The sequence below is a fragment of the Erigeron canadensis genome, chromosome 8, assembly GCF_010389155.1.
Source record: "Erigeron canadensis isolate Cc75 chromosome 8, C_canadensis_v1, whole genome shotgun sequence".
NCBI classification, from domain to species: Eukaryota; Viridiplantae; Streptophyta; class Magnoliopsida; order Asterales; family Asteraceae; genus Erigeron; species Erigeron canadensis.
The window spans coordinates 4,294,531-4,366,619 of record NC_057768.1 but is presented as its reverse complement, the minus strand read 5'-3'; the positions used below and the strand labels follow the sequence as shown (position 1 = coordinate 4,366,619).

The 72,089-nt window shown below is 33.7% G+C and overlaps 4 protein-coding genes, 1 long non-coding RNA gene and 1 pseudogene across 5 annotated transcripts in view; 4 read left to right on the top strand and 2 right to left on the bottom strand.

Moving 5' to 3' along the window:
- The window catches only part of LOC122579186 (calcium-transporting ATPase 2, plasma membrane-type-like), a 4,547-nt gene extending 1,141 nt beyond the window's left edge, over nt 1-3,406 (top strand). The window contains exons 3-7 of the mRNA XM_043751300.1: nt 1-1,588; nt 1,672-1,830; nt 1,919-2,090; nt 2,167-2,465; nt 2,887-3,406. The exon at nt 1-1,588 is cut by the window's left edge and continues 346 nt beyond it. Of these exons, the coding sequence (XP_043607235.1) occupies nt 1-1,588; nt 1,672-1,830; nt 1,919-2,090; nt 2,167-2,465; nt 2,887-3,126 (2,458 nt within the window). The 3' untranslated portion in view covers nt 3,127-3,406. The remainder of the gene's footprint in view (nt 1,589-1,671; nt 1,831-1,918; nt 2,091-2,166; nt 2,466-2,886) is intronic.
- Nucleotides 3,407-22,483: 19,077 nt separating this feature from the next.
- LOC122610125 lies at nt 22,484-35,469 on the top strand (annotated as a pseudogene).
- On the bottom strand, nt 28,346-28,635 carry LOC122611311. Its single transcript, XR_006325503.1, has 2 exons — nt 28,586-28,635; nt 28,346-28,501 (listed from the first exon to the last, which is right to left on the bottom strand). It is a non-coding gene; the product is annotated as an uncharacterized LOC122611311 (long non-coding RNA).
- A 1,110-nt stretch (nt 35,470-36,579) lies between the features above and the next one.
- LOC122610124 lies at nt 36,580-37,191 on the top strand. Its single transcript, XM_043783119.1, has one exon. The coding sequence runs from the start codon at nt 36,580-36,582 to the stop codon at nt 37,189-37,191; it is 612 nt and encodes a 203-aa protein (XP_043639054.1).
- Nucleotides 37,192-45,999: 8,808 nt separating this feature from the next.
- On the bottom strand, nt 46,000-54,149 carry LOC122610123 (formin-like protein 6). Its single transcript, XM_043783118.1, has 5 exons — nt 54,029-54,149; nt 48,240-49,449; nt 47,586-47,785; nt 47,251-47,492; nt 46,000-47,160 (listed from the first exon to the last, which is right to left on the bottom strand). Exons 1-5 carry the CDS (start codon nt 54,147-54,149, stop codon nt 46,375-46,377), a joined length of 2,559 nt encoding a protein of 852 aa, XP_043639053.1. The 3' UTR covers nt 46,000-46,374.
- A 4,017-nt stretch (nt 54,150-58,166) lies between these two features.
- Nucleotides 58,167-61,039, top strand: LOC122610122. Its single transcript, XM_043783117.1, has 3 exons — nt 58,167-58,317; nt 59,785-60,482; nt 60,584-61,039. Exons 1-3 carry the CDS (start codon nt 58,167-58,169, stop codon nt 61,037-61,039), a joined length of 1,305 nt encoding a protein of 434 aa, XP_043639052.1.
- Nucleotides 61,040-72,089: the final 11,050 nt, after the last annotated feature.

The window sequence follows — 72,089 nt, the reverse complement described above, 5'->3', positions numbered from 1 at the left end:
AGGATGGCCTGCAGGAGCTCATGATGGTCTCGGGATTGTTGCAAGTATTTTGCTAGTAGTGTTTGTAACAGCAACAAGTGACTATCGTCAATCTTTACAGTTTCGTGATCTAGACAAAGAAAAGAAAAAGATATCTATTCAAGTTACAAGGAGCGGGTACAGGCAAAAGTTGTCAATATATGATCTACTTCCTGGAGATATTGTACATCTTTCAATAGGAGATCAAGTCCCTGCAGATGGTCTTTTTCTTTCAGGTTTTGCAGTCTCTATTGATGAATCAAGTTTAACAGGAGAGAGTGAACCAGTTATGGTAAGTACCGAAAATCCCTGGTTGATGTCTGGAACCAAGGTCCAAGATGGTTCATGTAAAATGTTGGTTACAACAGTTGGGATGAGAACACAATGGGGAAAACTTATGGCCACTCTTAGTGAAGGCGGAGATGATGAAACACCCCTGCAGGTTAAGCTTAATGGAGTTGCAACCATTATTGGAAAGATAGGCCTTTTCTTTGCCATAGTCACTTTTGCGGTTCTGGTGCAAAAATTGGTTACTCGTAAGATCTTACTAGGAACTCTAAAAAGTTGGTCAGGTGATGATGCTCTAGAATTGTTAGAATACTTCGCTATTGCTGTTACAATTGTTGTTGTTGCGGTACCAGAGGGTCTGCCTCTTGCTGTCACATTAAGTCTTGCGTTCGCTATGAAGAAAATGATGAACGACAAGGCACTTGTCCGCCATCTAGCTGCCTGTGAGACTATGGGGTCTGCAACAAGTATATGCAGTGATAAAACCGGCACATTAACGACAAATAAGATGACAGTTGTCAAGTCATGCATTTGTTTAGACGTCAAGGATGTAACCAAACAAGGGAAACCTGATATCCCGGATAAAGCATTGAAGATTCTTCTACAATCAATATTCAACAATACCGGGGGAGAAGTTGTGAATAACAAACAAGGGAAGCATGAGATACTTGGAACACCAACAGAAGCTGCGATTTTGGAGTTTGGGTTGTCACTTGGTGGTGATTTCCAAGCCGAGCGTCAGTCATCCACTGTTCTCAGAGTTGAGCCCTTTAACTCTTCAAAGAAACGAATGGGGGTGGTGTTGAAGCTTCCGGAAGGAGGTGTAAGAGCTCACTGTAAAGGTGCTTCGGAAATAATATTGGCTGCTTGTGATAAGGTGGTCAATGCAGATGGAGAAATCGTTGATCTTAAAGAAGGGTCTCTTAACCATTTAAAAAGTACAATTGACCAATTTGCGGGTGAAGCTCTTAGAACACTATGTCTTGCTTATGTAGATTTGGACAAGAGTGTGTCTGCTGAAACTCCCATTCCATCATCCGGATATACTTGTATAGGAATTGTGGGTATCAAAGATCCTGTCCGCCCAGGTGTCAAGGAGTCGGTCGCACTTTGTCGATCAGCTGGTATAACTGTTCGTATGGTTACAGGGGACAACATAAATACTGCAAAGGCCATAGCCAGAGAATGTGGAATACTCAGAGATGATGGAATAGCGATTGAAGGTCCAGATATCCGTGAAAAGAGTTTGGATGAACTAGATGATCTGGTTCCCAAGATTCAGGTTTGTATAACATATGACCGCTTGTAAGATTACTTTTGATAAAAAATAAAGATTTACCTTATTTATCTACATACTGCACACAGGTGATGGCTCGATCTTCACCTCTAGATAAACATACGCTGGTGAAACACTTGCGGATGACATTTGGAGAGGTTGTAGCAGTCACGGGTGATGGAACAAACGATGCACCAGCACTTCATGAAGCAGATATCGGGCTTGCAATGGGCATTGCTGGAACTGAAGTGCGTTCGCAAGCTTTTATTGCAGTTTTACTTAATATATGCATAATCAATACAATTAAGTTCTAATGTATTTTCCACGGAGCTTCAGGTAGCCAAAGAGAGTGCAGATGTTATAATTCTGGATGATAATTTCTCTACAATTGTAACTGTTGCCAAATGGGGACGATCTGTCTACGTTAACATACAAAAATTTGTACAATTCCAGCTGACTGTCAACATTGTTGCTTTAATGGTCAACTTCACCTCAGCTTGTTTGACAGGTACAATACAAATGCTTCTTCATGCTTCATTACTTGGATCATCTAATGGACTTTTTTTTTTCTGTTTCTACTTTAGGGAGCACTCCCCTGACGGCTGTTCAACTGTTGTGGGTGAACATGATCATGGATACACTGGGCGCATTGGCACTAGCTACCGAGCCTCCAAATGATGCACTAATGGAAAGGACTCCGGTTGGAAGGCAAGGGAATTTCATTAGCAATGTTATGTGGAGGAATATCTTCGGGCAGTCTTTGTACCAATTTGTAGTAATATGGCTGCTTCAGTCAAAAGGGAAAGCATTTTATGGCCTGTATGGACAAAATTCAGATTTGATCCTCAACACACTAATATTCAACTCGTTTGTCTTCTGTCAGGTAAATTCTTATGAAACGACGTCTTTTCTTTCTTTTTCCTCTTCATAATAGAGAATATAGATTGTTTTGGTTATTATTTCTTACTAGCAACCACTTGAGTTAGCTCAAGTGGCCACCTGCCTCTGCTAAAGGGAGGGCCCATATGTGTGGTTGTGGGTGGGGGGGTGGGTAAAAACAATAACAATCCACCCGGGTTTGAGGTATGCAAGCCCTCAACCTACATGGGACTATGTGTAGGTACCAATGCGGTACATGTGTAGGTACCAATGCGGTACCAACACATAAACACAAGCAATGCGGTACATGTGTAGGTACCAATGCGGTACATTGGACTAAGGAGGTCCCATCAATCTACCCTTATTATTTCTTACTATTATTCATAGATCACATTGCTTGTGTTTATGTGATGAAACGTTTGCAGCTTTTCAATGAGGTTAACTCTCGAGAAATGGAGAAAATAGATGTGCTGAATGGCATATGGAACAACAACGTATTTGTGAGCGTTCTCAGTGCAACGGTCATCTTCCAGGTCTTAATAATCGAGTTTCTGGGTAATTTTGCAAATACAACACCCCTGACGATGATGCAATGGTACTATAGCATTTTGACTGGATTTTTGAGCATGCCCATTGCTGTAATCTTGAAGATGATCCCTGTTTGAGTTCTCTTGCATCAGGAAAAGCAGTAAAATGTGTTTTGATCTCTTAGCTTGCTCAAAGGTTGTTAGATTTAGAAGTGTGTTCTTTCTATCAAGGTAATATATTAATCTGAACAGGTACGACGTGATCATAGCTTTTGTGTTAAGTCCGTCCAGTAGATAAATAGAGTGAATGAAAAGAATTGTGTGCTCTGTGAGATCTCAGATTTCATTTTCGTTTTTAGGCATTTTCAACCCACATTTGACTCGAGGCAAATATCTTGACGATGAACCAATTTGTGTACAAGAGTTTGAGTTAATTGTGTTCTTCATTAAATTACTTTTTAGCATTGCTTACTTAAGAGTTTAAAAGTTTCTTACAACTAAAATTGGCTAGTAAATTGAAGCCTTTCTATCTACAATCTATTGAGTCCCAAACAAAGAGTAGAACTATTGCACAATGTCATCTTATTTGCATAGCACTACAAACCAATTTATATAGTCATTTCGCGAGATACGCCATTGTAGATCTCAGAAGTCAGAAGTTGAGCCATCACGGCAGAACATCCCTAGACACCGGAGAATTAGAAGGTGAACAAATTCAAACAACTCAATAATCTGTATTAGTCCTTAATCGAAGAGCTCGATTTTTGCCAGGATAATGCCTGCCATGTAGTATAACTAGAAAGAGCGTGATTTAAAATGAATATTTTACAAGGCAGTAATCTTCAAACTTCAATCGGGGTGGTGTAGCTTCCGGGTAACTTGCAAATGCCTGGTTACTGTTTAGGTGAATGAACTGTCGATACGCAAAATTTTGTCTTATATTCAGTTTGAATAGTAGTATCCAATTATATTCAGTTTGAACAGTAGTGTCCAACTAAGATTGTTCAAATTATGGAAACTTGATTAGGATAACAAGCAGTTTGAATTGTAAGGTTGTCTATATGATTATCTGGTAATTAGTAATTACTTTCAATCCTAGCTTGGCTTAGAAAACAAGAGTATAATAGAGAGGAAAAGCAGAAATAGAATATTTGAAAATGAGAAAGAATACATCTTTTACTTAAAGCAGATTAGGAGTTCCTTCTACCACTCATATATCCCTATGATGTTATACAATTAATTTGCTTTTGTTACCTCTTTTACTAAAGCAGAATCTGCAACTTTAGTGTACTCCCTTCCTTTTATGTGAAACTTGTGTTTTCCATATCTGTGTAGTCGACGGACACAATTCCAACGCTAACTTTATCTAGGTTTGTCGTAATAAAATTCCAATAATGATCTTATCTAAATGAAATGTATAGTAAAAGACTGGACGCGACTAGAATAGACTTTCACGATATCATCATATTTCCGGTAGCAGAGCCTAATCCCGGTTCAGGCTGACCCATTTAAAGTCTCATATAAGGCCTTTATTGTTTTACTTAATTTCTGAAGTTGTTGAGTTGTGAGGAGAATCGAGATTGGTGTCAATGTATGCTACAATCTTTTTGCAGTAAAAATCTAACAATAGGGATGTTATTACAAGTTAATTTATGTAAAGTGGATTTATGTATGGCAGGGGTATTGGTCTCATACTTTAAGTACCTGATCAAATAGCATTTTAGTTTCGAGGAATGGCTCACATTTTGGTTTCTATTTTTGTATTTAAATTGTGGCCCCAGTTGGAGTTGCCATGTTTTAGAAACATCAATCTGATGAGATTTTATCTTTGTGGTCATATATGGGTTGACTATATGTAGTTATGTCTCCTAAACACACTTCGATTGCTTTAGGTTTGATAAGATTTTCATTTTTTAAATTTTTTTCCCCATATATGGCATTGTTAAGTTATAAAAGATCATATTTGCCCAATTAAATTTAAAAGATCATATATGTCATTTCTAATATCCTAAATATCAAATACGTCCTTGTTAAGTAAAAAAATATCATATGTACCCAAATACATTATTAGACATTATACATAGGGTCATTATTTTTAAAATATATCTAACATGTCATTAAAATATATCAAATACTTTAAATTTATCATTAAACTTTAAATTGCATTTATCAACTTTTTCTTTACTTCATGAGTTTTAAATGTCGTGGAGGCTAATTACTACGCAAAAATAAAATCATCACATAGCTGAGTCACTTACAAACCAAGTCGCAACACTTAATTATATACCATGAATTGAATTGAATAACGGATTTAAAAATATCAATGAAATTAATCATGTCGGTAACATTAAATTAAATTTACACAGTTAGAGGAAAAAACATGAATTAAACTATAAAAGCAAGAGAAAAAACGTGTGTAACTATGATTTTTAAATATTTTATTAATAAATTTAAAGAACTTTAGTTTTAATTTAGGCTAAATTAGTTTAATTGGGTATATTTATATTTCAATGACATATTTAATGCATTTCAAAATTAACAACAAAATATATAATATTTAAAATTTTATTTGGAGATATTTAATCATTTTTACTTAACAATGACATATTTAATATATTGCTAGATTAGGGGAGACACGCCCATTCCATTCCCATGCTTCTATACCTTGAATATACAATATTCGAATATTTGTCTTTGGGTGCTCTTAGGTGTTTTGAATATTCTTTGTCGTTAAAGTTTGTGCAAAACTAAAATTCTTTTGAAGCACGCTCTTACCTAAGGGTGCTTGTTACTCTTTTTTATTACTGCAATTTAGTATTACTGGAATTTATTTGATTAATTCTAATGAGTGAGTCAATTGTCTTAAAGAATCTGTTAGCAGTATACTCTGTGTACAATGCATGGTCAATAGTCATAATCCTGGACATGAATGTGAATGATGGACATCAATATATTTGTCTTGACCTTTTGTCTTTGTTACTCTTTTTTATTATCGTTTTTGTGGAACTAAATTGGGCTTTGCCTCTTTGTATGATTAGTAGTTACGCAACACTAAAATGATACAGTTGGGTCATCATGCCACCATGGTCAGGGTTTGAATTGTTGTTGCTCACAATTGCACTTTCAATAATAATCTTTTGACCCTTATGATTTCATCATCAAACTTTAATTTCTTCATTTTTGCCCTACCAAGTTTTAATATATTTTTGCCTCTTATAATTTTTTTCACCACTAAATTTTAGACCCTTTCACTTTCAATCATAAACTACATTTGTATTTATGGATTTTCACCACCAAACTTTTGACCCCTTTTACTTTCACCACCTGACTTTGTTGCTTCTAATTTTTGTCCCCAACCATGTATTTGGTTTTCGTTCTCACCTCCGAACTCTAAAACCTATGTGGCTGTTATATTGTCTTTAGAAAAAGAAGAGGTATTCGCGACAAAGCACAAATAAATATACCTAGTTTTTTTTATTTATTTAGATTGAAAAAAATTGATAAAATTTAAGGTATAGTATTAAAGGTTTAATGATTATATACCACAAATATGTATGTTTTTAATTTAATTATAATCAAACGTTAAAGCTATATTGTATTTATTTGTTTCGCAAGAACAATGATCTACTAGCACAACACTCATACGTTGTCCGGGTCACACTTATTAAACTATTTTTTATAACTTAATTGCATTAGTCAATCTATACTTTGCTTAACAAATAAAAAAAAACATATTATCACAATTAGCTAAATAACATTACCCAATTAAGAATTTATAATTATTTTAGCCCAAACATTAAAAAATTACCTTACTCACATTTACAAAATCTCACATGCACATGATCCATGACCCTTGAAAATTCTAATATCGGATATCAAGTATGGCTTCAACAATTCTAATATATTTATGTGACAAAAACTTTTTTGTAATCAATCATTTCATTATTATGCCACAGCTCACGATCTTCCTTAAAAACAAGTAATGCAATTAACTTTGTGTTTTATTCCCATATAAATAATATAGCCGTTTCAATTTAACATCCAGTAATACCTACATTCATAGTATCAAAATCTAACACAATATATACATATGTAAATTAAATACGAAATTACCAACTATAAAAAAAATCCCACTAAACACAAATATTACATCTACACTATATCATACTTAATGTTCTCAATCTTTACAATATAGGAGTATCACTTATACACGAACAAAGTCAATCACACAAACATGAACAAAAAGATAACAAAAGACTTAGTTTTTTTAGAGATAAGAAAGCTGGGGAAAGTCAAGCTTGATGTATATTATTCTCCTAAAGAAACAGTTGATAGACACACAACATCAAAGGAAGACACATTATTTAGTTGATAGACAGCAACAACGCTTAGTCGCTTATGTGACCGTTTTGAGTGAGGTTTCATGCGCAACTTCTGTACACATGGCTCACCCTATCCGCGGATGAACCCGCTTTCATTATCATTACTGTCAAAAACATTTAAAAAGGCAACTGATTACTACAACACCGGCCCACCCTACCCGCGGTTGAGTGGTTAGATTTTGGTTTTGAGGTTTCCAAATCAGCCCAAGAGGGTTGAATACTTGAATGATTTACCCAAATCCACCTGTTTGTAGGACTTTGGGTCAAGATTGTGAGGTCCAATGGTAGAATAGAAGTGATCAAATGGACTCCAAGGAACAATATTAGATGCCTAAAAAATAGGGGTGTTAGTTATTATTTATCTTGTTTTTTTACCAACGTTCATATGGGTAACTACCAGGGCCGGTCTTGAGAATTTGAATGCTCAGGGCAATGGTCGAAATTATGCCCATATCAAAAATTTTAAATAATACAACATACTCTAATATATTTTTATGATGTAAAACCTAGTCAAAGCTATACGGCTCATTCTCTTTTAGATGCAAACTTATAACTTGATTAGAAAAAATTATGAAGCAAAATTACTAACATATGAATCACCTCACAAGATGTCTACACCCATTTTGGGTTTGAAAAACTTCAATACTTAACAAATAAAAGCGCGCTTTTCAAAAAAATCAATGATGAGTTTGATATTTTCATATATTTTAGTTGTATGTTGTTTAACCAATCAAAAATAATTTATTGTTACAAATATTATTTCTTAAAATTCTTCTAATTCCATAACATGACAACTTAACATGTAATAATTCACTATATATTCAGTTATTTTGGGAGGAAAAAAAATTTAAGAACCATATATAAGATGCCGTTCAGAATAAAATAAAAAATATATACAAGATAAAGAAAAGATAAAGAAATACGAGTAGTAATTGCACATTTTTGAATATTAAAAAGGTTTATGATACCTTTACATGTATAAACTCTTTATTTTCCATTTATTGTTTTAAGGATATTTCATATTTGTCTCCAGCTGTAAAGCCTATATGGCCATATGGGCATATGGCTATCAGGGCATCAGGCTATAATGCTATATGTATGAAAAATATATTATGGGCTTAATGATAATACTCCAGTAAAAAAATGAACATATATTTTGGGCTCTAGATTTCTTTTAGGGTTCAACCTTTCTTCATCCCCATCTCTCCTTCCACCTGCAGCAAAATAACCGATATCTCCTCCCACCTGCAACAAAATCCCACCCCAAAAGCAACCTCTTACACTTAACTTTATACTTCATATGGTTTGTTTCTCTCCTTTTCTTCTGAAATTGCTTTAAAACTGTTCAAGCTTTTCGTAAATGAACCTAGCATGTAATGGCATGAACCACAGATTTATTGCCCATACTCTATTGTTGCTCAGGGCTGTCGCCCATTTCGCCCGGTGCCAGGACCGGCCGTGGTAACTACCCATCACCTATGCATGCGTTTTAAATTGGTGGTTTTAAACAATATTAATGTCTTAAAAATAGGAGTTTTGGTTGTTGTTTACGGAGTATCTTGTTTAAACTTGAAGATGTGATTTTGATATAGATATAAGAAAAGGGACGACTCTTTTTGTATTTATTATAGCTTTTACCGGATAAAAGGGAAGTTAGGGCATCTTTGTTTTTTAACTATTAAGTGACTGAATTGATTAAATGACTGAATGAATAAATTATGTCTGTGTGCATTAAGTCAATACAGTTTGTTTTTTCTTTATTAAGTTATAAAAACAAACACTTTTGATAACTTAATGAATTAAATATTTTTAATTAAGTCATAACTTTTTCTATTAAGACATTAACAAACACCACCTTAGTTTTACATTTTAGTGTTAATCTCACGTTTCTATTATCAAGTTAACTATCATTCCGATTTAAATGGAGCAATTTATAAATGGTTGAGATTACATAACATTTCAATTGAACGATCAAAATTGAATAAAAATACCAATGCACCGGAAACAATATATATAAAGTTACTATGGATCTAATATATCGCTATGATATACTTTATATAATTTAAGAGTGTTTAGGATAACTTAGCTAAACAGTATATAGTAAAAGTGTAGAACTAGATTAAACTCCTATGATGCACGGTTCATAAAATATTTGTTATAATAAAATTGAGTTACAATCTATTTTAAATATGAAAACCATATATATAAAAAAAATATTACAAATATTTTCAAAGTCACAACTTAACTATAAAAAAACATAAAAAACAAAAACAAAAAAAACAGGGAAACAAAACTATTAAAGTAGTCTTTAATTCAGAAAAAAAAAAAAAAAAAAAAACCTCAAATTAAATTAAAATTACAAATATGCTAATACTTCTTTGAAAATCATGATAGTTATAAAAATTAATGAATCTTGATATTTTTGAGCAATACTAAAGCCTTTAAACATTTTTTTCTATTAACTAATGAAAAGACAAAATATAATTGATTGTAACTAAAATTGGATTTTTAAGATATAAACTAAGGTTTTACAATGCTTTTTCTTGATTTTTTACAATACCTTATGTTCCTATCACATATTTCAATATCATCTACCCGTAGCCTCACCACCACCACCACTATCACCATTACCACTACCATTACCATTACCATCACCATTACCGGTTGCCACTCGATCACCTTATACATTTTATTGTTGCCATCATCTCACGGCTCTATTGTGCAGATACCTTAATGTCTTCCACAAAACAAATTATAAGTGAAAATGAAAATTTTGGATTAGACAAGTGTAATGCGTAATTAATGGTGTATGTCGTATACAACTAGTACATCTGATATTGGATATGGGAGGGCACCTGGTGACCCGACCAGTTTTTTAGTAAAATGACCACACTTTTTGCAGCGAGGGTCGCTGCAAAAAGTGGATAAAAACAAGTTCCACTGTGGAGTATCAAGTCAACAGTATACACACGGTTCTATATATGGAAACAATTAGCATCCTTTAGTTTTACAATCGTTTTCATTGTTCTTTTTATACACAGAAACAATTACTATCCTTTAGTTTTACAATCGTTTTCATTGTTCTTTTTATACACAGAAACAATTACTATCCTTTAGTTTTACAATCGTTTTCATTGTTCTTTTTATACACATAAACAATTACTATCCTTTAGTTTTACAATCGTTTTCATTGTTCTATCGTTTTCATTGTTCTTTCTATATCATTGTTCTTTCTATACACACGGTTCTTTCTATTTCACAAGGCGTTTCACAATCTTCAGTATTATTATTATTATCAGTTTTCAATATATATATATATATTATTGTTTTCATTTATATATATAGATATAGATATATAGATATACATTAGATTTTCAATATACTATAAATTGTAAATCTTTAGTATTATTAATATAGTTTATCATTATTTCAGATGGATTTTGAAAGTATATGGGGCGAAATGGGTGCGGAAGGTTTTGAGCTTCACTTAGAAGAACCTGATGAAGAATTTGACATACCAGAGGCGGCCCCTCATTTTGACTACGACGCTAGGGTTTTTCACACCGATCAGGTATCCTTGTTAACTTTAAAAAAAACTAATTTAGGCAAATATCATTATTAGTTTATATTTTAGTATTATTTAATTTGTGTTTTTTTGTTAAATTTATTGCATATTTAAAATGTTAGATATTTATTAGTATACAAATTAATGATAATTTAAAAAAAAAAACTAATTTAGGAAATATCATTAGAATATTTATATTTTAGTACTATTTAATTTGTGTTTCGTTGTTATATTTATTGCAAGTTTAAAATGTTAGATATTTATTAGTATACAAATTAATGATAATTTGTTAAAAAAACTAATTTAGGCAAATATCATTAAAATATTTATATTTTAGTAATATTTCATTTGTGTTTCGTTGTTAAATTTATTGCAATTTTAAAATGTTAGATATTGCGTATTTAAAATGTTAGATATTTATTAGTATACAAATTAATGATAATTTGTTTAAAAAAAACTAATTTAGGCAAATATCATTAAAATATTTAATTTTTAGTAATTTTTCATTTGTGTTTCGTTGTTAAATTTATTGCAATTTTAAAATGTTAGATATTGCGTATTTAAAATGTTAGATATTTATTAGTATACAAATTAATGATAATTTGTTTAAAAAAAACTAATTTAGGCAAATATCATTAAAATATTTAATTTTTAGTAATTTTTCATTTGTGTTTCGTTGTTAAATTTATTGCAATTGTAAAATGTTAGATATTGCGTATTTAAAATGTTAGATATTTATTAGTACATAAATTAATGATAAACCGTTAAAAAAAACTAATTTAGGCAAATATCATTAAAATATTTAATTTTTAGTACTATTTCATTTGTGTTTCGTTGTTAAATTTATTTCATCTTAAGGTGTTCGATTCACACGAAGAATTGTTCAACTGGGCCAAAAGTACAGGATTGCAGCTTGGTTATGTGTTAATCAAACGACGAACAAATTCCAACTTAGCTGGTGTAAGAAATAAAGTGATGATAGTCTGTAATCTTTCTGGGAAAATGGATGATAGGATAAGCGGCCTCGTTAAAAAGACACTTAAGTGTCAGTGCCCCTTTAGATTAATCGGTCGTTTAACTGATGATGGTTGGAGGATAACCGTTGTAGACGACACACATAATCACTATCCAGCTGAGAATCTGGAGGGTTACGCGTACGCAAGAAGGTTGACTGAAGAAGAGAGATTATTTCTGGAAGAAGAATATCATCGTGGTAGTACGCCCCGTAGGATGTTAAAGCTGTTGAAAGACAAATTTCCAGGAAACTTGACCCGCAGTGATGACATTTACAATTTCCAAAAAGCTATGCGGAAGAAGGCTGCCGAAAAACATGGGAACACTCCAATGCAGGTATATCATATGAAATTTACATATCTTTTTATTTATTTACTATGATACAGTATCTGAAACGACATATGTACGCCATATTGTTCAAACGAAACAGGTTATGTTCAGTTTGCTTAAGGAGCATAATTACTTGTATTATCATACAACAAACAGTGTATCTGGTCGGTTGGAGAATCTGTTTTTTGTACATCCGACAGCATTTAAATTGTGGCGTGCATTTCCTTATGTTATCCAAATAGACGCCACGTACAAAACGAATATGTACAACATGCCATTGGTCGAGATCGTTGGTGTCACTCCAACAAACAGGACCTTTAGCATATCATATGCGTTTATCATAAGCGAACAAGAGCATAATTATAGATGGGTGTTGGAGTGTTTGAAGTTGACGTTAGGTGAAGGCTTTGCTGTGCGTGTCGTACTCACGGACCGGGATCTGGCGCTAATGAAAGCATGCAAAACTGTTATGCCTGAAGCCTACCATTTACTGTGTAGAGTGCACATATGGAGGAACATAGACAAATTTAGCATGCCATCGTTAAAAGGGGAAGGAAAATGGGGGCATTTTTACGGATGGTGGAAAAAACTATACGAGTCCCGCACACTAAAAGAGTACACCAACAATTTATCATATTTAAAAGAAAAGATGGGTCCCCGTTTAGACAGTAAGCGAACTGCTTTTGAAGTTTTTTTTTTCCTAATTTTTGGTAAATCACATATACCCACACAAGCTAATCACATGTTAAATTGACAGAGGTTTACAAGTACCTGCAGAAGGAGTGGCTTTCCCCGTACAAGGAAAAGTTTGTGTCCTTTTGGGTGGATCAGCACCTCAACTACCGTAATTACACTACCAATAGAGTTGAGGCTGAGCACTCACTCCTCAAGTCCGAGTTACAGGGGAGATGTACATTTCAACGAATAATTCAGTGTGTTAATGATGTCCTCATCGGACAAGATACAGAAATCAAGGGCCAACTGGAAGAAAGCAGGATTTATAGAGCTGGTAAACACAACTACCCATGTTTGAAAGACCTGCTTTGTGTGGTATCTGTGACAGCTCTTGATATAATGGTCGATGAAATAAAACGATTAAAAAATGAGATCGGAAAAGACTTCAGAAAATGCGGGTGTAAGGTGTGGACTAGTTGTGGCCTTCCATGTGCTTGTCGTCTAGCTGCGTATATGCATTGCAGTAAGTTTATTGAAATATATGCAATTGCTTTTTTTTTTCTAAGTGCACAAATATTGTAATTATTTTTCGTCCAAAATGTAGACAAACGTGTTGAGGTGCATACCATAAATGACTTTTGGAGAAAGCTAGACCTGACACCGTCGACATGCCTTCCGGACAACGATCATCGAAAAGACTCTGACGATGACGAAGCTATCGACCAATTAGTAGAGGATGTTAAAGTCCAGTTTAAGGATCAACCGAAGTCAAATCGCAAAAACTGGATTTCTAAATTAAAAGACATCGTCTATCCAGGGAGAACGAAAATCAAGGACCCGTCTGTTATTAAAAATAAACGTGGAAGACCAATCGGGTCAAAGAAAAATATACCTCAAGTATGTCGGATCATAATTAGAAGTACATTTAATTAATTGAAATTTTTTTTTTTTGGTAATTGCCCCCTATTTGTTAGTATACTTGCTAAGTGTAATCCGTTATTAATATTTTTTTTTTGGCAGGCGCCCGAACAAAACAGACCAGCGACAAACACAGCACCCTCGGGTCTTCAAAAATCCAGGTCGGTTCAATTCTCCGATCAATTTTCGCAGCCTTCATGTACATTTGGAGAAGGCCAATATGCGAGACACAGCGAATACGTGAGCACCCAATCACGTTTTTTTGAAGAAAGGGAAAGTCAACCACAATGACCTGAAAGTCGTAGACAGAGTGATTATGTGGGCACCGGTTCATTTTTCGCGGAAACACCATCACGTTTCTTCAATGAAAATGAAAGCCAAGCACAATCACCTGAAAGTCGGAGACAGAGTGATTATGTGGGCACTAGTTCTGTTTTCGCGGAAACACCATCACGTTTATTCAATGAAACTGAAAGCCAGCCCGAATGGGGTCAGATTGGGAGACAAAGTAATTATGTGGGCCTATCAATGAACGTGCCAGACAATGTAGACGAACCATACAACGAAGTAGTATGGGGTCAAAGTGGTAGGCAAAGTGGGTATGTGGGTTATGAGTTCAACATCCCGGGAAATACAGATTCCTTTGGCGAACCTTATAACAAACTATACTGGGGACAAAGTGGCAGACATAGTTCGTATGTGGGTAGCGATTCACGTTTCGCAGACACACAAAGTTATTTCGGAGAGCAGAATAACCAAACGCAAGAAGAAACATATAGCTTTGTTGATCAATTGTTCTCGACACCCACTACACAGAATACACAAAATCCCCAGAACAACCCTGAACCGTTTACACACAACTTTTTCCCGAGTGAGTCTACATCGTTTGACATGAGTCATTACCTAGGCCAGCTCCCTAAGTTCTTTCAAAGATATGTTGTAAATATAAAAAATGTACAGTCTGATGGTAACTGTGGGTTTCGGGCACTGGCTGTTGCTTTGGGTGAAAACGAGCAAAAATTCGAGTGGATTCGCAAACTAATGCTAGATGAGTATGAGTCCAGGCGCGGATACTATGAGGGTGCATTCGCTGGTGACGCTAAGCACATACACACTTTGCTATCAATGTCTTATCCAAATGGTCGCCCACACGATTACTGGATGATGAATCCATATTGCACTATGCTGCTGTCTAATGCGTTGGGGGTAATAATTATCTATTTAAGTACATGTTTTCCTTTTTGGAAGGGGCCAGGCGAGCTATACGTAGATGACCCGATATGCATTGCCCTGGTATCGGGGTCGACACATTTTGTTACGGTTGTTTTAGATACGGACTGCCCAATGCCTTACACCTCAGCTTGGGGACATGATAAACCTGCATCGCAGGCCTGGGCAAGACATCCGAAGTACAGAGACCGTTTGGCTGAGTACCACAGACACGTTCAAGCTAATAAGGCACCTACGGGATATGAGATCCTTGAATAGTTTATTTATATCATATAATTGTTTGTTTGTAACTCTTTAACGTATGTAACAATAGTTATTACAAGTAGTAGATATCGTTGATGTATTTTTTTACATATATTTGTTATAATGACTACTAATAATAGTTGACGTATTCTATAGCTATCTTTGATGTTTTTGTTTTTAAAAGTACTAGATATCGTTGACATATTCTATTACTAATAATAGTTGACGTATTTATTTATATAGATTAGGCATATTTTTTTTATGTTTTTTTCGTTAGTTATGACCATCATCACCAGCACATCTGAAAAGATAAACACATATACACCACAAACATATTTGATACAATAAAAAATATATTGTTTATAACAAAAAAAACTAATCATGAGCACCATCGCTCTCATCATCATCATCATCGTCATCTAAATTGACATGATACGATCCGCCTGAGTACTGAGGGGCTGTGGGCAACTGCTGGGACGGCTGAGGAGGAAAAGGAGCCTGTGCATAACTAGAATAGTTAAACAATTCCTCAAATAAGGAGGACGTCTGGCTCGGCCGAGGTGGGTCATTGTTCAAGTCGAATGATGCATGTGGCTGTCCCTGGGTAAGATGCGTATAGTCATACGCCTCGGTACCCATCTGCCTGATGACCCGCCCTATGCCTCGACGATGCCCCGCCCGGGGTCCCCGTACATCCATGACAATGTCAGGATCTGGTGTGGGAACGGGGTCCTGTTCAGCCTCCTCCTTCTTCTTCTTGAGCTGAGACTGTAAAAAACATTACATTATACACAAGGTTGATTAATTAACATTTAATACTAAAAAATATAAAATCTTACAGAGAGACACATACATGTATTTCTTCAGCCATCGGGTGTTCCCATTTTTTATCCTTCTTCTTCTTGTGCTTAATCTCGAACAAATCCACCAAGTCCACGTCCTTGTTTTTTTCAACCTATAAACACATCAATTTATCATAAGACATGTACATTCTTTAATTTATACTTTTAAACACAAGTATTTATATTTAATACAAATATATTATAAGAAATATAAATTATTAAACTTATACTTTTAAACACAAGTATATATATTTAATACATATATAATTCATAACTAACCTTCTCCTGGTGGACGTACTGAGAGTAAGACTCACGACCATGGGTCCCCGCAAGAACTTGCTTGCCCCTGTTCGTGCTGTTTCTCGCCGACTGCTTCACTCGGTCCTCCCTCTGGTAATACCCCAACAAAGCTCTCCAGTCCTCCTGTGACATACCCTCTGGAGGAACAGCCTGTTCCAACTGGGGAACTGCATCCAGGCCCCCCTTTTTGGAAAAGTGGGCTCTCTTGAACTAGCTCTTTCGGAGCCGATACTGATCGGAGCAGTCCCTATCAACACACAGCCTGAACCCCCGCCTGATAGGATCCTCGGGGTTAGGAATCTGAATGAAGTGGTCCAGTTTGAACCGAGTCTGCAATTTATAAAAGTAAAAGTTAGCGAAATTAAAAATTGATACAAACATCAAAGAAGAAGTTAAAAATGAATAATATTTTACGTTCAGAGTCGGGATGATAAAATCCTTTCTCTCAGCAGGCACATGGTCCCAAGAGTCGTATGTCTGAGGGATGTGGCGGACCAAGGTGCCGATGAGGCTCTTATACATAGAAGAATTTGGGCCGATCGCCTGCCACGTCTTTAAGTTGCTCGTGTCGAAGTCGATCGACAGGCGGCCCTTTTTCGCGAACTCAGCCTCCAAATTTAAATTTTGACATGGCCCCCTCCCTTTCCCTTTCGAGGGGCTAGAAAAAATTAAAAAAACAAGTTAGTAAAAAAAATATTAAATTAAAATATGAATTATAAAGAACCAAATTCTAAAAAGACAAGTTAGTAAAAAAATATTAAATTAAAATATGAATTATAAAAAAACCAAAATCCTTACCGCCGCTGCCTTTGCAGCCCCATGTAATCTTCCACCATGGTCGATGTGGGTCTTCATTGCCGCCATCACCGCCATGGTAAGTCGCCATCTATACTGCAAAATACAAATCATATTATACGTTTTTTGCAAAATACAAATCATATAACAAAATTATCACAAATTTAATTACTTTATATATATCTTTTTTACTTGATAATAATTTTAGAACTCCGTTTATACAATATAAATTTACTTTTATACTTTTAAACTTAACTTTATAGTAATTTTTAATACGTCTAAGGTAGTTTATTTAATCAAAATTTTTAATTCAAATTTTTAAATAATTTTGTATATTTAGTTCAATACATATATTTTTAACATAATCTTGGCTATTTAATTTAATAAACTTTTTAACAAATTTTAATCTACGTCATATTTTTTTTTGTCAATATTCTAACCAAAAAGTAAAACACCTAACACTAATGACTAAAATATTCTAACAAATCAATATATTAACTTTTTAACTAAATTTTTTATACTTTTGAACTTAATTTTTTAAACGATTAATTTTTATGTATATTTTTGTTGAACTAAATTTTATTACGTCTTAAGTAGTATATTTAATCAAAATTTTTACATAATCTTGCCTATTTATTTTAATCAATTTTTTAACATATTCTAATCTTCTTAATTTTGCATTTAAAGATATATATTCTAACAAATCACTAACAAAACAAATTCGTGGCTCATAACAAATCACTAAATTATCAACAAATCAAAACTAACTATAGTAACAAACCTATTCAAATCCTATAAACAACTAATAATCCTAACAAAACTAATAAATATATACAAAAACTATACTAACATACCAATATTCTAACAAAACTAACAAAACTAATAAATATACAAAAACTATACTAAACATACCAATATTCTAACAAAACTAACAAAACTAATAAATATACAAAAACTATACTAAACATACCAATATTCTAACAAAACTAACCAATTAACAAAACTAACAAAACTAATAATAACATACCAATATAATAACAAACCTATTAAAATTCTATAAAGAACTAATAATTCTAACAAATTAACAAAACTGATATATGTACAAAAACTATACTAAAATACCATGGAGGTCGAATTTTTTCACTTTTTGCAGCGAGGGTCGCCGCAAAAATTCTATAAAGAACTAATAATTCTAACAAATTAACAAAACTGATATATGTACAAAAACTATACTAACATACCATGGAGGTCGAATTTTTTCACTTTTTGCAGCGAGGGTCGCTGCAAAAATTATATAAACAACTAATAATTCTAACAAATAAACAAAACTGATATATGTACAAAAACTATACTAACATACCATGAAAGTCGATTTTTTTTTCACCTTTTGCAGCGAGGGTCGCTGCAAAAATTAGTAACGGTCTAGATAAAAAATAATGGTTTGGATATTGGAAAAAACATAAAATACATACCAAAATTGAAATGGCTTGAAAATTTGGGGGAAGACGATCGACCGGAATTTGGGGGAGGATAATCTCGACACTGGCGGTACTGCGGTGGACGGCGGCGGCGGCGGCTGGCGGTACTGCGCGGTGGTGGCTGGCGGTGGACGGTGGTGCCTGGCGGCGGTGGCGCTGGACGATGGTGGCTGGCGGCGGTAATGCAATAGATGGTGGAGGAAGAAAAGGCTGGCGGTACTGCACGGTGGTGGCTGCCGGTGGACGGTGGTGGCTGGCGGCGGTACTGCAATAGAAGGGTGGAGGAAGAAAAAATGTAAAAAAATTTTATATATTGAAGGGAGGAGGAAGTGTAAAGTGTAAATGATAGAATAGATGGAACGGGGGATCGGTTTTTAAAACGCGCCGGGGTACACTTATTGCAGCGACCCTCGCTGCAATAAGTGGAGTAACGGTCGGGTCAAACATTTATAGCGGTGAGTGGAAAGCTGATGTGGCTAGGATTTTGCAGCGAGGGTCGCTGCAAAATGTCCCTGGTCAAATTACTAAAATACCTGGTCGAGATACGGGGCGTGTATGGGAGCCTATATCTCTCACTCTAAACTAATTTATTTTATTTTACCGAGATAAATTAATTGTTGTACTTTATTTTCTACTCTGTAGCTAGTACATAGGTAGTTGGACATATTTATTAGAAAAAAGAGGTTGTATATTTATTAGTAGTGAGGTGGTTGAAAATAATTGAGTGTATTCAAAATACCAATGTGGTATTCTTTCTAACGAGTACTATATAGTATACAACTTCTTTATGACACACATACATGCATTCATGCAACCATATCATACACCATATACATAACGAGTACTATATAGTAAAATGACTAGCAGGATAGGGGCCCTTAGCGTGAAAGTGAATACAGAAAAGACACACAACACAGGTTTTATTACACTACATACATGGATGCAACTATATCATACACCACATACATGATACATTACGAACACTAAATAGTAAAATGACTAGTAAGATAGGGGGCCTTAGCGTGAAAGTGAACACAAAAAAGACAGACAACCCCTCTTTGAATTAAATATTACTACCATACTACTCTCCTTTATCCAGGTAAACCGACAAAAACAAACACCCATACACACAACAATTTCTTCCACTTTGATTCTTTCCCTTTCTTTCTCAATTGACTAAAGTAGAAATATATATACACATAAATAATATAATCACACGAACGCATCCATCCACACAATAAGATATCAATACCAATATATATCTTTAACAGAACTAACAATCATCTTCATCTTCATCAGAACAATCCAAACTAGTTCTCATAAATATTTCTTATCCAATATTTTCTTTTTCTTCCAAGGGGGATCGTGTAGGTTTCTCATTTGATTGGGCATATGAAACTAAACACATTGTAGAGCTATTGGAAAATCCAAGGTATGACACATAGCTAATCCTTAATGATTTGTATGTAATTAAAAAGAAGGGAAAATTACTTATCCACCATTGTAGACCTATTGAATTTATTGTCGAAAAACATGAATTCGGTTATAAATTTCTATCTGAATGTTCTTAAACAAAAATACATAACTAATAATATGGATATTATATAAGCAAAGCTCATAATCTTTAAGAGTTTGACTAGATGTTACCGTTTTCTTACGATTAGATCTCATATCATGTTTCATTTGAGCTAACCTCAATTTATTCATAAGATATTTTGCTAATCCACCACACGTCACGAAGTTCTAGATCAGGTAATCTTATATTTGATATATAAACATGTTACTTAAAAATTAGCTATAGTGAAATATTAAGATACATTTAGCTGAATAATATATATGCCTTTGACACTGACGATGAGTGCTATATATTATTCAAAAGGGATATATATTATTGGACATGATAAATATTTATCCTAACATACGATTATGAAAGAAACATACCCAGGGGTGAAAGAGGTTTGATTATGATTAATTTAATTAACATATATAATATAATGTAATATAATTCCTTGTTAACCAAGCGAGGTCTAATCGAGAATTGAATGCTATGCCGCCACCATTACTAATCCAGGATTTCCGACATCCGATCCTACGGAGATTACAAACCTACATTGAGTTTCTAACACAAGTCATTCACTTTATGGAACCCCAAACCGAGTTCAATGACGGTCTCCGTGATAGTATGTCTCTTCATGGTTGGGATACTTTCTGAGTAATTGGTAGAATCAAATGTCGAGGGGAGTTTAGAAACAGGGAGGCATGCAACTTTAGAATTCTTGCCGACCTTGAAGTCTTCTCAGGTTTATACGCAACATCTTAAACGATCATCAAGATGCAAAGGCGAAAGAATTAGAAGGTGGTGTTAAATTGACATCCAAAGCTCTTGAATGGCTTGGTGAAAGTCCTTTCATAAATTGTATTCGGGATGGAGTTTCCAGAGTTTCTAATCAGTGACAGATCCAATATTCAAAATCACGTGTGTACAAAGTACTTATGGGTATGACTGTGTTAAACGAATCTGTCAAACGGTCTATCTTGGTCCTAAGTTTCTAATTACCTTATGCCCTTTATTATTTCGATCACTCCTGACCCGACCTGGCATAATTAGACCGTTTAACAAACTCGTTATACCCATAAGTAATTTGGACATACGTGATTTGGAAACGTAGATCCGTCACTTATTAGAAACTTCGAAAACTTTATCCGTAAGTTATACAATGCATCAAAAGGATTTTCACCAAGCCATCAAGATCTTGGGATGTCAATTTACCACCACCTTCTACTTCTTTCGTCTTTACATCATGATGGTGGCTTAAGAGGTTGCGTATAAACATGAGAAGAGTCGAAGATCGGCTAAGATTGTGAAGTTGCCCGCCTCACCGTTTCTCAAAAACTCCCCTCAGGAATCAATTCTGCCAAAACACTACTTCAAAAGTATCCCAACCATGAAGAAACATATTATCACATTGAACTCGGTTTGGGGTTCCATGAAGTCGCTACTTGTGTTAGAATTGCAATGTAGGTTTGTAATCTCCATAGAAACGGATGGCGGAAAACGATGATTAGTGATGGTGGTCTCATTAGCATTCAATCCTCGATTAGATCTCGTTTGGTTAACAAGGATTTATATTATAATATATTATATATGCTAACTAAATTAGTCATAACCGAACATGTTTCATCCATGCGTGTGGTCTTTTTATAATTGTATGTTAGGATAAATATTTATCAGGTGGAAGAGCATATATTTCTTTGGGATGATATTTACCACTCATCATAAGTGCCAAAGGCATATATATTGTTCAAGTAGATGTATCTTCATATTTCACTATAGCTAATTTTTAGTAACATGTTTGTATATCAGATATAAAACTTTCCGATTTGAATTAGAACTTCATGACACGTGGTAAATTTAGCAAATTATCTTATGAATAAATGGAGGTTAGCACAAATGAAACCTAATATGGGATCTACTCATAAGGAAATGGTAACATCAGGTCGAACTCTTGAAGATTATGAGCTTTGCTTATATAATATAGATACTATTAGTTATCTATTTTTGTTTAAGAACATTCGAATAATAACTCATGACTAAATACATGTTTTTCGACAGTAAATTGAATAGGACCACAATGGTGGATAAGTAATTTTCCTTTCTTTTGATATATAAACATATTGATAATAAGGATTTACCCCGAGTTATCTTCATACTGCACATAAGTGATGACTCGATTTTCACCTCTAGACAATGTTTTCAAGCCGACCGGATTCGGTCGAACCGCGGTTGAACGTTTATCATCAAAAAAAGCCGGTTTGATAGACCTTGGTTGGATAGCGGATGATGAACAGGCATAAGCCGGATGAATTGGGAGGCTGGAGAAACTGGACCGGTATTCGAACCGGTGTGAACCATGTCAAAGATAGTTGAAGTATTTTTTTTGTTTATCGAACAAAACTCTGTCATCAGACATTGGTGAAGCTCATGCACCGTCGTCACCGTTCTGTCGTCTTCAAACCTCATGTCACCGGTTGGAATGGATCTTGTTGAAAAGTCGTCGTGAATCCGATTAGAAAAGACTGTGGTGATCGAAGTAGATTGGTTAATGATGTCATATTTGCAATCGGATTTGCAATATAAGTGACTGAGAGATAAAAGATATGAAATGTGAGATATTGCATATAAAAACTTAAAGGTTGAAGAAAATCTTGGAAACAGTGAGATGGAAAGGAAGCTGGATATAACTTTAATCCATAAATTTCCAATTAATATTTCCAAGTTTTATTTATTCGTTTTTAATTCAACAAAACCTCTAAAGGTAAACTCCCATTAGTGCAGTACTTACTTTCATTTTTAAAAAATGGAACTATATTTTTTATAAAATGTAACATAAAATGAATAAATTAAAAAAAAAAATATATATATATATATATATATCAAAGAAAGTAGTACACTATAATAAAAATGTGAGATATTGTGGTGATTATATAAGTAATTGAGTCGAGTATAAAAAGATAGATATTTTTGTAAGGAAATAAGTGTAGGTAATAGTATTTGGTATAACAAGTAAGCTATATACTATATATATATATATATATATATATGTATAAATCCGGTCCGATTTCGGTCTAACTAATCCGACCGCTCTGACTCCGGTTCAGTGTCCTGTCCGGTTTCCAAAACATTGTCTCTAGATAAACATACACTGGTGAAACATTTGCGGACCACATTTGGAGAAGTTGTAGGAGTCATGGGGATGGAACAAATGATGCACCAGCACTTCATGAAGCAGACATCGAGCTTGCAATGGGCATTCCTGGAACTGAAGTGCGTTCGCAAGCTTTTATTGGAGTTTACCTTATAAATGCATAGTCAATACAGTTAAGTTTTGATGTATTTTCCACCTAACTTTAGGTAGCCAAAGAGAGTGAAGATGTTATAATTTTGGATGATAATTTCTCCACAATCGTAACTGTTGCCAAATGGCCTGTCTACGTTAACATTAAAAAATTTGTACAATTTTAGCTGACTGTCAACATTGTTGCTTTAATGGTCAACTTCACCTCAACCAGGGATGGTTGCTGTTTCGTGACCGAGATTGCAAAGGAGAGAATGTGTATGTACTATGAACGACTTCTGTATGTTGCTGTGTATATTTTCCAAGACGTGATCGGTCCTTATATACATACAAAATTGTAACTCATATAATTAATTAGCAATAATGGTGATTGAATTTCAGGAGTTACAAGACTGGGTCGGTTTTTCGACGAGTCAAAAGCTTATTCTAGATCCTTCTTAAACGGGTCAAAAACCGGTCGGTTTTTCGACCAGTCGCAGCAAAAAGGAGCCCTGCACGGGGCCCAATTTTTCGAGTTGCATTCGTGTCCGCAGGTTGCACGTACACGCATTGGTTTAGAGAATTTTGACCCAAAAACTCATTTTCTGCACCCCTGCGCGCGGGTAGGAGCCAGAGTAAAACATAACACAAGATCTTGATATAGCTTAGAAACTTCCACTTATAAACTAGTGAAAGTTTAGATCCCACACCAATGTGGGACAAATGTTTTTCAACTCCAACTTATGCACCAAACACACAACTTTGAGACTCGATATCTCATTCACCTTTAAACTAATTTGGACACATCTTAGTTTGTTGCGTAGCCTTGGCCAGAGACTACAAAACACACTAAACGGTTTTCGATGCATGTCACATACCATATATTTATTGATGTCCAAAGTGCTGGAAAAACGCATTTTCCCAACAATTATAAATATAACTAATATAAAGTTCCTGACATGGAATTCCCCTCAAGTTGTGATGCCATTTTATATGTTTTTTAGCCATAGAAGCTTTGATATCCTGGAAGGATGTTGAAACTCACCGTGGTATTAACTATAACCAACGCAGGCCAGGTGATTTTATCCTTACTTTTCTTCATATATGTAGGTAAGGGTAACAGTTGTAATCTGTTGTTTGGCCTAGCCTAATCCCGGTTCAGGCTGACCCATTGAAACTCTCATCTAAGGCCTTTATTGTTTTACTTAATTTCTGAAGTTGTTGAGTTGTGAGGAGAATCGAGATTGGTGTCAATGTATGCTACAATCTTTTTGCAGTAAAAATCTAACAATAGGGATGTTATTACAAGTTAATTTATGTAAAGTGGATTTATGTATGGCAGGGGTATTGGTCTCATACTTTAAGTACCTGATCAAATAGCATTTTAGTTTCGAGGAATGGCTCACATTTTGGTTTCTATTTTTGTATTTAAATTGTGGCCCCAGTTGGAGTTGCCATGTTTTAGAAACATCAATTTGATGGGATTTCACTTTTGTGGTCATATGTGGTTTGACTATGTAGTTAAGTGTCCTACACACATTTCGATTGCTTTAGGTTTGATAAGGTCTTCATTTGCATGTTATTAAATGCATCTTGCATTTTTGGACCAAATAGTTGGTACACATACGTGTAAGCAGACGAAGCCTTACAAAGAAAAATGCAAGAAACAGTATTGAATGCTCCCTGCAAATTTAGTATTACTGGAATTTATTGCATTAATTATAATGAGTCAATCAATGGCCTTAAAGAATAAGTGTTTTTTTTTAAAGGTGAATTTCGCTATAAATTTCGTGTCGTGATTCAACAACGGGGTCTAACATACGCTGTCTTAACCGCAACAGTGTTAAAAAGCTCCCTCGAATTATGCTCTTTGTACAATGCATGGTCAACGGTCAAAATCCTGGACATGAATGTGAATGATGGACATCAATATAGTTCTCTTGACCTTTCGTCTTTGTTTCTCCTTTTTATCATCGTTTTTGTGGAATTAAATTGGGCTTTGTCTCTTTGTATGTTTAGGTATGCAACACTAGAGCGATACTGGGTCATCACTGCCACCATTGGCCGGGGTTTGAATTGTTGTTGCTCAGGGAGGAGGGAGTGGTCACGGGGAAAGGGTTTCCTCAAGCGGGGCCGCGCGGGCACACCGCCGCCACCTTTTTACCGATGGAGAAAGAGGGTTGAAATCGGTGTTCTTCCCCGATCCGGTGAAACGAAGAGAGAGGAGAGAAGGAGGAGAGAGAGAGAGAGCTGAAAGAGGGGCTCTGATTGGCTTTAAAAAAGTGAAGGACCACAATAATATTTTTTTTTCTTAATTACTCATCCATGGAGGGTATATATATGTAATATATGTATGTATAAGTATGAAGAAGAAAAGAAGCATCATCCTCGATCTGTTCTATTTTTTAATTATTTTTATTTATTGTTAATTACAATTTAGTCCCTGTAAACTATATCTTTTTACATATCAACCCCTGTAAACTATTTGTTTATTTATGTTATTTACATATCAGTCTTTGCACTTTCTTTTTTTATATTATTGTGTATATATATATATGTTTTTAGATGAAAATAGATGAAAAATAAATAAAATGGTATTAAAAATAAATGAAAAAGAAATGATGAGGTGGAGATTGGCGGAAGATGAGAGAAAGTAGCGCCAGTGATTTGAGAAAGATGGGGGAAGAATAGAGAAAAATGATGTGTCAAACTTTTATTGATTAGTGTTGGGGAAGAGAAATGACCACTTCCTCTCCTCACAATTGCACTTTTAATAATAAACTTTTGACCCTTTTGATTTCATCATCAAACTTTAGTTTTTTCACTTTTTTGCTCTACCAAGTTTTAATATATTTTTGCCTCTTGTGTTTTCTCACCATTAAATTTTAGACTCTTTCACTTTCAAGTTTCAATACTAAACTTTTTTTTTGTTGAACAGCAATACCTAAACTACATTTGTATTTTTGGATTTTCACCACCAAAATTTTAACCTTTTTACTTTTACCATCAAACTTTATCGCTTTCTAATTTTTGTCAAGTAACATCGTAAAATATTAAGTAATATCTTGAGTTTAAGTCTTTAAAATATTAAGTAATATCTTGAGTTTAAGTCTTAAGATACAATTTTATTGAATTATAATAAGCAACTTTGACTAAATATGACATTTCTAATAAAATGTTGCTATGGGATAAATTGTAATCTCATTAAAGGCGAGCCTAATGAACAGTGTCACGTGTCACGTGACACTATTCTATTGGTCCACCTGTACCCCACGTTTTTTTTCAGATTTTGTCATATCGGATTCCGTTAAGATTATTTTTCGTTCGGTTTTTCTTGGTTTCCTACATAATGTTTTTTGTTTTTGTGTTTTCTTTCTATTGGTTCACCTATACCCCACGTTTTTTCGGATTTTTCCATATCGGATCCCGTTAAGGTTATTTTTCTTTCGGTTTTTGTTGGTTTATTACATACTCCCTCTGTCTCATTTTAGTTGTCGTGTTGACCAACTTTGACCGTAAATAATTTTGTTTGTGTCATGTAACACTTAATATAAAATATATGAATGGATTGAGTTTTTAATGTACTTTTCGTCCATATAAGTTTCATCAACTAACATATAGTACTGTTTTTTCCCAGATTTTGCCATATCGGATTCCGTTAAGGTTATTTTTCGTTCGGATTTTCTTGGTTTCCTACATAGTTTTTTTTGCTTTTGTGTTTTCTTTCTATTGGTCCACCTATACCCCGCGTTTTTTCAGATTTTGCCATATTAGATCCCGTTAAGGTTATTTTTCTTTCGATTTTTGTTGGTTTATTACATACAGTAGTTTTTTTGCTTTTGTGTTTTCTTTCTATTGGTTCATCGTATACCCCACATCACTATTTAGATTTTGCTATTTTGGATCCCGTTTGGGGTTTTTTCTTGGTGTTTATCATAGTTTTTTGGCTTTTGTGTTCTCAATTAATATATTGGAAACTTTTACTCAATATTTTATTTTTCCTTTGTTATTTTTATTTTCGTTAAGGTTATTTAACTTTCGGTTTTTCTTGGTTTTTTATAACTTTTTTTTCTTCTTATATGATCTCTTTTATTGGTTTATCATATACCCTGCATCACTATTTAGATTCTGACATTACGGATCCCGTTTGGAGTTTTTTCTTTCGATTTTTTTTTTGGCATGTTTATCAATAGTAACCATGCTTATTAAAACTTGACACGTGGCATCAGTTATAAAGTGACACATCGCACGTTTCTTATAGATTGGATTTTGCCACATTGCATCCTGTTCGGATTTTGTCACGTCTTTTTTTTATATATACTTTTAGTTTTGTTTTTCCTTTTCGAATTTTTTATTACGGGTTACTTCTTTTGTTTTTTTCACACTTTTTATTTGTCATTCAACCTTATTGTGATACACCCCGTACCACTACTTGCATTTTGCTATATCGCATCCGCTTGAATTTTGAATTAATATATTGATATTTTTGTTATATCACATCCCGTTCGGGTTTCTACTATGGGTTACGTTTTAGTTTCTTGCATACTTTTAAACAAACATATTAATGACAAAATTATTTCTAATTAAACGGTCAAAAATTCACGGCATATATACTAAAATAACGAACTGTTTCAACAAGGGAATTGAGACCCCGCAACAAAATTTTCTAGTTCACATGGAAGGACAATGTATAATTAGAGTTTATTTCGTGTGCTTAGTCGACCCTACCAACCAATAAGACGCTTACAAATGTCGTAAAGCAATAGAATGGAATAATCGACGATTTAACATGACCGAGTGCTATGGGACACATGGCTACTAAAAATGTTAAGCTCATGGCCTAGTCATATCTGAACTCTTAAGATCGTTCCTTCATGCCTTCTTTGAATTCGAAAAGTCTAAATAACTAAAATGAAACCTCATCATCATCGTATTAATAAAAATAAGTAAAAGGATGGGCTCAAGATGGTTTCAGAAACATGGTAAATACCTTGGATCCATAGCTCTAAAAAAATGTATGAGGCAAGTGGTTTCAGAAACATTATACTTAGAGGTGGTTGTGGTAGGTAGTTGACGGTAGTTGACGACAAAATCAATGGCGGTTCTACACTGAAGTTGGTGGGACAAAGGACCTCCCTTAATGGCGATGGTGCGACGGAGAAACGCATCGACGGTGTTGAGTCGGATATTGATAGTCGTGGTTGTGGTGGTGGGTGACCGACAGCTGAAACTTTTCCAAAAAAACATCTGGTTTTGCATTTGTGTAAGTTTCAAGAATACCAACAAAACATCCAATAAGTTTGACAATATCTAAGGGTTTTTCTTGCGATGAGATCTGAAGTAGTTTTTTGTATCTCTCCGATCGATGGCGACGCCCACCTTCACCTCCCCATTTAGATTTCCCTATCCAATCGGAGGTGAGAAGCAACAACAATAGATGGTGGGTGGATTTGATGGTCGAGCGAAGTTGTTCCAACTTGAAGTAAGAAAAAGATAAACATTGGCAGTGGTGTTGGTTTTTCTTGGTGGGGACCAAAAGATTGAAGAAACAAGTGGTAGACATCTTTCTAACATATGCACACGACTTTTCTAATTTTACAAAAGATGATGATATTCCCTTATATTTTTGGATTAAACAATAAGCACTTTCGTACTTTTTTTTGGATTAAGCATCTCGAGAATGCTTACGGGTTTGATCTTTGAGAATTGCACGAATACTTTATTTTCGCATTGGTAGACCATACGCAAAGAAATCAAAGGGAAGAGTTTTTAGCGTTTAAGAGGTGTTTTCATACAATGAACATATTAATACTTATTACTTTTAACTTTCTACATTCACTATTTTTTTGGTTTTGTAGAGGTTTAGTTGTCAGGCTCATATTTCTAAATGAGAGTGACACATCAATCCTTGGAATTAGGTGACCAATGATTTTAGGACACAATATGAGGATATAGTAAAATCGAATCAAAGAGCTCTGATCATTGAGGGAAGTTCTCAATCATAATTTTCATATATCTTTTACTCACAAACACACTTAGATAATTCCTTTCGTTTAGTTTTAATTATTATTAGCAACATGTTAGTCTGGCTAAACTTATTAAATAACCTTATAGATACTCATCTTATCGAAGCATGATACAATGGAGCATACAAGTATGTTTGATTGGGCATATGAAACTCACATTGTAGACCTATTGGAAAATCCAAGGTATGACACATAGCTAATCCTTATTGATTTGTATGTAAATAAAAAGAACAGAAAATTACTTATCCACCATTATAGACCTATTGAATTTATTGTCAATGCATTCAGTTATAAATTACTATCTAAATAATCTTAAACAAAAATACATAAGTAAAAATATTGATATTATATAAGCAAAGTTCATAATTTTTAAGAATTTTTAAGAGTTTGACATGATGTTACCATTTCCTTATAATTAGATCCCATTTCAGGTTTCATTTGAGCTAACCTCAATTTATTCATAACATATTTCGCTAATCCACCACGTGTCACAAAGTTCTAATTCAGATCGGGAAGTCCTATATTTGATATACAAACGTGTTATTAAAAATTAGCTATATTGAAATATTTAGATACATTTGGCTAAACAATATATATGCCTTAATGCCTTTGAAACTTATAATGAGTACTATATATCATCCAAAAGGAATATATGCTCTTCGACTTGATAAGATATTTATCCTAACATACGATTATGAATGAACCATACCCAAGGTTGAAAGAGATTTGGCTATGACTAATTTAGTTAACATATGTAATATAATATAATCTCTTGTTAACCAAGCGAGGTCCAATGGAGGATTGAATGCTATGTAGACCCCCATCATTGATCCTGGTTTTACGTCATCTGATCCTATGGAGATTACAAATCTATATTGAGTTTCTAACACAAATAAACGACTTTATGGAACCCTAAACCGAGTTCAATGACGGGTTCAGTGATAATATGTGTAACACCCCACTTCTAAAATCGAATGAAGTGTTATTTTCGAACTTAAAACAATAATACAAGAGCACTAAACGAAATTTTCTCTTATAGTTTTACAATTGTCATAGCCTAAACGATCCTCGACTTTGATCTTCAACAAATCCTTTATGCGCGGAAGCTAGCTAAAAGTCCATTGCTCTATCTTTCTTAAAAACCTGCCGCAGGGAAAGAAAAACTACGGCTGAGCCAATTGCTCAGTGCGCGGATACAGAAATACATATAGTAATTTTCAAAATAGACCAACTGTATTTTTTTTAAACAAATAAAACATTTAACTCGTACAAAAATTTAAAAGATATCTTAACGAACCAAAGTATTATAGACAAACTTTAAATAAACACATATTAGTGCTAAACAAATTTTAATCATACGATCAAAACAATATTTTTATATTCTCAAAACATATCAAATATCCAACTTATCAAAAAGCTTACAAAGTTTCATATTTTCAAAGCCAACCGAGATCCTACAACAAAACAAAATGCATACATTTACATATCGAATCACAAGGATCGATAAAACAAATGCCAAATATATGCACAATGTACCTGCAGATCCAAATGTACCCTACAAATGTGAAATGGCGTGTTGGGCACAACACAACCATCCACCCTACCAGAACAGAACCTACAAACTAGAGTCAACTCATATGCCTCCAAAAACATAAAGGCAATGCTTTTATAGCACACCTACAAACGGAGACGCCGTAACCAATCACACTACCACGGAAGTGTCACACCATTGGTGCCCCCAATAATGTGCCTGTAGTACCCCTACAGGTGGTTAGCTCGGGGTTTTCATATCATATTCTCATATACCAAAACAACTTTTCAAAAGATAGCTTTTCAAAGATAATCTTATCGTATAATGTTTCAAAAGCGTTCATAGTTAGAATAAAAAAAAGTCCACTTATACACAGATTATGATAAGAACTCTTTTGCACATATAATATCTCTAAAAATCAGAATTTATATATATCTTTTAAATCGTAACTAACATATTAAGGAATTAAACAAAACAGTTTTGAGGCCATAAAAGACATACCAAAATCACTTTAACAACATAGTAACGCGGAAGGAACAAACGGAATTCAAATCATAATTTTGATATATATACATATATATTCGTACAAGTTTAAAACAAAAATTCGTACCTTTATATATATATATATAATATAAACAAAGTTTAAAACTAGAATCCATACTATTATATAACGAACAAAGTTTAAAACCAGAATCCGTACCTCAATAAAGATCTAAAGATTTAGAGTCGAACAATCCACCACATGCACAACAAAAATCTTATAAATCGTTGAAACCCGTACCGACGTGCTATACATGACATATAACCCATCGACCCGCTTCTTCTTATTTGTATACAAGAATAGTTAATTTAAACACCTTAATTTTATTTTCTTTTCTTTAATTTTCTCGGTGGACCTCCATACATTAGCTAAATAAACATATGCTCCGTAATATATCTTGTGTCATTTATCTCCACAGTTGTTCTATTCTTGACGTCAAACATGTATATATATACTAGTAACTTATTAGACTCCATATACAAAACTATCACTTCAGGCTTATTCGTATACATATATAATTAGGATTTCTACTAACTAAGTGTGATATATCTTCTATAATAATAATAATGATAACTCCATCAAAATCGCTTGTCAAACGTCCCTTACGACCTTACGTATGGTGATAGAAATATAACAAATTCCCCTACATACACATATTCTAATAGCAAATTGCATAACCCATATTTTATATACTTCTTTTTGTTTTTATTAATTTAAACCATACAAGAACAATATTCTATCAATATAAACTAAGCTTCAACTTGTGGAACTTAAATATAATTTCATTTAAGTCCAAAAATTAGAATTACTAAAACTTATAAAAAAAAAAAAAAAAAAACACTTCTTCATTCTAATATGCAAACATGATCTATTGCTTTAAACCTTTAGCCTGGACAATTTTTAATTCGAAGCTTAACTATATTTAGTATTTGTTTATTAAAAATCCGGGGTATTACAATATGTCTCTTCATGGTTGGAATACTTTCAGAGTAGTATTTTGGCAGAATCGAGTGCCGAGGGTAGTTTTTGAGAATTAGTGGGGTGTGAAACTTCACAAATCCCGTCCGACCTTGAAGTTTTCTCAGGTTTATACGCAACATCTTGAACGATCGTTATGAAGTAAATGCAAAAGAAGTAGGTTGTGGTGTTAAATTGACATCTCAAAGATTTTGAATGGTTTGGTAAAAATACTTTCATGCATTGTATTCCGGATGAAGTTTCCAAAGTTTCTAACTAGTGACCTAGGATTACGTGTGTCCAAAGTACTCCTGGCTATGACTGTGTTAATTGAGTTTGTTAAAAGGTCGATACCTGGTCCAAAGTTTCTAATTACCTTATGCCCTTTATTAATTCGACCGCTCTTGAGCCGACTTGACATAATTAGACCGTTTAACAAACTCGTTATACTCATAAGTAATTTGGACATACGTCATTATGAATCCTAGATTCGCCACTAATTAAAAACTTTGGAAACTCCATTCGTAAGTTATACAATGCATCAAAAGGATTTTTACCAAGCCATCAAGATCTTGGGATGTCAATTTAACACCACCTTCTACTTCTTTCGTCTTTATATCATGATAGTGGTTTAGGATGTTGCGTATAAACATGGGAAGACTCGAAGGTCGGCTAGGATTGTGAAGTTACACGCCTTATCGTTTCTCAAAAACTCCCCTCGGATACCATGAAGAGCTTATGCCAAAACACTACTCCGAAAGTATCCCAACCATGAAGAGATATATAATTATCACGAAGACCGTCATTGAACTCGGTTTGGGGAAAGTCGCTTACTTGTGTTTAAAAATGAATGTAGATTTGTAATCTCCATAGAAACGGACGGCGGAAAACCAGGGATAGTGATGGTAGTCTCAATAGCATTCAATCCTCAATTAGACCTCGCTTGATTAACAAGGATTTATGTATATTATATTATAATATATTATATATGCTAACTAAATTAGTCATAATCAAACCTCTTTCACCCCTGGGTGTGTTTCTTTCATAATCGCATGTTAGGATGAATATTTATGAGGTGGAGAGCATATATTCCTTTTAAATGATATAGACTACGCATCTTAAGTGTCAAAGGCATTTAGTTTAGCTAGATGTATCTTCATATTTCACTATAGCTAATTTTTAGTAACATGTTTGTATATCAAATATAAGACTTTCTAATCTGAATTAGAACTTTGTGACGTGTGGTGGATTTAGCAAAATATCTTATGGATAATATGAGGTTAGCTTAAATGAAACCTGATATGGGATCTAACCATAAAGAAACGGTAACATCAGGTCAAACTTTTGAAGATTATGAGCTTTGCTTATATAATATCAATATTATTAGTTATGTATTTTTGTTTAAGAACATTATGGTCGATAAGTAATTTTCTTTTCTTTCGATAATTGATATACAAACATGTTACTCTTGATAACAAGGATTTACTTGACTTATCTTCATAGTGCACATAAGTGATGACTTGATCTTCAACGGTAGACAATGTTTTCAAACCGGCCGGTTACTGCAGTCCAACGTGTATTTTCTAAAAATCTGGTTCGATAGACCCCGGTTGGATAGCGGATAATGAACCGGCATGAGCTAGACAAACCGGGAGGCTGGCGGAATTCAGTGTGAACCGGGTCAAAGATAGTCGAAGTAATTTTTTTTTGTTTATCAAACAAAACTGAGTCGACAGACAGTGGTAAAGCTCATGTCACCGTCATCACCGTTCTGTCGTCTTCAAACCTCATGTCACCGGTGTGGAATGGATCTTGTTCAAAAGCCGTTGTGAACCTCATCAGAAAAGACTGTGGTGATCGAAGCAGATTGGTTAACGATGTCGTATTTGTAATATCAGTAACTGAGAGATGAAAGATAAGAGATGTGGAATATTGGATATAACAGTGAAAGGTTGAAGAAAGTCTTGTAGCAGTCACGGGTGATGGAACAAATGATGCACCAGCACTTCATGAAGCATATATCGAGCTTGCAATGGGCATTGCTGAAACTGAAGTGCGTTCGCAAGCTTTTATTGCACTTTTACCTTATAAATGCATAGTCGATACAGTTAAGTTCTGATGTAATTTCCACCGAACTTCAGTTAGCCAAAGAGAGTGCAGATGTTATCATTCTGGATGATAATTTCTCCACAATTGTGACTGTTGCCACATGGGGACCATCAGTCTACGTTAATGTTGAAAATTTTGTACAATTTCAGCTGACTGTCAACATTGTGCTTTGATGGTCAACTTCACCTCAGCTTGTTTGACAGGTAAAATACAATCACTTCTTCATACTTCATAACTTGGTCATCTAATTGACTTTTTTTTGTTTCTACTTCAGGGAGCACTCCCCTGACAGCTGTTTAACTGTTGTGGGTGAAGATGATCATGGATACACTGGGAGCATTAGCACTAGCTACTGAGCCTCCAAATGATGTGCTAATGAAAAGGACTCCGGTAGGAAGGCAAGGGAATTTCATTAGCACGTTATGTAGAGGAACATCTTCGGCCGTCTTTGTACCAATTTGTAGTAATATGGTTGCTTCAGTCAACAAGGAAAGCATTTTATGGCCTCATCCTCAACACACTAATATTCAACTCTTTCGTATTTTGTCTAGGTAACTTCTTATGAAAGGACATCCTTTAATTTAATTCTTTTGGTTATTTTAGTGTACTAGCATTCATAGATCGCATTGCTCGTTTTAATGTAATGAGACATTTACAGCTTTTCAATGAGGTTAACGATCTCGAGAAATGGAGAAATGTTAAATTTATAATCTTATTCTTTTATAAGTTGATTGGTTAAGTAGCATTAGTTCCCTTCTAGTTGCTTATTGTATTATTAGTATTGCAAGAGGACTTGCAGTGTTATTTAGAGAGTTAGAGGGACTGATGCTGTACATTTGAAAGAAGATTGAAGAGAAGGGATTGGAGTTGTAATTTGGTTATAGTTGTGTGTATATATACATACACATGCTCAGATTTAGAAAATAACAAATCCTATTCATATACACACATTTTTTTAGTTCGTTTTTATCTTGATATAGATATATATATACAAATATATATATCTTTATCATCTGTAATAATAATTAGCTTTAGTTGATTCTTATTGTAATAGAACAATCAATATTGAGTTGATTGAATCATAATTGATTAGCAGGTATGATTGTTTTGGATTATTGAGTTTGAATCTATTTGAGAATAGATTAGATTTCTGGAAATAGGTTGAGATTATATTTCTGTTCATGGTATCAAAGCGGCGTATGATTTCTAGATCACCGTTCTGATTTATTCATACGATTCGATTTCAGAAACCCTAATTTTTTGAAAAAAAATTAGGGTTTGGGGATTTGTGAGGTTTTCTTGGGCGTTTTGGTTTAATCTTCATTCTCTGAAGGTTATTGTTGCAGATCTGTTCTTCTTCTTTCTAATCGACTAAGTGAATCGATTAGGAGGGGATTTGTGTCTTCCGCTGATTTTCTTCTTTCTAATCGACTAAGTGAATCGATTAGGAGGGGGTTTGTGTTCTTCCTTCATCCGATAGCACTGTTTGTCACTTCTTTCCTTTTCTCTTTATTGTTCCTATTGTTCTTTTTTTTGTTGCTTTTCTCTCGTAAAAACCGCCGTGCTAAACTTGTCTTGATTCCTTGAGGAGTCCTGAATCTGGTCCCTAGTACGGTTGTGGGAGAAAAGATATTTTTCTAAAACTACTTATATATATCTCTATTTTTTTGTTTATCATTCTCTTGTTGTGTGTTGGTTTGTTTGTGTCTTGTGTGTTTATCTGTTTTTGGTGTGTTTGTTAATTAGTTAATTAAGATTAACTGTCTTAGTGTTGTTTGATTATTATCTGGTAATTGATTGATTGAGATTGATTGATTAAAATGGATTTGGAGTATAACCATGGCTATAACTATGAATCTGACAACTCTGATGATAATGTCACTCAAATAAGTAAACTTGATCTAGGAAGTCCTTTGCATTTACATCCTAATGATTCTAGTACTCTGTCTATTGTGTCTATTAAACTAAAAGGAACTGAGAATTATCAAGTGTGGAGTTGTGCTATGATGCTTGCTTTAGAGGCTAAAAATAAAGTTGGTTTTATTGATGATTCTTGTAGAAGGTCTAATGTAGATGAAGTGCTAGGAAAGCAATGGGATAGATGTAATGCTGTGGTTATGTCTTGGATTCTGAATTCTATTTCTGAAGAACTTTATCTTGGTCAAATTTTTTCTAGCAAAGCTTCTCTTGTTTGGCAAGAATTAAAAGATACCTATGATAAAGTAGATGGATCTGTCATTTTTAATCTGCATCATAAAATAAACTCTCTGTGTCAAAATGGAATGCTTCTGTCTGATTACTATCACAAGTTAAATGCTCTTTGGAAACAATTTGATGCTTTAGTTCAACTTCCTAGATGTACTTGCCATGCTGCTCAAGATTTTTCTAAACATACTCAAATGTTAACTAATGCAATTCTTAATGGGACTTGATGATGTTTACATGTCTGTTAGAAGTAACATTTTGACTAAAGATCCCTTACCTGATTTGAAAACTGCTTTTTCTATTCTTTCTAGAGATGAATCACATAGAGGATTAACTACTGTTTCTAATAATAAGTCTCAATCTTCTGCCTTTGTGTCTAAGGTGAATAATAATAGGAACTTTTCTAATTTCAGACCACCTAGAAACAAGTTTAATCAGAATAAAGGTCCTTCTATGGTTTGTGAGCATTGTGGTTTTAATGGTCATACTGTTGAAAAATGTTTCAAGTTAATTGGTTATCCTCCTGAGTTTGGTAAAAAGAAGTCTGCTGGATTTGTGAATAATGGAAAGAAAGTGTCTAGTAATAACATAACTACTTCAAATTCTGCTTCTACTTCTTCTGTTCCTCTTTCTGATGATCAGCTTGCCAGAATCATGGATCTTATTAAAGAAAGTTCTGGTCCTTCTCAATCTGTCAATGCCAATATGGCACGTGTGTTTTTTAACAATAGTAAAATTTTTAACTCAAATTTTAAAAAGATTTTTTGTTCAAATTCAAATTTGCAGTCTAAAAAAAGGCACTCTGGTTGGGTGTCTGATTCAGGGGCTAATCATGACATTACTTTTTCTGACAAAAACTTAGTTGATGTTATTGATGTTTCTCATCTTAAAATTAAAGTTGGTCACCCTAATGGAACCTTTGCCTTTATTACCAAAATTGGTAATCTGCAGATAACTAGTTATTTAACCTTGTTTGAAGTGCTTGTGGTTCCTGAATATTGTGTCAGACTACTTTCTGTGCATAAAGTGGCTAGAGATAGCAAATTCTTGATTGCTTTTGATGAGAATTTGTGTTATGTGATGAAGCAGGGTTTGAATGCAATGACAGTTCTGGGGACTGGTAGGCAACTTGGTGGTTTATATTACATTGTTGAGTGTTTGCAAGGTATATCTAGGAATATTACTTGCAATGTGTCTAAGTCTATTTGGCATTGTAGGTTAGGGCACCCTTCTGACATTGTTCTTGATAAACTACAGTCTGTTTTGAACTTTAAGTCTGATAAGTCTAGTCTTTGTGATATTTGTCTTCAAGCTAAGCAAACCAGAAATGTTTTTTCCTAAAAGTGATCATAACACTTCTTTTCTTGGTCAACTTATTCATCTTGATGTTTGGGGTCCTTATAAGGTCACTAGTAGAGATGGGTTTAAGTATTTTTTGACCATTGTTGATGACTTTACCAGGGCTACTTGGGTATATTTGTTAAAATCTAAAGATGAAGTTCTTGAAAATGTTGTTGTATTTTATAATCTGCTTAAAAATCAATTTAATAAAACCATTAAAACTTTAAGAAGTGATAATGGGACTGAGTTTCTAAATCAAGCTTTTGCTAAGTTCACTGAATTAAATGGCATTGTTCATCAGACTTCTTGTGTTTATACACCTCAACAGAATGGGGTTGTAGAAAGAAAGCATAGACATATTCTAAATGTAGCTAGAGCTCTTATGTTTCAGGGGGGAATTCCTCTTAATCTTTGGTCTGAATGTGTATTAACTGCTACTTATTTGATTAACAGATTACCTTCCTCTGTGCTTAATGGAAAATCACCTTATGAGTTAATCTTTAATCAAATTCCAAATCTCTCTCACTTAAAATCTTTTGGTTGTTTGTGTTTTGCAAAAAATCTTAATAATTTTGATAAATTTACTAGTAGAACAACCAAATGTATTCTGTTAGGATATTCTTCTTCAAAGAAAGGGTATAAACTTTTATCCATTAATGATAGATCTATTTTTTTCTCTAGAGATGTACAATTTTTTGAAACTGTTTTTCCTCTTTAAACTAAATCTAATTCTGTTCAAGAAAAATTTTTAACTGAAAATGAAAATATTTTTAATTTCTTTGAAGATAATGAGTATCCTATCATACCCAATGATGAAGAGAGAGATGTGGGTAAGGCTTCTGATAGTGAAGGTAGCAATGCTTCTCATTCTGGAAGTGTTTCTCAAAACACTACCAATGATAATGCATCTGCAGCAACACTTGAGGATGATAATTATAATCCTGAGGGTATTAATGATATGGATAGTCATGTTTTTCAAAATCCTGAACTTTTTTCTAATGAAAATGACAATCAATTTGTTCAAAATCTTGAAGTAGTTAATGATAATCCTCCAATTGTTGAAGAAAAAATTGTTAGAAGATCTGACAGAACCTCTGTGTTTCCAAATAACAAGTATAAGGATTTTGTTGTTTATTCTAGTAATAAATATGGTTCGGAAAAGTTTGTTATTCTGCCCTACATGCTAATTGTTTAAGTTTTATTTCTGAACTTAATAAAAGTGTTGAACCACAAAGATATAAAGATGCTTGTAAAGAAACACAATGGGTAGAAGCAATAAATAATGAAATGGAAGCTTTACATAGGAATAATACTTGGGAACTTACTGAGTTACCAAAAGGAAGAAATGCTATTGGTTGTAAATGGGTATATAAGATTAAGTATAAGTCTAATGGTGAAATTGAAAGATATAAAGCTAGACTTGTAGCTAAAGGATATAGTCAAAAAGAAGGAGTAGATTTTGATGAAACTTTTTCTCCTATGGTAAAAATGGTTACTGTAAGATGTGTTATTACTCTTGCAGTTCAAAATAATTGGAATCTTTTTCAACTTGACATCAATAATGCTTTTTTGTATGGTGACTTGCATGAAACTGTTTATATGAAACCTCCTGAAGGTTTTTGTGATATAAATGATGCTAGGCTGTGTAAACTTAAGAAATCTTTATATGGTTTGAAACAAGCTCCTAGACAATGGAATGCAAAATTGACTGATGCTTTACTTAGAGATGATTTTATACAAAGTAAGAGTGACTATTCTTTGTTCATAAAAGATAATGGTAACTTGTTTATTGCAGTTTTGGTTTGTGTGGATGATATAACTGTTACTGGAAATAATAATTCTGAAATTGAGAAGTTTAAGCAATATTTAAAAACTCATTTCTAAATCAAAGATTTAGGAGAATTGAAGTATTTTTTAGGCATTGAGGTTGTCAAAACTGAAAATGGGTTATGTTTAAATCAAAGGAAATACTGCTTAGACCTGTTATCTGAATTTGGGTTACTAGCTGGTAAACCTGTTCGTATTCCTTTGGATCCTAATGTTCATTTGTCTAGTGAGGCAAGTGATAATGATCCCATTCTGACTAATGTCACTGAATATCAAAAGTTAATTGGTAAGCTTATTTATCTTACTAATACTAGACCTGATATTGCTTATACTGTGCATTGCTTAAGTCAATTTATGCATAAACCTCTTGCTTCACATTTGAAAGTTGCCTTAAGAGTATTGAGATACTTGAAAGGTGCTCCTGGTAAAGGTATAAGTATTTCCAAGTCTGATTCTGTTAGTCTTGAAGCTCATGTTGATTCTGATTGGGCTAAATGCATTTCTAAATGCATAAACCTCTTGCTTCTACAGAGGGAGAGTACAGAGCAATGGCTGCTGTTACTTGTGAAATTATTTGGGTTCTAAAAATTATGCAGGACTTACATATTTGTAATGTTCTTCCTGTAAAGATATTTTGTGATAATAAATCAGCAATTAAGATTGCTTCCAACCCTGTTTTCCATGAAAGAACCAAACATCTTGAAATTGACTTACATTTTGTAAGAGAAAAGATTTTGGCAGGGGTTATTAAGACTGAGAAAATAGATGCAGCAGATAATATTGTTGATATTCTAATAAAGGGATTGGATCCAACCAGTCATACTGTTTTGTGTCAAAAAATGGGTTTGATCAACTTATTTGAGAATAAAATTAAGGGGGATGTTAAATTTATAATCTTATTCTCTTATAAGTTGATTGGTTAAGTAGCATTAGTTCCCTTCTAGTTGCTTATTGTATGATTAGTATTGCAGGAGGACTTGCAGTGTTATTTAGAGAGTTAGAGGGACTGATGCTGTACATTTGAAAGAAGATTGAAGAGAAGGGACTGGAGTTGTAATTTGGTTATAGTTGTGCGTCTATATACATACACATGCTCATATTTAGAAAATAACAAATCTTATTCATATACACACATATTTTTAGTTCGTTTTTCTCTTGATATATATATATATATACAAATATATATATCTTTATAATCCGTAATAATAATTAGCTTTAATTGATTCTTATTGTAATAGAACAATCAATATTGAGTTGATTGAATCATAACTGTTTAGTAGATATGATTGTTTTGGATTATTGAGTTTGAATCTATTTGAGAATAGATTAGATTTCTGGAAATAGGTTGAGATTATATTTCTGTTCAAAAAATTAGACGTATTAATTGGCATTTGGATCACAACAACGTCTTTGTGAGTGTTCTCAGTGCTACGGTCATCTCCCAGGTCATAATAATCGAGTGTATGGGTACTTTTACAAACACAATACCACTGACGATGAAGCAATGGTACCATAGCATTTTAACTGGATTTTTTAGCATGCCAACTGCTGCAATGTTGAAGATGATCCCTGTTTGAGTTCGATTACTGGAAAAACAGTAAGTTGAATTTCGATCTCTTAGCTTGCTCAAAGGTTGTTAGGTTTAGAAGCGTGTTCTTTCTATCAAGGTAATATATTAATTTGAACAGGTACGACGTGGTCATAGCTTTTGTGTCAAGTCTGTCCAGTAGATAACTAGAGTGAAAGGAAAAAGTGTGTGCTATGTGAGATCTCAAATTTCACTTTCGTTTTTAGGCAATTTTGACCCACATTTGACTCGAGGCAAGTATCTTGATGATGAACCAAGACTTAAAAGTTTCTTACAACTAAAAATGCCTAGCAAATTAATGTCTTTTTCTATTTGCAATAATAAATTAATATGAAGTCAGCTCAACCGATGGATGTATCCTTGATTTTTCCCGCAAGTTTGTGGGTTTTTTTTCCTGAATCACCTCTAACAGCACATCGTCTATATAACGCAGTCTAGTATATGTGCAGGGTTTTACCATTGTATTGTTAAATGTCCCTTGATGTGGAATACTGGCCAACTGTTCAAAATAAATAAAATCGATATGAAGTCTATGGGGTCCTAAACCAAGTTTAACATTGAGTACCACTATCGCACAATGTCATCTTGTTTTTCAGTACTACAAACCAATCTATTTAGTCATTATTGCAAGCAAACCCGCAAAGCATGCCATTTTACTATTTTAGGTCTCAGTATTTGAGCTACAGAACATCTCTAGACACCGGAGAATTAGAAGGTGAACAACTCATACAACTCAATAATCTGAATTAGTCCTATTTAGTCAAAGAGCTCGATATCTGTCAGGATAATGGCTGCCATGTACTCAGTATAACTAGAAAGGGCGTGATTTAAAAGTAATCATATACAAGGCTGTAACGGTGAAGGGTGTAGTGCCAATCTTGTGGCAAATTGACAAGTTTTTAGCCAATCACAAGATGACATGTGACAATACCAAAAACTTACCAAAACTTACCAAAATTAAGGGTATAGGGAGCAAAAAAGTGTCGATCGGCTTCTTCTTTATCTTTAAAATAATAATAATAATACATCTATACTAAAAAATAATCTCCACCCATATATTCAACCCACCCACCCACCGCTGCCCTTCTCAATCTCTCCTAGTCTCTCGGTCTACATATATCTATATCAATATTTGTATATCTATATCTCATCTTTTATATCTATCTATTTCCAATTTATATCCAAAATCTATATCTCCATCCATCTAATCTATTCTATCTAATGGTTTGGCAGAAAAGGAGGTCTCCGGTGGTGGTGACGGCTGAAAAGGGGTGGCACGCCGGAGTTTATCCATCTCCTCCCCCAATTCGATTTCCGATATGTGTATGTGTGTGTACTGTGTGTGTGTGTATATATATATATATGTTTTTGATTTTTTTGAGGTTGTTTACCTCGATCCACACAAACCCAACGTTCACTTGCATCGGCCAAATGTGGCTGATTAAATGTGCCGATGAGCCGAGCCGATAGTTGCCGATACATATGCTATAGTTTTTCGGACTTGCCGACTTGCCGATGGACTTTGCCGACTACACCCTTGCTCCTAAGCTTCAAACTTCAATTGGAGGTGGTGGAGCCTTCAGGTAACATGCAATAACCTGGTTGTGGAACTTTGCTGTATAGATAAATAAAACGTTCACACACAGATTTTTTTCTTATAACCGTTTGAATAAAAGTATCCAACCGCAGTGGCAGATTTACGATTTCAATATATAGAGGTCCTTGAGACTTTGACTCGGTGACCTAGTAAAATGGGTCAGATCGGGTCACAAATGTAAACATCAGGAATTATATTAATTCGAGGGGTAGCCCGGCTAAAACAAGTAAAATTTCACATATTATAATTAAAACATATAAATTACTCCAAAAATGTGGCCACAACTCATAACAAACTAACTAAATACAATTAAATAAGGGTTATTTATATAAATGGTACATGGACTATATACCATGTTACTGATTACCTACCTACCGTTTAAAATTTACGTTAATCATACCCCAACTTGTCATCTATGCACTCAGATCATATCTGAACCTGACGGGTGTCAGTTTGACCCTTAAGTTGGGATATGACTATCGCAAATTTTAAACTATAGGTAGGTCAGTATTATGGTACATAGTTCAGATACCATTTATGTAATTAACCCTTATTATTATTATTATTATTATTATTATTATTATTATTATTATTATTATTATTATTATTATTATTATTATCAATGTTGTTTACACAAAGTATTATCTAAGAATAAATAATTTTAAAAGTTTATTGATATTTTTTTGTAAATATTTACTTTTATTTTATAAAAGAATACTTTATTTTTATAATTTATTTTATTAAAAGCTATTAATATATCAAATTATAGATCCATGATGATTTTAATTATTTATTTTCATTTTTATTTACTTTTTATATAAAAAGAAATAAGTAACTCGGAAGCAATAGTAAAGCATTAATAAATGTACTTGAAGTATTGAATGGATATCAGTATATCACCACATGGAGTTGATTAAATCCAATTTGAGTTAATTCAAACTTTGTATGGTAGTTGTACAAGTACTGATGCCATGCTAGAAATTAAGATGTTCTTTCCGGTTTACCCCTTCAAAACACAAAATTGAAAATAAAATAATAAAAGTTTTATAAAAATAAAAACTTTGTACTAAAAATGATCTTTTATAAAAATAAAATATTATTTTATTAAAAAAAGAAATTTTATAAATGATAATATTTTTTTAAAAACTTGAATTTATTGCTAAAAATAAATAAATATGAAAATATACAATTAAAATCACCATGGGTCTATAATTTGATATATTAATAGTTTTTAATAAAATACTTTTTTATAAAAATAAAGAATTCTTTTATAAAATAAAAGTAGATACTTACAAAAAATACCAAAAAACTTTTTAATTTGTTTCTTCCTAAATAATACTGTGTAATTAAAAAAAAATAACAACAACAACGTTAATAATAATAATAATAATAATAAGGTTAATTACATAAATGGTACCTAGATTATGCACAATATTACTGATTACTTACTTATAGTTTAAAATTTACGGTAGCCATACCCCAACTTAACGGCCAAATTGACGCCCGTCAGGTTCAGGTATCATCCGAGTGCATAAATGACAAGTTGGGGTATGATTAACGTAAATTTTAAACTATAGGTAAGTAATGAATAATATGGTGTATAGTCTAGGTACCATTATGTAATTAACTCATTAAATAAAGATGAACAAACAAATGTAAACTCTAGACTGCATAATAGAAATAAGGAAAACCACAACCACAAGCTGTGGTCTTGTAAAGTGTCAGGTCACCTTAAGATTCACAATCAAAGAACATTATCTCTATACATTACAGATTATATATCTACCTTCTATACTAAATACTCCAATACACATCAAAATAACTTTAAAAAACGCTCTTAAATCTCCTTACCATTTCATCAGTTATCAAACAGAATTAAAGGGTGGAAAGGGGATCAAAGCATTGGTAAAAAGTAATAACACCATCAGCATTCTACATTGGCTCATGACAGTTTTGGTCTTTATCAACTGAGTTTATTGTGTTTTAAGAGTCCAAGGGGGTTCCTTGTGAGTTTATAAGAGGGTTCATCAGATTTTTGATGTGGGCTTTGTAGATGATTAGATTTTACAAGGGTGGTCAATGACCCCCTTTACATATACATGGAACCGTCACTGTCCAGTGGAGATCCTTCAGATTATCGAAACTTGATTAGGATTAAAAAATATATACAGTTTGAATTGTAAGGATTTCTTACTTGATTACGTACCGAATACGTTCAATTATTTTTTCGGCTTAGAAAACAAGAGTACAATAAAAAAGGAAAAGCAGAGATAGCATATTTGAAAATGAGAAAGAATACATCTTTTACTTAAAGCACATTAGGAGTTCCTTCTACCACTCATCTATCCCTCTAGTGTTATACATTTTGCTTTCACTTATCTCTTTACTAAAGCAGAATCTGCAACTTTAGTGTACCCCCTTCCTTTTATGTGAAGCTTGTGTTTTCCATATATGTGTAGTCGACGGACACATTTCCATCGCCAACTTTATCAAGGTTTGTCGTACTAAAATCCAAGAATGATCTTATCTAAATTACATGTACAGTAAAAGACTAGATGCGACTAGATTAGACTTTAATGTTCCTAAACGCAAATACAAAACAACATATTGTGTTTGATGGAACACCCAACGTGTTTTATTTATATTTCCGGCAGCAGAGCCTAGTATAAGAATAACATCATTAAACAGAAGCGCATGTACTACAGGAAAAAAACTGCAAAAATTTTGGTACAACAAATTACTGTAAGAGAATTCAGAAAGGAGCACAAAAACATAAAAGAATTTACCTCTTGATGAAATTATGTTCTTCTAAAGCTCAAACTAAAGCATGATGCACGTAAATATAAATCCGTATACTTTCGTATGTAAACGAAGAAGACTAAGTGTAACTTTGTAATCTATACCTCATTCCAAGATCCTTGAAATCCAGTGTTTCGGACCTCCGAATACCTTCTTCATGTGAATTTGTAGCGCTTTCAGATATTTGATTTGTTTAAGTGTCTAATAAGAAGGTAAGTTTATATTTGTACATTATAAGATAAATTTCCCTGCCAGATCTTATCTTGGAGATGAATACGAGCTTTCTTCATCTGAACTACTACTATTATGACGCACATTATATCTGCTCATGACTGGTAATGGTGCAGAAGGAGGAACTCTAAAGGATCTAGCCGAACCCACCATTACTCTATCTTGCATTTGTCCAACTTCCTTGCATACATTATCCAATATGCCCAAAAAGTCTCTTACAATCATAAAGATTCTTAATGGATACACCCCCTCTTTCACATTATCACCATGAAAATATTCAGTCACCTCTTTAACAGCTGCTAACGCCTTCCTTTCATCAATCTTGATCTTTGCAAGTTCAACTTCTGCTTCTTTAACAAAAACTCTCATCGACCGATAAAAGTTTCCTTCAATTTCTTGTGTCCCAACTTCTGATCGAATTTTCTGCAACCCCATTTCAAGTTTTGATACGTAACCTCTAAGAACATCCGAGTCCATTCCCGCAGCTTTCTTCACATGACTTAATTCTCTGCTTAGTCCACTGACAATTTGCAGTCCTTGTTTCTTGAAAGTTCCTTCACTAAATGTAGGATATGACTCATTTTTGGAACTTGAATCGATGCCTTCCGATCTGATTATTTCTTGCACTACAAAATGAAGCAATGTGGTTTTTCCATCTGTTCCCTTTATATCCACTAGTTTTAAAAGGGTGTCTAGCTTAAAAGCTGTAGCTTCACCACGATTTGTCCCAACATTCATCCGGTTTCCTGCTCGTAAGACAGCTTCAAGGAGTTTAAGGAATAACCGGCTGCTCTTTAGTTCTTCACTTGCTGCCTGAAAGCAACTTATACGTAAATGTATATTCAAATACGAGGTACATGAATCTTAAAAATATTATACTATTAAACGATTTTTACACAATACCTCCAATGTCTGAAAACAAGACATCAAGTATTTCACTTCATTTTCAAAGTTTGCTCGGTAAAGCATGGCTTCAACTCTTTTGAATGCAAATGGAATATCAAGAATTGCCTTTAGAAATCTTTCAGCAGACCCTAATGTTGATAAATCACCTCTGAAATCTTTCAGTTTTATCTCTTCCTCTTTTGTAGGAGCCATTTTTACAAGTGTTTCCAAGAGTTCGGCACTTAAGCTATCTTGATGCCCTGTTGTCCGAAAATAATATGCAAAACGAAAAGCTTTTGTCAGGAAAATCCAATTTTCTTGACATAATACAAACAAATGAACTGTCAATTTACCTTCTAGAAGTGCTTTGGATACTTCTTCTTGTGTTACATTTAGTGCTCTCAAAAGAATGGCTATGTTTTGTGACTTCTTTGGATCCAAAACTCTAATCTCCTTCATTGACGGAGGCACAACCGATTTTTGTGTCTCTTCTTTTTTCGCTGAACCACCCGAATTGGTTCCAAAAAGAGACTCCATTATATCCTCATTCAGTCTACGAAAACACAAAAATGCATGCAAATTAGCACTGAAAACCTATGATTCATCTAATAAAGGATTAATCACACCAAAATATGTACCTTTTATTATCATACACTTTTTTACCATTATAAAGAACAAGCTTACATTTTCGGGCAATTCTATTAAAAATTATTGTGTTAAATTGAAGCATGTATTCACTTCTTTTACATTTCAACGCATGTATTCACTTCTTTTACATTTCAACGTAACCATGTTACAGTTTGTTGAGTGTGTATTTCAAATGTCTATAGCTCACGGCATTTATCGAAATCAAAACACGCCTTAAGGATTCAAGTATTGAGTACGTTTTAGCTCATTTGAAGGAACAAATAAACAATCACACTAATATTACCCCAGGTGAGTGTAAGGACCTCAAATTCAACTCTAAATCTTAACAGTAAAAAAAACAATGCTAAAAAAATACTTACTGAAATGAGCTAGATTTCAACTGGTCCCAAACGGTGGCCCGGTCTGAGGTAGCCCGGACTTTATCCCAATGCAGAGGCTTCAACTTGGGTTTGGAACCATCCCCATCATTCTCTTCAGCCTCCTCATTCTTAAACGACATCTTTTTCACCATTTTTGGAATCACTTTAGCAACAGGAGGAGTACTCATCAACTCCATTTTCCCAAATTGTTTATCTTTCCTCTTTCCCGAAAACCCCGCCGCCTTTTCCACCCCCATCAACGGCGGAGGCGGTGGTACCGGGATTTTCCCCTTTTCATTATTCAAACGTGTCATATCAGGCCCAGGAGGCGGGCCAGCAAATTTCGCCCTCCTGGGCCCAACCTCTTTCGCCGGAGAACTAGCGATCTCCGGCGAAGACGACACCGACAACCTCGATTTCGGCGACGGCGACGTCCTTTTCGAGTAAAGATTTCTTTTCAAAGAAAAACTTTTTAAAGAAAACCCATCATCAGTACTTGCTGTTGAACCATTTGGTGTATAAAAATCATGATAACTTTCTTCCTCTTCTTCCTCATCAGAAGAAGAGGACATCGCCGGCGGCACCACCGCCGCCGGCTTAGTTAACGGCGGAAGTGGCTGTAATTCTGGACTGGGTCTATATCTATCAGATCTTTTAATAGAATTTAACTTATTATAAGGTGACTCATTATGAGAATTTAAACTCATAGTATTTATAGATTCAGTTGATGGCTCAACTGTACCAATATATAAAAAATTTGATGGTGGCAAATTTACTGACGAATTTTGGTCAGTAAAACTGTTACTAAAATTTTTACTTGAATCCAGTAACTTGGGTTTTGACTTTCTTTTATATATGAAAAAAGCTAATGCAGAAAGCATACCAAGTGTTACTATTCCGACTGAAATAACAACTGCTATTTTCTTTCCGGGTTTTGCGCCGGTGGCTGGTTGGGGTGGAATTGGGACTGTGGCTGCGGCGGCTGTTGGTGGGGGTGGTGGTGGTGATGGGGTTTGTTGTCCATTTGGGGTTGCTTGAAAGAAAGGGTGGTCGGTGGTGGTGGATGGTGGTGGAGATGGTGGTGGTTGTGGTGGTGTAGTTGCTGGATATAATGGCTGGTGGAGGATTCTTCTCCGGTGAGTGGTGGTAGTGACTGGTGTGAAGAATGGAAAGATGATTAAGAAAATGATTAAATGATAATAATAATAATAATAATAATAATAATAATAATAATTGTTCTTATTATATGGTTTCATTGTGTTTGTTTCTTCATACAATTCATGTTTTTTTTTGCAAGTGTGTGTTTGTGTTTGTGTGTAAAATAGAGAAGGGAAGCTTCTGTAGTGTGCAAGATCTAGGATGCTTGTTGTTTTTTGTTTTTGTTTTATGTTAGTGGTTATCTTTGGAAATTTATTGAATGAATTAAATAATTAATTTGGTTTATTTTCTTTTTCTTTTTAATTTAACTTATTATAAAAGTAATAGTATATGTGATTAATCTAGTAAGTTTGAAATAAATGAAATGCTACAGTGACAGATTTATTATAAATAAATTTATATAAACTCATGTATTATTACCAATAAAATAAAAGGAGAGATTTAAAAAAGAAAAAATGATTTTACATGTGATTGGTCCATTTAATTTACCGTATGAATTTGTAAATGTTTATTTGTAATTAATAAGAAAAAACAATTTAACAAAATATAATTATTTTATTATATATAAATAGTTAAAATTAATTAGAATAAAAATTCATGAGAAATAAGAATGAACTTGATTCTAATCATTATTCTTCATTTTGGAAGAAATGATTAAAATGAAAGTGTTTTTATCTCTTTGATTACATTTTTTATGCAACCAAACAAAAGAAATTTTTCTTATTTTTTTCACCATTTTCATTTCATCTTATTAAACATCCTTTAAAGTATTGATGGTGTAATTCATCAAAGATATTTTGATCAATTCATATTTTTTTTATTTTTTAACTTTCAACATGATAATTTTTTTTATATATAGTTTACTATAGATGTGTGACTTATTTAGTAATTCTAAAAATATGTTTAAAAATTGAGTGTTTGATATGAGATTAATCCTTTTAAAAACAAATGTAATGGAAAATGAATCCAACTCATTTCGTGTTTAGTCTTACTCTCGATCTGTCGTGTTTAAACACCTGATTGTTAGGCATTCTTATAAGCCTAATAAATTATTTATATTTATTATTATCTTATTTAATTTTAAAAGGGGAAAGATGAACAATAGTGTGCTGCGAATCTTTCTTTCTTTGAAAGGGTTCTTTACTCTTTAAAGAAAATTGTTGGAAGGAAAATGGCGAATCATGACTACGACATAGTAAGCATGTTACCAAGAGGACCACAACAATGTGCTTTTCCCATTCAATTCTCTTATCTATCTATTCTCTCGTACTTCCTAGTTAGCTCAAGCTTGTAAGAGGTCTTGGGTTCAAAACTTGGGAAGTACATAGGAAGTCTTTCTATGAAGGTTTGGCTTAGATATACCCAGGTTCAAGTCTGAGGAGGCAGGGTTTACCCCTATTGATCGTCGTGCCTTAGGGCGGGTTAGTAGGGGGTTTTCCCCCCATCGGGTATTTGAAATAGACATTTCTACTTCATGGGAGCTCTCTAACGCTGACCCAGTTAAGACAACGTATGTTATACCTCCCGCTGTCGAATCGCGACACGAAATTCTCAAGCGAAATTCACCTTTCAAAAAAAATCTATCTATTCTCTCATAAATTGATGTACTCAACAAAAACATTTTTCTTATTAAAGCTACTAACTACATATAGACAAAACAACACAATATATCCGTATATTTGGGGTTGCAATTTGTTTACCGTAAGAAACTAAAAGCGTAAATACATGAGTTTTAAGTTATACGAGGGTTGGTGCCCTCACGTTGCGGCGGTTAAACGGTGATGATAATATAAAACAGTGGGGGAGGAATCGATATGAGTGTGTGTAAATAGGAAGGAGAGAAAGAAGTGACTGTGTATTAGATTTTGGTAGGGTGTTTGTCTGATTGTGTTTAGAGATATAGAATTTAAGATAATGTGTGAATTATGGGTAATATGGGGATATTGAAAAAATTGCTGAATTTTCTAATATAGGTAGTTCAATATGTTTTATAAGGGATTATAGATTAGGGAAAGATTAATTTTTTGTTTTACTATACTTTGTTTAATTAAGATATTTCTGTAATAGTTTAATAAACTTCCTTCCTGATCACATCAACATATAATCTGAACACAAACTTAATATCTCTTCAACTAATCTAACTATTTTAACTAGAGGTGCAAAAATAGGTTAATCGGTTCTGGTTTTTTTTTTAGTAACCGAAATCGGTTAATTTTTTTTAAAAAAATAATCGATTACGGTTAACCTATAACGGTTACTAACCGGTTAGTATACGAAAAAATCTTAACCGGGGTAACCGACTACGGATAAGAAAAACCGGTTAACCGAATAGGTTAACCTATTTTCGGTTGTTATTAACTGAAGCAAAAACCTATACATATTATTAATAATATATAAATATCCACTTACTTATTTAATAATATAAATAATATAAATATTATTAATAATATATAAGTTAACCGGTTATAGGTTAATATTATTGGAAAAACACCGGTTAATGGTTAACCGGTTAATAACTGATTATTTGTTTAAGTGATGATCGGTTACTAACCTATGGTTAATAATAACCTATAACCGGTACAGTACAAATCGGTTAGTAACCGGTTAGGTTAACCGGTTTTTAAACGGATCGGTTAGCTTAACCGGTTTTTTTGTGCACCTCTAATTTGAACATCTTATAAAGGGTTTTGTTAGTTCTTAGTGTTGTCATTAATTAAAAACTAATTGGTGTATTAAAATTTATACATTGCCGTTGAGAAATTTAAGATGTGATTTTTAAAATATATTGTAATAGTTTTTAAACGTATAATAGGTTGTAAGCTCTTATTATCATTTTTCAATAAAAAGAATACATGTTTTGGCTTATCACTCAATCCAAATTTGTGTATTTGAAAAAATTAAAAAAAAAAAATGAAAGAAAAAAAGTCAAAAAACATGTTCGATTTCTTTTAATATATTTAGAAAAACAAAATAAATATAGAAAGTCAATAGATGTCCCCATTTACTGTTGACTTTATTAGAAAAGTTAACAACTTAACATATTAACGTATTAAGGGAGAGGGAGCCGGAGAGTTCAACTCTCTCAACCCTCAATTTTATCCAATCAAATTACTTCACCTTATTTTAACCCTCCAACCATTTTTCAATATTTTTTAGTGGCATCCGAAACTCTCAGCCTTTTCTTCACATTTTAATAATTTATCCTTAACTTTATAAACTTTACATAACTAACCCTTTTTAATTTATAACTTTTATTAATAGCCAAATATTACATAACACTTAAAAACATTACATTTTAAAAGTAAAAACACACACGTACGTAATAAAAACACACAATGCATAACTTAAAAAAAACATAACTACTCTTGATTCTCATCATCGTTGATTGACATATTTCCTAATCCACGGTACGCGCGTTCGTTGAGTCACCACTTGTCGTGTTCCGAGCATTTGACTTCATCTGTTGTTTTGTCTTCCCCGCAATTGTCGTGGTACGATTCGGCCCAAGTGCATTGGTCACCCAACGTGTGACCCGCCTGAAAAACATCATTGACCACCCCCTTCACCCTCTTGATCTCATCCTGCATAAACAAAGAATATGTCTCTTCGTGTTTCAAGACCTTGCGGCCTGGTGCTTCAATAATAGCAACATGTTGCTCGCATTGTCGTCTTTTCTTGCGTAGGTAACCCAGGACCCTGGAGAGATCAGTTTGAAGGAGGGTGTCCTCTTTGATATCAGCCATGATTCGTGTTTTCATCTCATCTTCGGTCAGATGAGGTCGGTGACCATTGTGTTTTGATGATGAGGACGCCATTTGGTTAAAATGAGTGAGTGACTTTGTGAAAGAATGAAATTTAGAGTTGATGATGAATCTAAATTGTGTTGTAAGTTTCTATTTATAGAGTGACAATCCAGGTAGCCGTTCAGGGACTATAAGTGTAAATGTTTTTGAATTTTTGGTCGTTTAAGGGGCTAAAAGTGTAAATATTTTGAATTCAAACGTTAGAGGGACTGAAAGTGTAAATATTTTGAATTTTGAACGTTGGAGGAGCGTCTTTGAAATCTACCTATAAATACTGGGACCTTATAAAAGATTTCAGATCAAAACTCAAACTTCTATATATCTGAAATGGCTTCTTCATCAAATGCCCCATACTGAAAACCACCAATAACTGTCGATCAAGTGAATGACAGTATCATGGCTGATATCCTCGACCACCGAATGTTCAAAGAGGAACTTGTTGCCGTTGGTCGAAAACTAAAGGCGAAGAGGCAATGGTGTAAAAAAGAAATCGATTATATATAAACCGGGCATTGTACTAATCTTGAGTGTCAATACTTTACTTATTTGCAGGGTAAGATCGACAAGATTGAAAAAACTATGGAAGAACTTGCTGATGCGGTCATCCACTTGAACCATTTGATCATAAATGCCGAAACAGTTTACGAACAAAAAAAAATAAGTGTTCAATATGTTGTAATGTTAAGTACTTTTAATTATGTTGTAATGTACTCTTTTAAATAATAAAATGTCATTTTAAGAATTTATATGAAGTTTGTGTTGTGTTTTTAGAAGTTTAAATGGGTAAAATATATAAGAAAATAAAAAAAATAAAGAAGTTTCATATACTTGCCACTTCTGGCCCCTGGCTTCCTCTTGCTTCTCCTCCTAGTCCTTCAACGGTCAAAAGAAGTTTCACCAACTTATCACTTCTGGCCCCTTTCTTCTCCAACTCTCGGCGAGCTCCCATCTCGCCTGACCCAGCTCGCGCTCAACTCGCCGGACTTGCAGCCGAAGCTCTCCGGCTCTCTCACAACTCGCCCCCATCTCCCTCAACCCTCTCCTTCGGCTCCCTCCCCCTAACATACACATTTTGTTCTATGATTTAGTTTTCCAATCCTTGAGCAGTAGCCTCGTAAATTATTAAACTATAAGTATTTTTTAATACGAATTCACACACGATTTATTCTGCTCATTTTTATCAAGATAAAAGCTTTCATTAGGATGAGTGGTCTTGCGAAAAAGATGGTTATCTTATGGGAGAAGGGAATATTCTCTATTTTTATGTAGTTTTGGGACCTCAAAGGCTCAAACTCCTAGTTTATTCATTATCGAAAATTCTTTTCATTTTGTACAACATAGATATAGGCTGCTTACCATCATTAAAAAGCCTAATACAAATTAATTGATTGTTAAATGTCGTAATCAATTGGCTAAATAGTCTGGATCAGAGAAAGTTTAGATGAATTACAAATGAGTATAAATGTTTTACTTTTATCCATACATTAGTACCTTTTAATCGTACATCACTAAACATAACTAAACTGTTTCATATTATTGTACAGTACAACACCTTAAAGTATGTTTGGTGATGTAAGATTTTAAAATTGTTGGTGTACGATAATCAACCTAGCTTTATTTTTGTGTTCTATTTCATTCGTTGAGCCTCTTGAAGGAGTCAATTAATAGATATGTTATTTGTAGACTTATATTACTCCGTATATCTTAAAGGGGGATCTTAAAACTATAAGTTTGTAACTTTGTATCATGAAATTAAATATCCGAATTACTATTTTGCCTCAAATTTGTAAGTCAAAACTACAAAAAAAATCGAAGAGAGTGTACGATTTGTTAATGTTTTTGGTTTTCCTTTTATCAATTGATTCTCTATTTTTGTGGGACAAAGCCACGTCGTAATGGGCATTTCTTCTCTTTTGTTTTCACTCACTTTTTTCTCCCTAAAAGTATCCGAGATGCTATGGACCTTACCAAGTCCATAAACCTTAACATATTGTACCACATCAAGTTTAAACAAACTGATACTTTCTAATTTTCTAAAAAAACTTACATTTTAATTTTATAAACCTTTTCAAAAGTTTATAACTAAACCCCACTTAATTATTCTCGAATCATGTCTAGCTACATTATGCACGTTGGTAGCTCATTATATAATTCGTCAACGAGCATGGTTGGCTAACTGGTTGGTTGATTGTGGCCGGCTTTCGGTATTGTATAGTAGTCGATGTCGGTGATGTTAGAATTGAAATGAGTGACAGTTTATAATATAAACTAATTTAATTTGGTTTAATTAGTTTTTATTTTATTTGGCCTGGTCAAACATATGATATTTATATATATATATATATATATTATCATAAGATTCTTTATTTAATTTAATTACTGATATATACTTTGGAATAATTAAAATAATCAGTTTGCTATATTTAAAAGTTTAAATTTGTAGACAAATAACCAAATATTTTAATTTATAATGTATATATAGATAATTTCTCATCCAACGAATATGTATGATGAACATTTTTAAGGCAACTTGTAAGCAAGTGGAAAAAGGAGGCATAATGCAACTACGTAATGCGAAAACATGATTACATTGAATTTTAATAGCCAAAAGCCAAAGTGTAATGAGTTGAAGGTATTGCGTAAAGGTCTCTAATACATGTGAAATCATGTTTTAGTAATATTTAAGAATACACAACTATAATTATTTGAATCATTCATGTCCTATTGAAATTATTAATGTCTTTTTTTGTTTATTATAAAAACAGAATATATTGAATTTGCAAATAAACTTTCAAAGACAAGCCAGCAATCGATAGTTTTTCTAAGACTAAGATATAATTTTATAACTCATCTATACTCCTTTATAAAAATTATAAGGATGATGTTGAAACTTTAGAATTTTTAAGACATAAAAAATTACCAACTTACCCTTCTCATTAAAACAAAACACAAATATCTCAATTATCATTTTTTTTCTATCAAAATAGTACACACACAAAATATTCTCTCTTTCTATATACCAAAACAACATGCACCCCTTATTTTCGTCAATAACCACCGCTGTCGTCCATCATCACTAACACCTCAACTAGATGACTACCATCGTCCATGATATCCGTCGCAACGCGCAGATACCATGCTCGTTAATTTTTAAAAAAGAACCCGTACATAAGATTAAATCTCACAACTTCGTCCTCAATAGTTTGCACAACTTCATCTAACTTAATACTTAATAGTTTGCATACAAGTTTACCATATTTCCTTTTGTCAGCAAAAACATAAAAGCATCGCCAATGGTAACTTTTTAAAAAGTTTTACTTTTAATCAAAAACTTTCTATAAAAAAAATTTTATTAAGTTTTTCCTCCAATAATAAAACCTTGGAAAAAGTCTTTAAAATATTTTTTAATAATATAGTCTAAAAGAAAGATAATGTTTATCTCCTCCAAAAACTTGAAATTTTTTAAGTCATAAATGTTTTTTAACTTCAATGGATTAAAGCTTTCTCAAAAACTTGATGTAGTAATAAAAAGTTTTTATCTACCATTCAATTTGAAAGATAGCTTTTTGAAAGTCTTTTGCAAATTTAATATATCAATTTAAATAGAAAAAATTATATATATCTCTATCTATATAATTATTAAAACAGTATTAACGCCCTCTTCAACTTAAAGATGTATTAAAACTAGGCCACGTGAGATTGAATCCAACGTGGTGTCTTCAAAATTTTTCTACAATATTTATTTTAACTCTACGCGCGGACCTTAAAGTCCACCCGCTTATCTCTAACGACCCACAAGCTTTTTAACCCTAAACCCCCTCTTCTTTGATTACTAGATCCTGTAGAATTGTAAAAAACCAAACCCTTCTTTGAAGTTGTTGGAATATGTTGTTTCTTCTAAGGTATGAAGGTTCCAGGTTCCTCTTTGTTTAACTTTATTAATATGTGGTTATGTGTTTAATTCATTATTAGATTTATTACTTGCTTCCCAATTCCAAAATAACCCTTTCACCAGCCTTTTGTTATGCAATTCATAACCCTAATTACTCTGCCAGGAGATTATGTATACTATTGCTCGCATTTGTTAGGTATATGTGGAATAACATTCAACTATTCAAGCATAGTGGTGTAATTGCTTTCATTCTATTTGCAACAATGTATGGTATAGCTCAAAAAATAATGTAAATTATGTTAATCAACTTCTGCATAGTTGATTAGTTTTCCCATTTTGTGTTAAGAATGTTTATGAGTAGTTACTGCTATGGAGACTTATGCCTTCACTTGGATTTGCAAAAGTGAAATCAGAAGAGATTTTTGGGTCTTCTGAAATACACAATGTGGGTAACCACTACATTTTTTCGTTTTTTTGGTAATTGACGACATCCATGGTTGACATGATGTTGTAAATCAAGTTATTTATTTCTTGACTGAATTATTGTTTTTTTTATCGGAAACTGTGTAGCTTGAGTTATACATATAACTTTTCATACACTTCATATAAGTAATTCACTAAATAATCAAATTCTAATGAATCATTGTCACCGGCTACATCAAACTCGAAAAGTAGATGCATTTTAGGAAATTGGTCTCATTTTGATTGATTAAATAGGACATATGTGTTAATATACCAACATTGGAAGATCACATCTTCCAATTTTTAGGCGACCGTGATTATACCTATTTATTTTCCTCGAGATTCCTTCACTCCAGTTGACTGGAGCACTTTATATGGGGAACAAGTCTATCCGGCCATCCTCATGATTGATAGAAAGGTGAACTTTAAGCCTCTAATATATCATACTAAAGTCGTATAATTAGGACTTTGATATGGGTTTATTATGTTTATAGTTACAGAGGTTATGTTTTTTTAAGGTTTTTTTCGTTCTTCTTTAGCACGTAGGACTCTTTCTACACATTTATTAACTCTTTTATCATTTCACTCATAAGATATAGCAATTTTATAGGTATGTATTGTTATGGAACAAATGCTTCGGTTGCTCCATGGAGAGTAGTGGACAAGTTAGCGGATGACCTAAATGGTAGAATCAAATTGGAAGATACTGGATTTGACTGGAAAATTCTTGGTCCTGATATTCAGGGGGTACATGTTGTGGATGGTACAATTACACCAAATTTCTAACACGTTATTGAAAATCATAGATAGAAATTAGAATATACATTTTATTTTATATTTTAATCTTTTAGACAGTAAAATGTGTGCGACTTATTCCTATCACAAGTATCATAAACTTTGTATAGTTTGTTGCATATGAATAGGAAGCTACTAAAGATGGTTTTGTGATTTATTTGCGTTTTAGGAAACCCTTGCATACAAAGTGCAGTTTTGACATGTGTTTTGGTTATGCGTTTGATTACAATGTTAATTTATCATAGTTTTCACGAATCTGAATACTGGGGTTGCCTCATTTGTGATTCGATAAATCATCACCTTTTAATTTGTGAACTCTTTTGTTTTTTACAAACCTATTTATGGAGTTCAAATTATAATTCAAATATCTATAAAAATATCTTCTCTTTTACCAATGTTTCGTTATTGTGCGGTGTTTTAAACAACTTGCACATCGCGCGGGTCAAAAACTTAGTATATCTATATAATTATAAAAACAGTAGTTAACCGGAGAATTCTAGAGTCTCCCCGAATTATTAAAACCCTTGTTTTATTTATACATATTACAAATAAAGTTTACTGATTTATATTTATTTGTAATTTTACATTTAAAAAATACTAGAGTTATAAACAAAATTTCACTAGTTTACTTTGTTAGTATAGATTCTATTGATGTTTTGTGTTTTACATGGATTAGTACACCTTTTTAGTGTATAGATTTGTTTGTAAGTCTAATATTGTTATTTACATTTTGAATTTACAAGATTCTCTAAACTTTATCTAGAAAATGCCTTAAATAGTTCGTGTACGAATTTGATACATGTATAAATATAATTTAATTACTCGGTACTATTTAATGAACTATTTGATATGAGATATTAATCGAATATTTTAGTATCAAGTTCGATCTAGTCTCCCCCACCCGCAACTGTGCACTTGTTACTTATAAGTTATAACTTATTAGGCCCGTCCTTATAGGACGTTTTTCCGGCGTCCGACGCGCGGCGTGGTGTCGTCGATATTAGCATCATTGCGTCTTGGCTTGCGTCTTGTGTGTTTCTCCCAATTCTAGACGAGTGACAATGTGTGTGTGGGTCCCGAAATATGGGTAGCCGTTGCCAAAATAAATAAATAAAAACATTTTTTAAACCAAATTTTAAAACCAACGGCTAGTTGGTTCAATTTTTATTTTTTTTTAATTTCTTTCTCCTATTTAAACCTCATTTATACTACCATTTCAAAACACAACAATATAAACATATCCGTTCTTATAACTTTTAAAGCATTTCCATCACACACTACTACCAAAAATGTCTGGTTCATCATCATCATCCTCTAGTGACGATTGCGAATCAACCGATTACGAAGTAATCAATAATGTTGTTACGCAAATGAATGTTGTTTTCAATCCCCAAGCCATAGGTGCGTGTCTTAACGTACGTTATCTTTTACGAAGAAGAAAACCAACACCAAGAAGCGTCAAGTTCTTCAAGACCCAAGTTTACTAGTAGGGTGATCTCGCGAGATCACGTGGCTGCCGCAAAGCTTTTATACGATCATTACTTTGCGCCAGAACCAACTTACCCACCTGATATGTTTCGTAGAAGGTTCCGAATGCGAAAGGAAATGTTTCTGCGCATAGTGCGAAACATAAACTCCTTTGAAAGCAGTGAACCGCTACCGAAACACTTTCAGTTCTTCCACAAAGGCGCGACAGATGCTACTGGTCGTCCCGGTTTCAACTTTTTCCAAAAATGTACTTCTGCTATACGCCAGTTAGCGTATAGTTTTAAGGCTGATGCTTTAGATGGGTACTTGCAGATGGCTCAAGATACGGGCTACCAGTGTTTAGACGCTTTCTGCAAATGTGTGATACACCTGTATCAACACGAGTACTTGAGAAGGCCAACGGAAGCAGATATCGAGCGGTTCACTGCCATACATGAGCAGGTTCATGGTTTTCTGGGAATGCTTGGTAGCATAGATTGCATGCATTGGGGTTGGAGGAACTATCTAGTGGCATGGCAAGGGCAGTACACCCGAGGCGATAAGGGACATCCACCAATCATGCTTGAAGCGGTTGCTTCATATGATTTCTGGGAATGCTTCATAAGGGACATCCACCAATCTGGCATGCCTACTTTGGCCCTGCTGGTTCGAACAACGACATCAACGTCCTCAACGAGTCAGATTTGTTCGTCGATTTGCTACAAGACAGGGTTCCTAAAGTAGAGTTTTCGGTTAATGGGGAGCAGTTTACAAAGGGATATTACCTAGCAGATGGTATTTATCCAGAATGGGCTACTCTTGTTAAGTCATTCAAGTGCCCGATGGACCCGAAAACCACCAAGTTCAAAAGATACCAAGAAGCTGCAAGAAAGGATGTCGAGCGAGCATTTGGGGTTCTTCAAGGTCGTTGGCAGATTATTGAACAATATACGCGGCCATACAGTACCAACAAGATAAAACGGATCATGTTATGTTGTGTGATTCTGCACAACATGATCGTTGAAGATAACGGGCGTGCAATTACAGAGTTTGAAGAAGAGTTGATAGCTAATAATACACTCCCAACCCGTACGTGGACTGAAAGATGTTCAACGCAGCTTCGTATGTACGGGGAGCTTCGCGATAGAATGGCTCACCATCAACTCCGCAATGCTCTGATCGAACATGTTTGGAACCTCCCGGAACACGGCCGTCAATGTTGATGTCTAGTTTTTAATTTGCTAATAATGTCGTTTTTCATAATTTATTTACTTTATGTTTTTTAGTGTAATGTTTAATTTTATAATAAATGTAATGTGTTTGTTTTAATAATAAAATGTGTTTTATTAATTTTGTGTAAAAGAAAAATGGAATAATTAAATAATGGACGAATAGTGAAAGAAGTGGGTAGTATAAGGAGGGGAATGTTCTTGGGGTGTTCTTGGAGAGAGAAAGCTGATGAATAGTGGAAGAAGCGGGGAAGAAGCGGCTCCTATAAGGAGAGGCATTAGCATGACTAAAATACGCATAGAATACTAAGGGGCAAGGGTGTAGTCGGCAAAAACTATCGACTAAATCAGCACATTGGCAACACTATAGCACGTGAATCGACAAGTTTTGACAAGCAAGATCGGCTAGTTTTGGCCGATGCAAATGAATGTTGGGAGTGTATGAAAGTGACCGTTTATTTTTTGTTTTTTGTGAAAAAGAAAATTTTGGCTAGTTTTGGCAATTTGGCAAAAATTGACATTATAGCATATGTTAATTGGCAAGATTTGGCTAGTTTTTGACAAAAAATTACTTGGACACGTGGCATGCTCTTATTGGCTGAAAAGTTGTCAAAACTTGTCAACTTGCTACAAGATTGACACTACACCCTTGGCCCTAATACTCAATACAACACAACTAACAATTAATACATTCATAATTAAGAGATAAGAAGTATGATTTAAAGTATATATTTATTTCTCATGTTTTTATGTTATTGTAAAAAAAAACTACCTAAAGTATACTTATAAGGAAGCAAAATGATAAATTCTCAATTTCCTAATAATCTTAATTTCTAATGTCATGTGTAAATGTCAATTAAGTGTGATACACCAACTTTTTCTCCTAATCATTTTACTTAATGCCATAATTACATTGTAAATAAGATTATCAGGAAACTTTCTTAGAAAGATATATCAATTTCCCGTTAAAAGTAAGTCCTAACAAACAATAAAATCTCCAATGAAGTGCCGAGGTCTTAATTATCACGTATAAGACATAACTATTAATAAACCAACATCATCATCATCACAATAATTATCATCGATCACCATCTGTTACAACAACGTCCATCCTCATACTTAATCGTGGCACTGTTAAGTTGGTGTTAATAACCTATCGCATAGACTAATTAGGGTTGTATTTGAATTTATAAATTACGAGAGTAAGTACCCGCGTGTTGCGGCGGTAAGATGGTGGGGTGATAGTTAGGTCAGAGAGTGTGATAGTCAAATGCCTACGGTCTCCGCCCTCCGCCCTCGGATTTAAAAATTCGTCGAAAGTATATCGAATGACATCTCTAATGAAAGAGCATGAAATTTTAAGAACACCCACACAATTTTTATAATTTATCGACGTATGATTTTTGAGATAAAAGATTTTGAATGAATTGGAGGAATAAATGATTTATGGAGGAGAGAAAAAAAAGATGATTGGTTGAAATTTGAGGAGAGCAAAAGGGTATTATGGTTATTTTAGATAAATATAGAATAGATGAGAGGGGTATTTCGGGAATATACTTAAAATCAATATTGAGAATTTCAACTCAATGTTGAAAATCTGGAAGAAAACTGCTTTATAATATAGTATAGATTATCTGACAGGAAAAAGAAAAGTGCATTCAGAATACGGTAAAACAACTCATGAACATGTGAGATAATGATGGTTTATAGTGCATGTGTTTTTGCATCTTTTCTTTAGCAGAGACCCATTCTATGCATGTATTGTATATATAAATGTATAATCCTTTATATTTTAATCAATGTAACAAAGGGTGAGATTGGTTTTATGTGCTCGATAACAAGGGGGAGGGAGGTGAAAGGTTCAACCCTCTCATTTCCTTTCAAATACCCAATCAAATTACTCAAAAACTACATAAATGTAAAGATTAAATCACCTACACCTACATATAGTGGTTAACATACTAAGATAGTAAGATTTTAACAAAAAGTTTAGCTCAAATTATATGATCAACCCTCCAACCTTTTTTCAACCTTTTTTAGTGGCAATCGAAACTCTTAACCTTTTTTTCACATTTTAATAATTTATCCTTAACATTACAAACTTTACATAACTAACCCTTTTTAATTTATATCTTTTATTAATAACAAAATACATTACATAACGCTTAAAACACATTACATTTAAAAAGTAAAATCACACACGTACGTAATAACAACACACAATGCATAACTTAAAAAAAACATCACTATTCTTCATCGTCTTCATCTTTGATTGACATTTTCCTAATCTACGGTAAGCGCGTTCATTGAGCCACCACTTGTCGTGTTGCGGGCATTTGACTTCGTCTGTTGTTTTGTCTTCTCCGCAATTGTCGTCGTACGATTCGACCCAAGTGCATTGGTCACCCAACGTGTGACCGGCCTTAAAAACATCATCGACCACCCTCTTGACCCTCTTGCTCTCATCCTGCAGAAACAACGAATATGTCTCTTCGTGTTTCGAGACCTTGCGACCTGGTTCTTCTATAATAGCAACTTGTTGCTCGCATTGTCGTCTTTTTCTCGTAGGTAACCCATGACCCAGATAGTTCAGTTTGAATGAGGGTGTCCTCTTTGATATTGGTCATGATTCATGTTTTCATCTCATCTTCGGTTAGACGAGGTCGGTGAACATTCTTTTTTGATGATGAGGACGCCATTTAGTTAGAAAGAGTGAGTGAGTTTGTAGAAGAATGAAATTTAGAATTGTGATGAATCTGATTTGTGCTCTAGGTTTCTATTTATAGAGTGACAATCCAGGTAGCCGTTAAGGGACTATAAGTGTAAATGTTTTTGAATTTTTGGCCGTTTGAGGGACTGAAAGTGTAAATATTTTAAATTCAAACGTTAGAGGGACTAATGGTGTAAATATTTTGAATTTTGAACGTTGGAGGAGCGTCTTTGTAGTCTACCTATAAATACTGAGACCTTATAAAATATTTCAGATCAAAACTCAAACTTCTATATATCTGAAATGGCTTCTTTATCAAATGCCCCTATCCGAAAACCACCAATGACTGTCGATCAAGTGAATGACAGTATTATGACTGATATCCTCGATCACCGAATGTTCAAAAAGGAACTTGTTGCAGTTGGTCGAAAACTAAAGGTGAAGAGGCAATTGTGTCAACAACAAATCGATTATATACAAACCGGACATTGTACTAATCTTGAGTGTCAATACTTTACTTATTTGCAGGGTAAGATCGACAAGATTGAAAGTGCTATGGAAGAACTTGCTGATGCGGTCGTCAACTTGAACCATTTGATCATAAATGCCAAAGCATTTTACGAACAAAAAAATGAGTGTTTAATATGGTGTAATGTTTCTAAATTATGTTCTTATGTTTTTAAATTATATTGTAACGTTAAGTACTTTTAAATTAGTGTATGATGGTTTAAGTAGTTTTAATTATGTTGTAATGTACTTTTTAAAAAAATAAAATGCCATTTTAGAAATTAATATAGAGTGTGTGTTGTGTTTTTGAAAGTTTAAATGGGTAATATATATAAGAAAAAAAAAACTTTCAGAAACTTGTCAACTTTGGTCCCTGGCAGTTTCCTTCTTCCCCTTCTGGTCCTCCAACGGTTATAATATAACTTTGGAAACCTGCCACTTTTGGTCCCTGTCTTCATCCCCTCCATCCATCTCCTAGTGAGCTAGAAGCTCGCCCGACCTAGCTCGCATGGAGCTCACTTTCATGGCACCCGAAGCCCTTTCCAACTCGCGCAACCTTCTTCATTCGCACCCATATCGCCCCTCAGCTCCCTCCACCCTAAGTAAGATTGTATCCAATTTATGTTTAACTAACTAGTCTATGAAAATGACGATTTAATATAAATAGTGGAAGCTCGGGTTAATTTTAAGAGCATCACGTATCCTTAAAGGATTCCAGATGTTACCTTGACGTCATATCAATATTTATCCTTTCATTAATTTTGAACAGATTTTATTGACACCAACAAATTGTAGGACACCATTTTTTTCCCCCTTTTTATCATTATTTTTTTTTTATTTTCTGACTTTTAAAATTTACACAATTATTCTTTAAACTATTTTTATTAATTAGAAATCTTAAAAATGCATATATAGTACTAAAAAATGAAAACACATTACTGATAAAAACAAAAGCACATGATTAATAAACCTACTAATCTTTTATATTTATAAAATAAAACTATGATGATGTCATTTTATTTTATATAAGATTTCTCAATATATAATTTTAATATTTTTACAACATTATCCAAATAAATTTAAAAACGGGCAAAAACAAATGATCACTTGTATGATATTGACATTGTCATGAACGAGACAATTTTTCCAATCTCGGTGCATAAAAGCACTAACATCCTAATATATGCAAAACTCATGGAGTCATATTTCTGCATAAGACAATAACAGTACTAGGATGGCATAGGTTGTTGAGCACTCAACATTTCAGCATCATACCCATATATGCATGTATTTAATAAGTTACTCCGTATTAGTTAAGCATCCAATTGATCGATGTATAATAATAAATCAACTTAATTGGTGTGTTTAAAGATATGTCTAATGGTAAGATGATGACATATGGAAAAATCAGGGGGCAAGATTAGAAAAGAGAATTAGTGGAATCAACATGTCAATTCTTAGGAGCAAGGATGTAGTCAGCTAGTTTTATCGGCAAAAACCATCGGCAAGCATCGGCTAATCGGCTACACTATAGCATCTCCATCGGCAAGTTTAATCGGTTAGTATTGGCTATATATATCGGCTAGTTTTGGCCGATCCCTGTGAACGTTGGGAGCGTGTACTTTGTGACAGTTTTTTTTTTTTGGTTCTTGTGCTCACCGAAAACCTAAAAAAATATTTGGGGGTTTTCGATTTTGAGGCTTGATATACATTTTTCTTGGCTTCTATTGCCGAAATACGTGCCGATAAAACTTGCCGATGCTCCTAACGTGATATATCACCCTTTCCGGTGAGATCCGAAACCCCTTTTTAGGGTTTCCGATCGTCGCTGGCCAAAAACGTTCACTTTTTACAGTCAAAACTTTGTTTGGCTTTGCAAGGGTGTAGTTGGTTATTTTTACTACTTGTTCCTTCAGTTTTTCAGCGATCCCTTTCTTGGGTTTTCCGGTGAGACTGTTGCTACGACGGCTTGTAGTTTTCCGACGAGCCCTTTCTTGGGTTCTTGGTTTACTGCTGCTGTTGCTACGTATATTTATGTATATTTATATATTTACATTGCCGGATTTTTCCTTGGTAGTGTTACGGTAGCGTTGCCGAATTTTTCCTTGGCGGCGTTGCCGGATTTTGTTCCATTAAAGCAATAGGTAGCCGGAAAAAGGTAGTTTTTAGCCAATGATGATATCGTTGAATAGTTTTTTAGGTTGCCGGTAAAAATGGGCGATGATGAAACAAATGTTCGTAAAAATGGGACTCGGATGATCCGGGGCGTATCTTGGCGGGGTAAACCCTTCGGGTTAGCAGCCATGGCGTCTCCGACTTCCGAAATTCCCGACCCCTAAATTCTGAGCCCACGTTTCATTTTATAAAAAAACGACCACTTTTTTTGTTTTCCGGCAAGTTTGATTCGAATTCCGGTTACCTTTGCTATGTTATCAAATTGGTTAAATTGACAAGATTTTTATCACTACACCATCACTTTTGGCAAATTTTGGCTTGTTTTTGGCAACGACACGTGGCGGCTTGTGATTCGTCGATAATTTGCCAATTTAGCTAATTTGTCAATCTTTTGGCACTATACCCTTACCCTTAAGATTTTAGGTTGATTTTTAAGCATATAAATTAGGTGATTAATCATTTTCCTTGATCAAAACTATGGGACCATAGTAAGTGAGGAGCAACAGCTGGCTCAATAACATTTATGTAATCAAATGTATCATCGTATTATTTTCCTTGTTTGGTCCCAATATCCAACACATCATCCTTGAGCGTCCGATACTCCAAAGTCCAAACTCGTGGCTAAATTTCTGATGATTTGCCTTACATTATTGAACTCACTATAATTCCAAGTTTTTAAAAAAATAAGTTAACTGGGTATATCATTTTCTTATCGATATATCATAGCATTTACTCGTATACATATATGTTTTTTTTTAAACGGTGGTGTACATATATTAATTTTTTTTTATGGGTTTTAATCAATGTAGTTTCGGAATTGAGGCAGACATTGATCTTTGGGTAAAACTGTAAGGAGAATGGAAACAAAATTGGGACCGGAAAAATTTGTTTTGAGGGCGGGCCAATGAAGAGCCCAAGTGTTTAACTGATCTGATTGGGAAATTGACACTAAAGTCTTGAGACAGAATAGTTGGATCACTCGTGTAAGAAGGAATACCCGAATGATTTCTTCACTGTAAAGGGGCTTACTTGCATACATAAACTGACTCGAACGAAAATAAAATTGGGAACTTCACTATTAACTAGATTAAACGGATGTAATAAAAATCATACATGGAGTCTTCTATTCTACATTATCGAATAGGACAGTTTTGGGCCTTATGGCATACAAAGGGGGTCATTTCTCTAGCTGAAAAAAGTGGACTAGTAAACCTATTGAGGGCCTCGTTTGTTTTCACCTCTAAACTCTTAATACCCTCTAATCTTATTTTCGGTCAGAAGTTTCCAGAGTTTTAGGCGTTTGTTTTTCTCTCAAGATCCAAAGCCATAAACTTCTTAGCAGCCTATTTTTCGGTCAGACTTAAAACTTTCTTTTTTTACATCTGTCTTCATTTTCTTTTAAAGAAAAACTTGTGTCGGTGTCATCCCACCGTATGTCACTGCCGTCGGTTGAATTCACCATTCAACCACCAACCACCTATCGAGTCCAACCCTTTGCTGCTCAGGCTTTAGCCGCCCATCGTTGGTTAAGTTCAGCCACCCACCATCTTCGGTCGCCCGGTCGAAATCAAGATTCTTTGTGGGATTTATTTTCTTTGCGTTCCTTAGACTACCCACATCAGTGAACTCCATCAACCCAATTTTTAATTAAAAACTAATTTTTCTCTCTTCTACCTATACAATCCAATCTCTCTCAATTTTTCACTTACATTCGCAACCCAACCTAAACCATTTTTTATTATATAATATAAATCAGAATTACTTTTAAGTTGTTAAAAATGATTATTTTACCTTAAATAATTATAAACTTTTTAGGATAATCTTATAAATATAGAAATAAGGACTAGAAAATACGAAATCAATAAAATATTAATAAATATATTTTTTTTGAAACACCTCCAACTTTAATAAAACTTAAGTAAAAATGTTCGTGATAAAAAAATAAAAAATACCATGTATTTATATTTATATAAAACTTAATAAAATGTAAGATATCTCTTATATTATTAAAAGAGAATTGTTTCTAGAACTTTTTTCCTTATGTGGCATGCTAACATTTTTTGTAAAGCTATTTTTAAAAATGTATGATGTCATAATTGTTTTTTTTTATTTTCAAAAACTCTTTAAGCTCTTTATTTTCTACAAATTATTTTTCTTAAGTTCTTTAATTTTAATTTTATATCTACCATTGATTTATGTTAGTTACTTTTTCCTTTTTCATCACCCTTATCAGTTTATATATTAATTTTCATCTTTATAAATATATTGCTATCTCCATATCAAAAAATATACTCGTAATATATTGACAACAAATTACATACAACAACAACAACGATACCCAATCCGGCAAAAACCGAGTTTGGGGGAGGTAGAATGTAGACAACCTTACCCCTACATGAAGGTACAAAGGTTGCTTCTAAAAGGATTTCTCGCCAAAAAGAGGCAAAAGATAGAGAGTGTAAAAATTTTAGTAACCACACATGTCGGTCAAATATCGTCTGACTACATTACAATTAAATAAGAATAGCAGACACCACATTACACACTTTAGCGCAAAATGGACAATACATAGTAAAAAGGGCATTTAAACCTATTAAACATTTCCATGTGCATACAACCAAACAGGAATCCAACAATTACGAGCGGTATGTGTAAGAACTCCCCTAACCTCCCTCCCAGCAAACCAAAGAAGCAAATAGGGTTGAACTAGACATACATAAAACTCTCCTAAATTACATATATAAGTCTATATATTTGTTCGTTTTAACTTTTTAATTAAGCGGTCCGGGTTGAACCCGAGTTTATTAGTCAGTTATAGGAAAAACAAATATGGGTTATTATCACTTGTAATAATAATATACTTATAAAGAGTCACCATTCAATTATTGACAAGTGTGCAAAGTCAATTGTCTTTTTGTGTTCAATTTAAGATTGAAATGAAGTTTGGTTTGTGCATCAGTTTGTGTCTCTCATGTTTTATTAATATTTATCTTATAAAAAAGATTTGACTTATAAAAACAATTAATAAAAAATAGAGGGTTATGTATGTGGATTATGTAATTTGATATGTGTTTGTGTGTGGATCTCATGGAGGATGTGAGATAAGTAGGTAGGTATCTTATGGTGGTGCAGGAAAAAGAAAGAAATACTACAAAATGGGTTTTTGACATTTTGGTTTTATCCAAAACTTTTGATAAGGGGTAAATGCAATTATGTGAAGTATACAGAAGATAAAAGGGACGAATCTATTATGGGAAAGAAAATATGATGCTGTTAGGCATCTAAGTTGAGTGAAAAATCTTTCACATATCTTTTTTTAAACCATAAAAATTATGAGGGGCCAAACATTTATTCAAAATATTAAAATATTGATATGTGAGAGATTTTTTACCCAAGTTGGGTGCATAATAGCCCCATACTCACTTTTCTCATATATTATATATGTGGTTATATAATTTCGTATACATTTTCTATATGTTAAATATTAAAAACAATTCTTTCATTTATCTATGTTTTAATTATAGTTAAAGATACTAATAAATGTTTATTAGTATTCAGATATTTTTAGAAAACAAACACCTATATTTCATTCAGATTCAGATACTTGAAGATTCAGACGTAATCACGTAAACCTCTCGAGAAAGAAAAACAAACGAGGCAATCTTGACCCAAATTAGAATAATTGGTTTTTGATTTTTTGTTGCTGTATTTGTTGGTCTTGATTAGCTCGACCCAATAACATAGGTTGCTTTGTATAAATTTGGCCCAATAAAAGCTTTTCAACTATTCTTATTTTTCTTAATTTTACTTGTCGGAATAATTTTTAATGTTAGGTTTTCTTATTCCATTGAGTAACTCGAATGCCATATAAGATTGTAAAATCTTGTTAAGCGACGCATTATGTGAGGATTCTCGAAATCTTAATTGTATAGTGTTTGGGGAAATTCAAATGCAGATTGTTTTGAGAACCCAAATTGTATCCAATCATCTCCATAAGCTACATCATGACATATTAAATCGTAAACAAGATTCTATAGTCCTTTTTAATATTAGAGTCACACAATGAATAAAATGTGACTAGTTTTAAAATTTCATTGTTCAACCAAAATATAAAAAGTAAAGCGGTTAAAATAAAACAAATCAAAAAATACCGGAGATGATCTTTTTGATAAACTTACTATGCAAATTTTATAAAAGCATCTACAGTACAATTTTGGTATATTAATCAAAATCTATTGTACCACCATCACCTCCCAAAAACTATATTATTAAACTAAGGGGCGAGCAAAAATCCAACTATCAAATCAAAAACCGAATAAACCTAACAAAACCGAACCCAAAAAAGCCATACAAAAGAAGAAATTGTGGGATTCAATTTCGACTTTTCTAAAAGTCGTTTTTTTCCCAGTTTCGCTCGGTTATCTTGTTGGATATGTTTGGCACAAAAGATTGGAGTTGGGGCTTAAGGGTTTGGGACTGAAGCTTAAGGTTGGGGCTAGGGGCTGAGGCTTTTTTTTTCAACTCTCTTCCTACGAGCTTTTATTTTAAAGACCTTTTGGGGCTTTTAGGAGTTTTTCGGGGCTGGGGCTTTCAATTTCTTATGTACTACCAGACAGGGCTATAATTTTTAAAGAAGCTTATTTTTAAAAGCTAACGGCTTTTAAGCCCTTAAAAGCCCCTAAAATCCCATTGCCAAACAGACCCGTTACCACTTCTTTTTGTTTCTTTTTTATTATGCTGATAAGTGATAAGTATTGTTTGGCAATGAGTTTATAAAGAAAGTTATTTTGGGGTTTTTTTTTAGCTTTAGACCTGAAACTTTTAGTCCAAGCCCAAAATGAAAAAAACAATTTAAAACCGAAACTGATCCAAACCAAACTGAGAAACCGAAATAACCGAATAATTCGGTTCGGGTTTCGGCTTTGGGCCAAATCGATCCAATCTCAGCCGTAATTGTATAGCCAATGATCACAAACTTAGTCATTTAAGGTATGTGTAAAACTTTACCGTTATATGGTTAAGTTTTCTGATGTCGTATCCTGAGTTAATGTTCGAACAAGTAAGGGGGAAGGGAGTGGTGGACGGCATGGGTAACGGCATGCCATGCCGCCGAGGGAACACCGGCGCCATCCCCACGACATGGCAGCGGCATGGAGTGGAGTGGCATTAAAGCCCGGCGAGGGATGCTCAATTTCGACCGTTGGGAGGAGCGTATGAGGGGTGGGGTCCACCTTAAAGTGACCGTGTGAAGTTAATTAAAAAAAGATAAAATTCCCCTACCTATTTATCTATAAATACTCTTCTTTTTTAACCAAAAAAAACACCAAACAAAACATATCTTCACACTTCCACCAAAAAAAAACACCACATTACTAAAAAATGGATTCCTCTTCCTCATCTTCTTCATTTTGTGTTCCACCGGAGTTAAACGATTCGTCTACGGGGAGTACTTTTCAGTTTTTTATTCAAGTGTACGCCGAGCTTGAAGATACCGGCACCTCTACCGACACTCGTAGGTATATTGATCGAGACCGGGAAGAAGCTCACGCGATACTAATGCGTGTCTACTTCGTTGAAGACTCAAAGTTTGACGAACCATTTTTTCGTCATCGTTTTCGCATGAGCAAAAGGTTGTTTTTGAAGATTGTTGGT

What these genes read in the sequence shown, in the direction of transcription:
- LOC122610124 (XM_043783119.1), top strand. Translation starts at nt 36,580, where the DNA reads ATGGATTTGGAGTATAACCATGGCTATAACTATGAATCTGACAACTCT.
- LOC122610123 (XM_043783118.1), bottom strand. Translation starts at nt 54,149, where the DNA reads ATGGGAGCTCGCCGAGAGTTGGAGAAGAAAGGGGCCAGAAGTGATAAG. An exon ending in CCAGGGGCCAGAAGTGGCAA is followed by an intron (nt 49,450 to 54,028) that starts GTATATGAAACT and finishes ATTATTATTATT; the next exon opens with ATTATTATTATTATCATTTA. An exon ending in CTTGTTTTCAGACATTGGAG is followed by an intron (nt 47,161 to 47,250) that starts GTATTGTGTAAA and finishes AGTTGCTTTCAG; the next exon opens with GCAGCAAGTGAAGAACTAAA.
- LOC122610122 (XM_043783117.1), top strand. Translation starts at nt 58,167, where the DNA reads ATGTATTGTTATGGAACAAATGCTTCGGTTGCTCCATGGAGAGTAGTG. An exon ending in GGGGGTACATGTTGTGGATG is followed by an intron (nt 58,318 to 59,784) that starts GTACAATTACAC and finishes TCTTTTACGAAG; the next exon opens with AAGAAAACCAACACCAAGAA. An exon ending in TGCCTACTTTGGCCCTGCTG is followed by an intron (nt 60,483 to 60,583) that starts GTTCGAACAACG and finishes AATGGGGAGCAG; the next exon opens with TTTACAAAGGGATATTACCT.